Source organism: Sitophilus oryzae, unplaced genomic scaffold (genome assembly GCF_002938485.1).
Source record: "Sitophilus oryzae breed Bouriz unplaced genomic scaffold, Soryzae_2.0 scaffold_1375_pilon_pilon, whole genome shotgun sequence".
NCBI lineage: Eukaryota > Metazoa > Arthropoda > Insecta > Coleoptera > Curculionidae > Sitophilus > Sitophilus oryzae.
The window spans coordinates 40,583-101,530 of NW_022146032.1; the positions used below are offsets into that span (position 1 = coordinate 40,583).

The following is a 60,948-nucleotide window of genomic DNA, read 5'->3' on the forward strand; positions in this document are numbered from 1 at the left end:
TAAATAAACTGCCTAATGAATTTAGCTTCCTAGTTCTTGATGAAAAATATGTAATTTTGAAGAATATGGTAACTATTAATATAATATTAGTTTCTGTCAATAATTAACTATTTAGGTGCCTAACAGCTGTGAAGGTGTATGCTGGATGTTTGAATAAAAATAGAAAATAGTTATGGCGTTACGAAATTGAGTAATGAACACATTTTAGGATTTACTAGTGCTTATGAAAAGTAACCAGTCTTCTAGGATTCCCCTAGATCATAAAACCATAATAAGTTAAATGATAGATATAGGTGCATATATCAGTTTAAAACGTTCGACAACGTTGTTCGATGTCTATATAGATTCCATTGTTTTCGATCTTCCCATTGCCCTACTTGATTTCTGTCATTCATAGCTTTATGGATTCCTCTATTCAGTTCTTCTGTCTCTTTTCCTTTTAAAATTCAGAATACCTTCCGTTGTTCGTTTTGGCAGTGGTGTTTTTTCATTCGTTGGGCATTGCCGACACAATCAATCAACAAACGACATAAATTACAGATACAAAATGAATTTAGATTTGAGTTAGATTTGAATTTATTTGATTGAGTTAGATTTGAATTTAGATTTGGTGTCGATAGGTTATGGAAAAAGAGCCACTGATGTCAATAGGAAGAAAATGGTTGATCAGACAGAAGTGGACAAGGAAATACCAAAGTTAGTTAATACCAAGGGAAATAAGGCAAACATAATAAGGTCCTCCTACTCTCGGCGCCCGCTCACCAAGGGATAGAAGGCAATGAAAAAACAAACGATCTAGCTAGAAAAGGAGCGAACATTCCACTAACTGGACCTGAACGGCGGAAAAAAGTTAAAACGGAACTGAAGAACCTGGCAGACTCCATCCATAATCTGGAATGGGAATCCTCCAACGGTCTAAGACACTTGAAAAAGTTCCTCAGAACTTACGACAGAGAAAAATCAAAGAGTAACAACAATCTTCGGATTGTCACCGGGTTTTTAACAGGACACTGTCTCCTCAACGAACACCTCAGTAGATTGAAGCTGAGGAACAAAGGCGAATGCAGATGCTGTGGGTAAAATGGGGAAACACCAGAACACATTATCACTGAGTGTGCCGAGACGACAACCGTTCCTATACTCCAGATACTCCTGCCAGGTTCTCTCAGATACTGGCTTTTGTCAAAGCCATGAGACTGTATGATGAGTCATAACTCGTTATAACTCAAGAAAGGGGAACGCACAACGCACAGTAGTAGATCTGTAAGGTCGCGCTGATTAACCCCCTTCTAACATTCTGTATTCTACATATCAAGGGATGATAAACAAAATACCTTACTCACTTTAGGCCTTAGCATCTACAGAAGATGAATTATATAAGATTAAAAAATAATGTTTGTTTTTTCTATTTGCTGATGATCTAGTAGGGTTACCTAAATTTTGTTCCAGAGTGATAGAGGTAGAGAAGAATAAAAAATAATATTAGTAAGATTAATAAAGAAACTTGACCAGTTTCCTATTATTTTAATTATGAAGACTATCTATACATGTTGGCGTTCTAACGGAATGATTTTCGATTGTGGAGATCATTATTGGATTGATATTCAATTCTTAATGAAATTTGCTTTTCATACGGCGGAATTAAAATGAGCTCTGATCTAAAATACGTATGACGTAACTACGGTGAAGAACATACGCCACTGACTCCGGACGACCTTGGGGTTCGTTGAACCTGCATACATAGTCACATAACACAATAATTACCTTGCATATTTATAGCGCACTTTATGGATAGCGTACTGGAGCGAGCATATTAATAGCGAATCTAAAGTTGCAGGAGAAGGTGGTGCTGTGAATGACAATCATTGTCAAGAATTTTAAGTTCTGCATAATTTACTCCTCTTCTTAGACTAAGCTGTTTTATTTATTTTACCAATTTTATACAAATGTAGAGGAAGTTGATTCAATATATAGAAAAAAACATATCTTAATTGGTATATTTTAACATTACGATTACATTACGAAGGTTAACCAAATATTAACTAATAAACCGGGGAAAATTTTGAGAGAGGACATCCAAAAAATGACTGTTAATACAATTACCTGTGAACTAAAATGACAGACACAACTCACTGTCATGGATTCTCTCGTTGGGTAGACCATATTTGGACCATATCATTTTTTAACACTCGTTGATTGAAGAATTACACCGTATTATCGAAAAAAACGGCGCTCAATTGGCTTGGAAATGACAAAAAAGGCGACGATGTGGCTCCGAGGTTATCTTAAGATAGGGTAATATCCGTAGCTCAAATATAGTAGGCCGGACTTCTTGCAGGTGCATATGGTGTTATGATAGCGTTTAAACTTGATATTTCTAGGGTGTTATCTATTGATCCTTAGCTTTATTGTGGAGATAATGAAGTGGAAGTTGCACCACGCTGCACAGTCTTTCCAACCTGGTAAGCCTTATGTGTGGAAAGGAAGAAACAAAAGGTGTATGGGACACACTTACTGCCATATTACTCGCTGACGAGTATTTGACACGGATGGAAAGATGGTTACACAAGGCTTTTCCTTTCATGAGCTTTTTTGTGAGTGAAAAGTATCTCTTAAATGAAAGTGTCAATGAAATCTCTCTTCCGCACTCTAAACATTCAAAAATCTCCTGTTGCCTCTTTACTTTTTGGGTGTCGTTGTTAACTGAGTTTACAATTCTTCTCCATTGCTTTCTATTATTAGCTCAAAATCAAAAAAATTATCACTGTAAAGAAGAGATTTTGGTAGGCGGTTTTCTTGTATCCTGCAAACGTGATCAGCCCATCTTTAGCGAGATTTAGTAATCATGATTTCAGCGCTTTCGCAGCTAGCTTTTTCAAGGACCTATTCGTTTGAGACATGATGATACTATTTGATTCTTAAGAGTTGTCTAAGGTGTCTCTGTTGCAACTTATTTAATGCGTTCATGTGCTGGCGGTATGGCATCCAGGCTTCGCTTCCATATAACATGTTGAGGATTATTTTTATTTAAATATAATAAGTAAATAGTTGAGGATTATTATACTAATTTGGTACTACTGTAAGCTCTTGCTTTTGTGCTCCAGCCACGATTGTAGAAAACCCTCTTTTAATTTCCAGAATGCTCTTGATGTGCTGCCAATTCTGTGCTGAATTTCAGAGTCGATATTGGCCTTCCGAAATCAAACTGCCGAGGCAATTGAATCTCCCCACATATTCCAATAGTTCCTCTCCGATTTTACAGCATTGTTATGATGTTCCGGCGGAGTGCACATGATTTTTGTCTTATCGATGTTCAGCTTAAGGCCCAAAGCCTTATACAGCTTAAGGCCCAAATCAGGTATACCATCGTGGCAAGTGAAACCTTGGGTTGGCGTTTACATGTATAGGAATCGCCATGGCACTAGTAAGTTGGAGAGAGCAAAATGCGAAGTATTTATCGCGACAACCACTTAAGCCGACGCTATATTTCTTGTGCTTGGGAAAATACTTGGCTCTTCTGTCTTTATTCAGTACATCTTATTTTACTAAGCGTGTTAACCGTTGACCGTATACTCTTGGCACGCAAGGCCAGAAATGCTTAAAAATGCGTTCAGCATTTCTCTTTGTAATTTTCACAACGTTTTGCAGCTAGAGCGTAGTCATCAGCGCATTGAAGCCTGAGTCTTTTATGTTGAACACACTGCCGTGCCGCCGTATAATATATCTAATAATCTATTCCTCTTTCTGCAGTTTGCTGTCCATTGCTTTTGAGCTATTTTGATTCCATTTTGCTGATAGTTACTTTATTGCTTGATCAAGTTCTTAGTCTTTTTCTTTGAATATGGCAAACCTTCAGTGTTTGAAAACCTTTTTCCCGTCTGCGTCGGCAAAAGTGGCTGTACGTGCTGAAGGTTGCTTTTCGTGCCGTTACATATAGATTATATTTTTGGTATTCCCCACATGCCGTATATTCGATTACGGGATACTAGACTAAAAATCCGTGTCCGCAACTGGACTAATTTTCAAACCATTTTGTTCTAAAGACTGTTGTAATTGAGTAACCGTAGGACGTCACCATATCCAAGGCAAAATGGTTAAAATCATACTCTACGGAGGCACAAGGTTATGAATAGCATAAGAAATTTGAAATAAATAAGACAGTAAAAAAAAAACAAGAATTTCATGAGAATAAAGGCAAATATAGTTCTTACTACAGTTTTGATATACCTGGTTCGTTTCATAGACATTCTAATGAAAATGTGTTTTAAATTGGTTACCAAATAAGATAAGATAAGCCTACTTGAAGAGAGATTCTTCCCGTAGGACCCAAAATGAAATGTTAATTAGTAAAAGGGAGGCAAGGTAGAAAAATTAGATTTATCCTAAATTCCCTTTCTGGGCCAATACATTTCTCGCATACAAATTCCGGTTTATATTTGAACCATCGTAAAACCATACATAAATGTATGTGTGTTAACATTTATGTGGTAATTAAGTCTTATTGGTCAACGGTTGCGTTTGCTTTTATCACAGTGTATTTAGGTTACACTATAGACTCTTCTCAAGTTTATACTGGTTAGTGAAGAAAGCATTTTAATACAAAAAACATAATGGAAACAGGGGAGTCTCTGAATAACAACGGAAACATATTATAGACGTATCTTCTTTATTTTATTTGAATTTATTTTTTTTTTTTTTTTTTTTTTTTCCAAAAATTTTGATGTGTGTTGAATTACGAGTTTGAATAAATAAATTATAATAATAGCTTCCCATACATAACGTCTATACGCTTTGGGAGTAAGTAAGTACAACTTGCTAAACTATTGTAGATCCGTCAGTGTAGACTGTAGAATACACTCACCGCGACCCTAAAGATCTATTTCAGGTCCCCTTCCTGATTTATAACCATCACATGGATACTTCTCTTTATCAAAATTATGTCATCTTTAGCTAACGCCAAGGTTTTAGACCGCTTCGTTTAAAGCTGTATGTAAACTGAATTTTTGTAGTTGACGAGTCAATGAAAATGGAATTAAGCCGTGAAAATTTTCTCGCAAATTTTCTAAGACTGTTTTCTCAACAAGAATGCCTTGCTGAGTTGGTTTCTGTTTTCGGCAATAAAGCATCGACAATTTCTCATTGGCATGGAGAATATAAACGTGGACGTAAGGTTTTAACGTGGATGACCAAGAACAGGTCCACCAACAACGGCAATCACCCAGAAAAACGTCGATACTGTACGTAAGTTGGGGACAAGAGAAGATCGACATGTTACATATCATGAAATTGAAGCATCATTGGGCATTTCAAGATTTCAATTCAAAAATTGTACATGAATTTTCTAATAATAAAATTAGCTTCCGTTGGATACCGCATTTGTTGACAGAAGAGCAGAATGCAATTAGAGTCAATTGCTGTCAATAAACTCACACGGGCTTAACGCAGGAAACCCAAAAAATATATACAGTATTGTCAATCGGTGATGAGTCCTGGTGTTTGGGTGTTCTGAGATGAATCAAAACCAACGAAAGTTAACTGGTCTCTCGAAGTGTTTCTAAATACAGCTTTATTGTACAAAAGCCGTAGCCAGCTTCATCGACAAAACATTTAAAAATAAAACAAAAGCACAAAAAATATCAAAAATTCAATAATCGAGTACTTGACTTTTCAAGCGACTTCAATAATGAAGCGATCGCTCGATTCAAATATCGCCTGCATTTAAAATACGGTTTTTCGCCCGTCGCTTGTTGTGGTTGTACTTGTAACGCCAAGCAGTAAGTTACGTGCGCAGAGCACATATTATTCTAGCGATGAATGGCAAGTAGCAAGCGACGAGCCATTCGCTTGATCGCTTGATTTAGTTTATTTCAAAGCATTGTCCATGTAGGTCGTAAAATTTTGTCACCAAATACGCAACGGATAACGTCGTATAAATTTGCTATCTGAAATGTATAAAGGAATTTTCGCTCGAGTTATACCATCACTATTTTAAAGCAAGAAAACATCGAATTGTTGGACCATCCTCTATACATTCATAGACAAAGCACTTAAAAACAAACAAAAGCACAAAAATATAGAAATAATAAAAATATCATACAGTACAAATCATAAAAAGATGATGGCGCCATATTTGTCTCAAAAGCGAATCATGTGGCAATAATTCCTTTGCAAGATCAAAGAACTGTTACTGCTGATTGGTACATATCTATTTGTTTGTTTGAGGTAATCATGAGTTTTGAAAATCAAACCTCAAATCCACGAATGATCCCTCCAATTAAGATAATGTAAAGTCTCTACTAATACTGAAAAACAATTGAATTTTTAAAAGAAGAAAACATAGTATTGTTGGACCATCGTCCATACAGTCTCGACCTAACGACTTTTTTACTCTTCCAAAAATTCAGAATAAACTGCGTGGTCAAAGGTTCCAGTCCCTAAAATATCCAGTCAGCCTCTTCAAAAACTCAATTTATGAAGGTACTAACAAGCAAGTGGAATAATTGATTTCAGAATTGGTTCCGCCAGATGCAAAAATGCATTTCCTTTTCATGGAGAATAATTTTCGATACCGTTTGATAAAGAGTTATCCCGTAGTTTAAAAAAAAATATAAGGTTTGTTCCAAACAGCATTTCGGGATCATTTCGAAATCGTACTCGAATACTCGAATCGGTTTTCTTGCACTTTATTAGCATGCGTGACGAATAGTTTCGTGACGGAGCAAAAAGTATCAACGTTAGAACGCTTTGTGGATTGTTAAGTGTCAAGCGTGCGTGGTATCGATCGGTTTTTTGTTTTTATTTCTTGTTTAAAATTTCATAACATAACCCTGGCTATTTTGTTTGTAAATTTGCATTAATAATAATTATTATTTTTGAAATGGAGAATCAGAATCCAGTAATTGTTGGTAAATGTTGTTTCAACTGTTTCAACTAACGCACACGTATTCGAATTCGTAAAAAATAACCAAGATAGAAGCATCAGCGGCACGCCGGACCAGAAGATCCCTGTCAATATGCTTTAATGCGCAAGTCAAGTGACGGTTCTGCGGCGGGTTGGAACAAACCTATAGACAAAAGACAACCCTCGTACAATGTATATTATCTACATAAATAAAATAAAAATATTTATTTTGAATTTTTCATAGGGATGCTAGTAAAATAACGTTGTACACAGAGTTGTCATGTTACACTACATTCCCCTGGTTTCCATATAACCATCAAATATAAATCTTCATTCTAATAGTGCAGCATACCTAATTTTATAACTTTTCACATTTAAAGCGACTACATTCCATTTTACCATACCTTAAAAATTTCGTATTATTAGGTTTATGTGAGCATTCCGGCACCACAGATAGGTACTATGTCTGAAAAATTCATACATATTTAATAGAGTTGTTTTTATATCACTTAATTTGTTATACTAGGCTTTTATAAAAGTAAATTTATCTCATATTATGTAATTAATTATTTAAATTTTTTTTTTTTTTTTTTTTTTTTTTTTTTTGTTTTTAATAATTATTTAGTAATTTTTATTCTTTGGAATTTTTTTTTTTTTTCAATGAAGTTTAATGTTGAAGTTTCAGTATTTTTTATTGCTTCAATTACTATAAGTTTTTTTATAAACTTAGTGTTCGTTCGTGAGTAAGAATAAAAACGTGTCCAAATTAAATTGAGAACAACTTCAAGTGGCGCAAGCGTGAAGGTTCAGAGGAAATTGAGATAATTTTGTCGTTTTAAATGTGAAATGGAGGACAGGAGGACAAATGGAGAACATTTTTGTAAAACATAACAATAAAAAAAATAAAAAAAAAAAAAAAAAAAAAAAAAAATTTCAAAAAAACATTTTATCACAATGACGTTTTACTAAAAGTTTTTTGTATTGAGAATAATTTAACAAATTTATATTTTTTTTTTTTATGAAAAAGAAAGAAATGCTTTCATGTCCATATACATCACACATATAAGATTGCATATACGGGATAGGTAATGGTGGTAAACTTACTTATTATATTAAATAACATAAAATGAGAATATAAAGAAAATTGTAACCAAAAAAATTAATAAGCAATAAAAGAACAAAAATCCCAGACATTCAGCGTAAATTTAATTAAATGATATGTAGTACTTTAACTTAAATTGAAACAGAAAGACAGTCAAAGCTGGAGTGGGTCTACTACCATTGTAAGCTGAATAGGCCTCTAAAGCTAATGGGATTGATCTCGGGATTGACGGACGAAGCTATGTGTAGGTTCGGCCAATCTGAAGAAGAAACGGCAGAACACGTTTTATGTCGGTGCGACAGCCTGGCAAATGTGAGGTTCTCGGTAATAGGCAATGCGAGCTACATGGAGAATTCGATCTCCAATTAGCTAGACTTTGTGAAAATGCTAGGACTGAATAATGTAACCTAAGGATCAGAAGAGGACAACAATATATATGAGAGGGTCGCAGTGGCAGTGGATCACGCCGATGGTTACCTCTAGGAATCTAATGTAATCTCTACTTAAATATTAGCACTACCCCTCCGACTCAATACCTCATAAGCGTAACAAAATTTGATTTTATTTTCAAACTTCAAAAAAGAGCAGTTCGATATTTATTGGGACTGAACAGTAGAACTCACTGCCAGAATTTCTTTAAAAATTTCCAAATACTGACTCTTCCTTCTTTATTCATTTTTGAATCCGTTTGTTTAATCCGGAAGCACATATTTGCTATTCCCGTAAGGCCATCTTACCACTATCCACTTAGGAATGCGGAGCACGATCTTAATCTGCCAACCCCGAGTTCAGAACTAGTTAAAGGCTCAATACTGTACAATGCCAAAAAATGTACAATCATCTGCCTTTGAATATCAAGTCGCTTTCATTCTTTCCCGCATTTCCCAAAGCTCTGAAATCATACTCACTGGAGGGAATCTTATATGCGATAAACGACATTTTTGTTGATGTTTAATCATGCACAATTTTGAATTTTGAAATTTTGATCATCTCACACACGTCGAGTATTTATTGTTTTATAACTCTTAAAATTATATCCATATACAATTTTCCTGTTGTAAAACTTTATTAATACGCCTTTTGTGTGTTCTGCAATGTCCATGTATGTTCTATTTGTAATTTTAATGACTTAAATTTTTTTGAATTGTATGATTTGTATTGTATATTTTTTATTATTTGTATATTTTTTTTTGCTGTTGTTTATTTTGTAAATGCTGTGTCGATGAAGCTATTTTGGCTTTTGCACAATAAAGTGTCATTTATTATTTATTTATTTATTATCTTTGTATAATTAGCAATTTTTTAATTTTGCTAACGTAATTTTTAGTAAATGTTGAGACAATGATGATTGTCATTCCCCAGCCGTCTTTGACGCTGTTTTTTTCGGTCATACGGTATAATATGGTGATAATAAATTAATAATAATTTTTAATAAACTAAATCATTTCTAAAAAGAGTTACCAAACATACCGTAGAAGGTATAATATGGTATTATTTATACCGTGTATGATAGTATAATCAGAAAGGCTCCGGGGTCATTGTTCTCAACCCAAAAGCGGCAGTATCGTCAGTAGGTCAGTAGTTCATAACAACAGCCTACTCATCGATTGTCTATTATATTTTAGATTCCCACATAAAGACGTTTTTTTTATATAGCTCGTGAAAAGCGATGCTTTTTCACGCGATGCTGCCGCTTTAGGGTCAGTTCGCTATATGCACCGTCGAAAAACGACCCATAGGGATATCCCGAATCATCGACCCATAAAAATATCGATATAATATATGTATCAACGATATTTAATTTTGATTAGTTTGAAATTGTGAATGACTAGATCATACTTTCACCTTAATCCTAATCGACTTTAATCCTACTACTAACATTAGCCCTAGTACTATATTAAGGTCCTAAGAAATATATATTAGCCTAAAATGATGGTTGACATGAGTTAAAAAAAAAACAGGTGCCACATTTCTTAGGTAGACATTAAAGACATCATATTCGTAGCATTAAAATCTTTTCCACTTTCCCTGAAAAATAGCCCCCTTTGCTCTTCCCATCTGCTACAGATAAAAAGTGTAGTAGTGTATGTTTGGCGTCATCTTCTTCACTACAGTACAGGCACACAGCGGTCTCTGATCTTGGATATTTGTGCAGATATTTATTGAAACAGCCATGTCCAGATAGAGCCTGGGTAACGTAGTAGTCTACATCGCCATTACACTGACTAATCCATACCTCTAAATCTGGAATCAAAAAATCAGTCCATCGAGCTTTGGTGCTTGAGTATCATTTTTCTTGCCATTTGACTATTAAGTTTTTCCTGGTCTACTATTATCTACTCCTGTATACTACTCGCTTCTTTCTATAATTTAAAGTTCCATAAGCGGTATCCGAGTAGAACTCCGTCTGTAGATATCATGGTTCTGTATGCGCTTATTACCCTGATATAACTGTTCTTGAAAGCTGCTTAGTTTGACCATAAGCCAATAGCTACCATAAACCATGCTGGAGACCTATAGAGGACTTGAACCACATTAGAATATAATTTTCGTTTTGAAGATCTTGAGCCTCCTATATTTGGCATCAGACTAGGTAAAGGTTGATTGTCACTATACTTTCCATATCAGCTCCCTTCCGTTTCCATTCCTTTTACATAAAATATTATATCATGTGAATGAATAGGATAATGCACACTATCCGTTCTGTTTCTTTTCCGTTCCATATCCTTTCCTTCCATACATTTTTGGCGGACAGACTGAAGCGTATCGGAAACAGCGTTGTCAAATTCTTAATTTGTACCAGCTTTGTTAAAAATTTGCTGATATTTATTTATTCCTTCACCTCTTAATTAAATCAATTACCTTTTTCAAAAGATACACATTTTTAAAATAAAACTTTCGTAATGATATAACTGTACAATAAAAAGTATGGAACTGATACGGAACGGAAGCTTACGTATAGCTTTCATACAATAAAAAATACGGAACGGATATGGAATGGATATGAAATGGAAACGGAAGGTATAGTGAGAATCAATCTTAATGCTCTCAGAGTTTTTTCTGCTTTAAGAATACCAGCCGATATATGTTCAGCAAATGTTAGTTTCGTGTCCATCCATACTCCAAGATATTTCAGAGCATTGCTTAAGTTGACGGATACACCTTCTAGACTGAAGTTAATTGGTCCCATATTTCGTTTTCTGGTCAAAAGCACAGCTTCTGTTTTTTTTTCTGGAGCTATAGGCAGATATATAGGCTATAGCTATAGGCAGATATACATATAGTATAATTGCCATCCAATTTGGTAGGCACTATAGTGCATTATTTATTACATCCATCAGTATTTGTTCATTTTTTGCCATACCAGTAACTGTCGTTGTCTATCTACTATATTTATAGCGTAAGTCACCTACCATCATCTTTGTCTTATTACTTATTAAAATACAGGCCACCAATTTAGAATGACAAAGCCAGTGTGTAATTATCGATATTTTTCTTCAAATGGACATCCCTAACGATGTGTTAAATGCGTTTCGGAACCGACGGCGAAGATGATGGACCATTGTTTCGGGTAACTGTTGTTCTTAATGGAAAAATTCTCCTTATTATTTTTCTTAATATGAATTGCGTTTTTGGGGTGAAAGTTTCAACGGTTCGGAACGAAATGAGCTCAACGTAAAGAGAAAAAACAAATTATTGGTTTAATTATAATACTATCTTTATTCATTTTTTGAGTCTAAAAAGTTAAATGTATTTTTTGGCGACTTAACTAAAATACTAAACACATTAAAAAGTAAAGGAAAGGTATATTCCATTAATTTATTACATCTATATAAATTATAATATAAACAAAAATATTGACTTAAAAACGGATGAATTTATTTATCTTATATGAAAAAATATCTTATCTTATGTGAATAAAATGAATAAAAGTCCATTTTCTGTGGAATTTATAAATGAACTAAGGATATACGTAAGACCGATGACAATACTACTCCTTGCGGCATCATCAGCCTTTGTCCATTACTGAGCTTAAGCCTCCCCATTTGTTTCCACATATGTCGCTCTTGAGCTGCTTTGAGAATCCAGTTTGTTCCTCAAATTGCTCTGATGTCTTAGTCTCACACCCAGCGTTGAACGGTCCATCGATCTCTGACAAACTCGAGTTATTTCAGCACTTTTCTGTGTGTCTCTAAATCGTAGGTTGTTATTGGCAATTTACATGTTTCCTAAACTTTTTTTGAATTGTGGTGAAATCTTTATTTATTTATTAGAATATACTACAGATTCTCGAAAGCTATCCAAGATGTCCTTATCCTTCTCTTGATCTATACAGTTTAATTTTCGTTTCCGAAAATTATGTATTCTCGAACTATTTCTATCTGGTATCAATATCAATTGGGGAATGTTTCCCTTTACGTGTCTGTCTGTAGTTGTTATTAGTTTTGGTTTGTCCACATTCTTGATTAATCCTACCATTTTGGAAGCTTCATTTAATTGCCAGAGCATGATTCGTTCATGATTATCCGCAAATTTAAAGTTGTAAAAAATAAATACTTTTGCCCTTCCATTTCAGCCGATTGAAGATAAAAGATAACTGATTGGGATTATATATTAATCTTAGTTTTCGGAAGCTTTCATGTCTTTGTTAATTTTGTAGATGCAGTTGCACCACGTGCTATTTGCTATACCTATTATTTTATTAATTTTATTATTTCAGCTGCCTGAATGTCTAATATCATCAGATATCATCAGATCTAGTACATTTTAACTTTATAATGAGTTTAAATATCATTTATGATTTATATCAAAACAAAGTGCCAAAAAAAGAAGTTTTTCTGTTTCTACAAGAACGAATTTAAGCGTTATACAGACCCCCGAACTCCCTATATATCACCAAAAATGGGCCTAAGTAACGAATGTCGGTAATGTGAGGATGCAGCGGAACTAACTGTTTTTTTGTGTGATCGACACAATTCTGTAAGAGGCTTTCACACCTTGAAATGGTACATTGATCGACCAGTCAGGGAGGGAGGGAATTCACCCAAAACCACCACATGCCTCATCAGCAATTTTGGTTTACGTGATATTATATACTCCTTCACAAGAGATCTAAGCAAGTCGAAGTAACGAGATGGCACTAGCCTAAACGACTCAAGTTCATACATACCTGTTTGCTAGCTTGGGATCATAACTTTTGCCAGCAATAATTAAATGGTCATCTGCATACTGCTTATCTATGTTACTTACATCTCTAGAATATTGGTCATTCTTAGCGATGACTTAGCTGTTATGATCACTTTGATACAGTTATTGTAAATTTACCCAAACGATGGGCCATACATTATGGCTATTACCCGCTTCATTTTTTTGAAGGAAAATCGAAAACACAGCCATCTTCCGTCGTGTCGATCTGCGGAGCGAGAGGTACTAAGTTCGAGCCCCAGACAGTACGGTCGCTTTATTTATTTAAATAAAAATATTTATTTATCTAAACAGAGCGCCCAGCGAGGCGCCACCTTAAGGAAGGCAATGGCAAATCTCACTTTGAGTATATTTGCCTTATACAGTCTCTCAAAAAGTGCCTTTCGTATTCGGCGATAAACTGTAGGTCCCGTGTACTGGTGTGTGTAAATACTGATGATATACATCACAAGTACATGCGAGATGTAGTCGACGCTCTGTATAGAGTATGGCACTGTAAGAAGAGGAAGCTACCTTCCACAAGTATTTCCAATCATTGGCTATTTTACGCCACTGCACTACGCTAGTTTGCACTATCTACGCGATGGTGATCACTATTGATTGCTAAGAATGACCCTTCACGTTGAAGAGATTATTTTTATCGTATAACTTATAACATCGTGATAATCGTCAACAATCCTCAGCAAAAACAGAAAAGTCAAAAATCGGCTTTTTGCCGATGAAGTATTCAATATACCTAATAATGTATTTTGAAAAGTATAGTGATACGATTGTAGATTGTAGATTGTACACTCCACTAACTGGATTAGACCCGTTATATTTCCCAAGTTGAAACCAAATTAAAGCAAAACTCAATAACCTGGAAGAGACCATAAACTCCAACGGTCTAAAACACTCAAAAAATTTTCTCAAGACTTTCGACCGAGAAAAATCAAAGATTTTCCTTGATTCAGTAGACTGAAGCTAAGAAAGAACGGTGAATGGAGATTCTGTGGGGAAAATGGTGAAACACTGGAACATCTCATCACTGAGTGCACGGAGATGACAACTGTTCCTGCCGTAAACTTTTGTACACCTGATATCAGAGATGGAGGACTAACCTCTGTAAAGTCCTCTAAGGCTTTTGTCAAAACCCTGAGACTGTGTGATGAGTTATAACTCGTTATAACACAAGAAAGGGGGACACAAAAAATCTATAAGGTGCGGTGATTAATTTCCCCCCTCCCATACAATCTACAATCTAGTGATACGATGCACACTTCTCTATCTTCTATCTCTCGTAAATGTAAAAGGGTTTGAATAGTGTGATATCTCTATCATCAACTGTAAATTGTTAGAGATTAGTAGGGAAATAATAGGAGGCAAAATAAACCCTACTGGAAATTCTTGACAAAGACGGTTTTATCTCATTTACAATCAATTTTATTAGGAGGCTAAAGATAATTATGCAACGATAAGGAATTAAAAATCTCAAGAATAAGAGTATCTTGCTTTGAGGAAATGAAAATTGATGTTGTCACCTTTTCACCTCCAAAGCACTGTCGTAGATTCTCTGGTAGCTTTGAGGATGTACGTCTTCTAGGGAAGAATTTTCAAAGGATCCAATGAGGCTTATGCGCCCTAGTCTTTTCGAACTACTCTCCCACCGAGGAAGACATGTTATAGTTACTCTAGCTAAGACTAATATCGCAATATTGTTCTCATAAAGATATTATATTAGATTGAGATAACGATAAGATTCTCCCATCATATATCTCTGTCGGGAACAAGTCCATCTTTTTAAGTCGGGGGGTCATTGATCCCTGGACATGACGCTAACTAACCCGGTAGCGCCGGCACTGGGCGTTTGGTCAGTCCGCGAGCGATTAACGGCGTTTCGAGGCTCGTCCGCATCGTCACATCGTCAAGCCGCTTTCACTGTCGAAGGTGGATGATCGAGGAGTCGCGAATTTGGACCGAACGGCCACCTGGACGGGTACCACTAGGTCGCCTGGCCACTGTACGACCTAGCCGCAACCACGGACGCTCTCAATCGGTACCAACTGTACTTCGGAGAAGCACACGGAGATGTCGATGATGGATGGAGGATATAATTGCTTTTTGGTTCGGATTTTTTTTTATTTGTATAGTAATAATATTTTAAAAACTTATCTTTTTATGAGTTGGATTTAGTATATTTTTTTAGGAATGACATTTTTAACTTTTAATATTTTACATAGGGCTTACTATTCCTTTCGACAGTTAGTGATGATCAAATGCAAAACCAATACCAATATTCGGTTGGTATTGGCCATGGTCTTGCAGTCTAATAGTAGTTTTGGTCTGTCTTGCAGGGTCCAGTCTAGGTCTTAGTTTTGACCTTGCTGCAAGACTCCTGCAAGTTTCTTGGTCTTGGTATTGCGAAAGTCTTTTACTGGTCGGTCTTGGTCTTGTCGAATGTAGAATTTAATCACCACGACCTTACAGATCTATTTTGCCTCCTTTCTCGAGTTATAACGAGTTATAACCCTTCATGCAGTCTCAGGGCTTTGACAAAAGTCAGCATCTGAGACGGTTTTACATAGGTTAGTTCTCCATGTCCGATATTAGTCGTACCAAAGTTCATGGCACGAATGCTGGTCGTCTCGGCGCACTCATCAGTGATAAGTTTTGGGTTTTCCCCGTTTTCCTCACAGAATCTGCATTCGCCGTTGTGTATGAGCTTCAATCTACTGAGGTGTTCATTGAGGAGATAGGGTCCTGTTTTGGTGTTGATCTTGCAGATAAAATGCTAGTCTTGGTCTTGGTCTTGCTGTTTGTACAAAACCAAGACCAAAACCAGTCTCGCTATTTGTGCGCAAAACCAAAACCAGTCTCACTATCGACAGTATATTGCAAGTAGGTACTATTTTTTTAAAAAATGGCGACCGAGTTTTTCTGTGTTGATTTACCGTACCGTATGATCGTCGTCGAGTTGGCTTGGAAATGACGCGATCAATGACATTCCCCATAGAATTTTACATATAAAATGACAATGATCTTCATTTCATAGCCATTGCTGACGCCGTTTTTTTTTTCGATCATACGATACATAATTTGTGTAAATAAAGATACATTTTGTGTTTCTAAAAAATGCCAAAATTACCCTTAATTTTTTTCAAAATTTGGAATAACATTCTATGAAATATAATTAATTTACAGGGTATATGAAATTCTAATATTTATTATTTATTCTTAATAAAATTTCTAAATGCCAAATAAATTGTTTTTAAAAGTTAATTAAAACAAAAAAAAATTAACTGATTCATTGAATATTAATAGTAACAAAAACGGGCAAAAATAGAACAAAAACCGATTAGAAAGGTACTTTTAAAATTAAAGCCGAGAAACCGTTTATTCAACTCTGATATAATTTGACTGATAGGCATCAATATCCAAAATTAGCCTTACAAAAAGAAGGCGGGTATTCAGTTGCCTTTCTTCCGTTATGTTGAGAGAAAGAATGAGACTTGAAGTTTGAATACTCATAGACAAAAAACTATTTAAAATGTTTTTTGGGCGTCGGCTAATATCGAAATGTTAGAATAAATAAGTGCACCGTTTTATTTATACAATATGATCGAAAAATACGTCAGCGATGGCTATAGGAATTGAAGATCGTTGTCATTTTATATGTAAAACTAGTGCGTTCCCGCGACTTCGTTCGCGTCGAATTAATCATTTGTAATGGTGATGATGCAACGGAAAATGGAAAGGTCCATGTTGGGAGTTACACTCAGAGATAAAATACCCAATCATACAATACGAAATCGAACAGTAGTAAGAGATGCGGTGATATCTGTCTTACATCTTAAAATTGGGCAGGACATGTGGCTAGGATGACAGATGGACGGTGGACAAAGAGACTTGTGGAATGGAGACCGAGACACGAGGCCTATAGAAGCAGAGGACGACCTCTAGTCGATGGACAGATGCCATTAAGAGGGTGGCTGGAAACTGGATTCAAGTGGCACAAAATAGAAGGAAATGGCTAGAGTTAAGGGAGGCTTTTGTTCAGCAGTGGACGGTATAAGCTAAATGATGATGATGAATGGTGATGATTGATGATAAAGCAAAGCAAGAATTTCCATTAACATATAAACTGGATAAAATGTTCTCACATTTATCTCAGCATGAGAAAAAACAATATGGCGATATTATTATATAACTTGGTAATATTTGAGGGGTAGTTTCATCTCGTTGGAATTTGACTTTTGAAAAATCCGTTTGCCAAAAAATAAGCTTTTAACACCCTGTATGAGTTTTAAAAAATTTCAAAATATGTAAAAAACAAAATAAATTATGCGTCTCCAAGCGTTTTCCCGAAAAGACTAACCGTTTTTTAAATAACAAATATTGTAATATTTGAGGGACGTTTCACCCTCTTGGAATTTGAGATTCGAGAAACCCCTCCTTATCGAACCTCTACACCCCACAGTGAATCCGTTTGCCAAAAATCAGCTTTAAATGTCAAGCAGTTTAAGCAGAATTGTGATTACTCAATGGTCATTTTTATGAAACACCTTGTATAAATTTTTAAAAAAATCTTAAAATATGTAAAACAACAAAATAAAATAAACGTGTTTAATAGTTTTTCTGAAAAAAACTCACCGTTTTTTAAATAACAAATATTGTAATATTTGAGGGGTGGTTTCACCCCTTAGAATTCGAGTTTCGAAAAATCCCTTCTTATCGAACCTCTACACCTAAAGTTAATCCGTTTTCCAAAAATCAGCTTTTTCGTCAAGCGCTTTAAGCAGGATCGTGATTAATCAATGACCAGATTTTTCGAAACAGCCTCTATACATTTTTAAAAAATCTTAAAATATGCAAAATAACAAAATAAAATATATGTACGTGTTTTGAGTTTTTCCGAAAAACTCACTAGTTTTTAAATAAAAAATATTCTAATATTTGAGGCGTGGTTTCACCCCTTTAGAATTAGAGTTTCGAAAAATCCCTTCTGATCGAACCTCTACACCCTAAAGTCAATCCGTTTTTCAAAATCAGCTTTTTACGTCAAGCGCTTTAAGCAGGATCGTTATTAATCAATGACCAGATTTTTTGAAACACCCTGTATACATTTTTAAAAAATCTTAAAATATATAAAGAAACAAAATAAAATATACGTGTTTAAGCTTTTTTTGGAAACTTGACGGTTTTTTAAATAAAAAATATTGTAATATTTGAGGGGTGGTTTCACCCCCTTGGAACTGGAATTTCGAAAAATCCCTTCTTATCGAACCTCTACACCCTAAAGTCAATCCGTTTTCTAAAAATCAGCTTTTTACGTCAAGCGCTTTAAGCAATGACCAGATTTTTTGAAACACCCTGTATACATTTTTAAAAAATCTTAAAATATAAAGATAAGATAAAGAAACAAAATAAAATATACGTGTTTAAGCTTTTTTTTGGAAACTTGACGGTTTTTTAAATAAAAAATACTGTAATATTTGAGGGGTGGTTTCACCCCCTTGGAACTGGAATTTCGAAAAATCCCTTCTTATCGAACCTCTATACCTAGCAACCTGTATACCAAAACTGAGCTTCTTACGTTGAGTGGTTTGAGCAGGATCGTGATTAATCTGTGAGTCACTTAAGGATTTTATATATTAGTATAGATTACCTATAAGGGAAATATCATTGTTCGTGATTTCCAAACCAACTGAACTTTTTTCAAAAATCTCCGGAAGTGTTCAGATTTTTTAAACTTTTAAGGTGCTATTTTTGATCAAAATGAGCAACTATGGTTCTATTTATCTCTTCTAGTTTGCGAGATCCCAATGATGAGATTCGAATTTGGGACACCCTGTATAGGTTGGGAGTGTAATGTAATGAAAATGAGAACCACCTTTTTGGACCTTCTCTCACCTCATGACCATTTTTGCCCGCTATTTGTAGTTCGGCAACGACTACTGTTATTCAGTCGACGAGCGCCCTGTTTTTGTAAGACGGGCATTGCTCCTACACTGACCTATACTGGTAATTAACTGTTGCATAACCACAAAAACTCTACCAAATTATTTCGTATGCCTGATCGGGTCCGATATTTACCGGTATATTTTACATTCTCTACGGGGATTTTTGATCCCCAGTTATTTCCAGGAATTTCTTCAACTTTTTCGTTTTTCTATAAATGTTAAAACCATAAGCTGACTTAATTTAACCTTTAAAAGTTACAAGCGTATATCTAATTAGTAATAATAATAAAGATTATTTCAGTTGGGGTCGGAACCTTTGGTGTTACAACACCAAAATAAAACACTAATTCACCACAATACACTAGAATGTAGAATGTTTAGGAGGGGGGTTAATCACCGTGACCTTACAGATCTATTGTGTGTTCCACTTTTCTTGAGTTATAACGAGTTATAACTCATCATACAGTCCAAGGGCTTTGACAAAAGCCGGTATCTGAGATGGCTCCAGTGGCGGATACAGAGGGGGGCCATGGGGCCCGGCCCCTCCCCTCAAAATTTGTAATTTGGGTTAAATATTCGGCTTTTGGGTTAAAAATGGCACCCTAAAATGCATATTCTACATTACTTTTTATTTGGCCCCCCCCTAAAATAAATTCCTGTATCTGCCCCTGGATGGCTCCAAAGAAGCCAGCTCTCCATCTCTGGCATCAGGCGTACCAAAGTTTATGGCAGGAACGGTTGTCGCCTCGGCGGACTCAGCGATGAGGTGTTCTGGTATTTCCCCATTTTCCCCACAGAATCTGCATTCATTGTTGTTTCTCAGCTTCAATCTACTGAGGTGTTCGTTGAGGAGACGAACAATTGGACAACGTCGGGGTGTCCTGTTAGAGACCCCGTGACACTCCGAAGATTGTTCTTACTTAAAACAAGGAAATACTTTGATTTTTCTCGGTCGTAAAATTCTGAGAAATTTTTTCGACTGTCTTAGACCGTTGGAGGATTCTCATTCTAGATTACGGATGGAGTATTCCAGGTTCTTCTGCTTTAAGTTCCGCTTTAAGTTGGTTTCCACTTGGAAAGCAGAAAGGTTCAGTAAGTGGAGTGTTCGCTTCTTTTCTAGCTAGATCGTTTCCTTTTTCATTGCCTTCTATCCCTCGGTGAGCGGGCACCTAGAGTAGGAGTACTTTATTTTCTTTGCCTAATTTGTTCAGCTTCTTTAAGTATTCTTTGACCAAGTTCAAATTGATGGTTACTAAGTTGATCGCTTTTAGTGCTGCTTGACTAATACACTAAACACTTTACTTTTGCACCGAACTTGCGTTTCACTAGTCATGTTAGCATCATGAGCAGATGATCAAATTTGTTAGTCTTAATCATTTGCTGGTGATGTAATCATGTTTAGCGAAACACGCGTTCGGTGCAAAAGTGAAGTGTTTTGGTGTATTGTGGTGAATGAGTAGTTTATTTTATATACAATAAATATTATTTACATCGTGAAGTTTTGGTGTTATATTGCTATAATTTGGATGTTACATTTACTATTTAAATCAGAGCAATCAAAACTCTTTGGTGCAACTTCTTATCGACTGAAGTGTCGCTTGCCGGTAGCGGCTAACGCTTGACGTTTAATATAATCATTTTTCATTTAATGAATAATAAAATTTCGGTATTTTTCATTTTTTTTTCTCTCATTTATAGGTTAAATGCTAACTAAAATTCAAAATTTGAAGTTATAATTTTGATGATCGGTGAGTGTCTCACTGGCGAAAATAAAGATCTTTGACTAGCGATAATTTCGACATTTAAAGCAGTCAAAATTTAAAAAAAATGGGAATCACTAAAAAAATTGAAACCAAAACAATAAATAGTATATTGATTTATTAAGAGTAAAAATGACACTATTCGCGGCGAGGCTATGTACTTTTTACTTTTGACCTTCCGACATACAGCCGAGGCACATAAAGTCATTTTTACTCCGAATAGAACATGCTATTTTTTTCAAACGCCATATATAAGTTCTTAAACAATTTCAAACGTTCGAAATAATATACTTACTATAAAAAGATTTATAAGTCATACATTGGGGGGGGGGGGTCAGTTTAATAATTTAAAATATATTATATTTTCGTACTTTTTTGCTTAGGTGTAAAAGTGCTTTACTTCACCTTTACTTTTATGCCTAGGCGTTAAAATGACTTTTTTATATTATATCAATCACGTCCCAAAAATTAATACTTTTGTGACGTTTGAAAAAAAGTCATTATTGCCATTTTGTGACGACCGGATAGTTAGTTGTCAGTTTTCAAGCAACGGCTAGACGCTGGACTTTTAATAACCATTATTTTTCATTTGAAAGAAATTTGACTAGTGATAAATCATAAACTATAAGGTATAATTATTAGATATATCGCAATTATTGTTGGTTTTCATATTATAATAATAAACGAGATGAAATTGTTAATTTATTTCTCATTGTAATGGATAACTAATAAGATGTTGACCGTCTGGAGCTTTACACGCTTCTTGGTTTCTGGCATTTTAAACTGATGTGATATATCACATTAAATACGATATAATTTAGCCTAATTAAAATGTATTCACAGTGGGTAACTTTAGTGACCCATATCGTCATATATGGTCGATTTTATGTACAAGAATACTATCTGCTGTAATCAACTCGAAAAAGACTTCACGACACAAATACAATATACATACATCTACGTTACAGACAGACGGTACGGATTTGCATAAGAAAAGTGTTTACAACACGCGAACTTACAAACAAGGCAATTGGGAGTACGAGATCCGCTCGATAAATCACTGACTCGGACCTAGTTTGACAGCTGTCAGCTGACGTTATCTGTTCTCTGCTCGTGTAACATAAACAGGAAAAATGTGGGTTCCGTATGCATATACGACTGCTAATTGGGTATTAAGTAGCGACTTTTAGGTACTGTTAAATGCCGGAGCGATAATCTATCAACAGTAATTTGGTAGCGGTGTTATGTTTTGAAATTGGTAATATTAAAACTCAATACGAGTATACTCACGTTCTTTTGTAAATAGTTCTTTATTAGTAGTTTCAGTTTTTGAAACATTTAATAATCAAAACATGTTACAAGTAACTGTGACAATTTTGCGCCATGTCACATCATATTAGGTATTATGCAAATGAGAACTGATAATTTTGTCAGATTAAGATGATAAGTCTATGAAAATTATAGAGGCATCTGGTGTGACCAGTACAATGGGGAGACTGTAGGGTGTAATTCTGAAAAACGAGAATTGAATTGGAATGCCAAGAACCGGAGGAACAAAGTAGTTTTTGCGCAGGAACTAACGCAACTCACTACAGGAACTAACGTTTACAAATACAAATATACTTCGTTTTTCTTACCTCCCCTATAATTCCTATTTCTGTTATCCAAATTTGATGGTTTATTAGCATACTGCTCCTTATTTTCGCTAGGTGCATAGTGACTCAACATTCTATGACCCACTGGATTCAAATAAGCACTAAAAATATATTTTATCTAAAATAATAATCTAAAACAATAGTCACAACAATTAACTGACCTTTGCGTAGCTGGTGCCATTCCAATTTGAGACCTCCAATCCCTATTGGCTTGCGGATTTAAATCTTCAGGTTTGAGCACTCTAGGAGGATCCTTGGCACCTTTTAACTTTCTTGCCTGGAAAATGAATCCTTTGCTGTACTTTGGATTCCTGAACCTAACACAAACTACTTGATTTTCATATAGTGTAGGCAGACCTTTCACTGGGGATGTTAAGGACGTTCTAGAAATATATTAGTCACTTTTCTACGGTGTTAACCACTGCCGCACAAGCTGCGTGAGTGCTGCTAGAGTCGGTGTACTAAAAGAAGAATGTGGGATCTGGATATGGCGGAATATGGGAGTTTGACTCCAAAAATAAGGAGGGCTCTAAGAGATATAGAGGTATATATCTGCTCGGGAGGTAAACCGTTAAAAGCTACAAAAAAAGCCTACAACACTTACTTACTTACTGTCATTACTCTCTGACGAGTATTTGACACGCATCAGAAGATGGTTCCGCAAAGCGTTTTCTTTTATGAGCTTTTCTGTGACTGAAAGCCCGATACGTGATGTTATCTCTCTTCCGCACTCCGGACAATCAAAAATCTCATTACTTTATTGTCTCTTTACTTTTTGGTTGTCGTTGTTAACTGAGTTTACAATTCTCCTCCACTGCGTTCAATTATGCGCTGCTTCTTCCCACTGATTCTGCAATCTTATCCTGTTTAAGTTTTCATGGAAAATAACTTTATACATTTGAGTTGTCCACCCGGTTTCCTCTTACCGTCTACAAGCTCACCGTAAAGAAGAGCTTTCGATAGACTTTCGGTAGGTTTTCGTGCATTCTGCATACGTGACTAGCCCATCTTAGGCGGGATTTAGTAATCATGACTTCAGCGGTCTCACAGCTAGCTTTTTCGAGGGCCAATACGTTTGAGATATGGTGGTGACCATTTGATTCTTAACAGTTGTCTAAGATGTCTCTGTTATAAATTATATATATATAAATTATTCTGTGTGCCGGGCCACAGCGGCATCCAAGGCAATGAAAAAGCCGATGAGCTAGCTAGGCAGGGATCATCGGCATCCTATCTTGGTCCAGAGCCAGTACTGGGAATACCCAAACGTATGGCCCGTAGTGCACTAAAACTCTGGATCAAGGAAAAGCACAATGTCCACTGGAGAAACAGACAGGGGCACAGGCACAGCAAGGCTTTTATCCAAGGACCTAGCTCTAAAACCGCAAAAGAACTGCTAATGCTTAGCAGGAATAAAGTGCGGATTACAACAGGCCTCTTGACAGGACACATGGCTGTCAAGTGTTATCTGAACAAGCTCAACCTGTATCAAGGAAGTCTTTGCTGCAGACTCTGCGATAAAGATCCTGAAACAGCGGAGCACATAATATGTCATTGCGAGGCTCTGGATCGCAAGCGACACTCTTTATTTGGGAAAGCTAGGCTAGAACCGGAGGAACTATGCTCCCATCCTATCAAGGACCTGCATAAGCTAGTGCAGGGCACAGGGATAGGAGAATGGGTGCAGATATAGAAGGGGGACAAACACAATAGGCCTCACAGGTCGCAGTGTTTCCGGCAGAGGACGGCCCCTTGTTATGGAAAAAAAGGTGTCACTGTTGCAACTTGTTTAATGCGCTCATGTGCCGGCGATACAGCACCCAGGTTTCGTTTCCATATAACATGGTGGGGATTATTATTGCTGGATACAATGCAAGTTTCGATTTTGTGCTCAAGTCATGATTGTAGAAAACCTGGTTTTTTAATTTCTTGAATTCTCTTGAGGCGCTGTTAATTCTGTGCTGAATTTCAGAGTCGATATTGGCCTTTTCCGAAATCAAACTGCCAAGGTAATTGAATTCCGCTACATATTCCAAAATTTCTTCTCCGATTTTTATAGCATAGCATAGTTATGATTTTCCGGGGGAGTGTACATGATTTTAGTTTTATATCGATATTCAGCTTAATCCCCAAAACCTCGTATGCCCAGGTATATGTTCAGCATTTCTGTGCTGTGACGTTGCAACTAGAGGGCCAAATCAAGTCTAAAATCCAACAGGTATTACACCGGAAGAAAAATTGTCTGGTATGGACATGTAATGAGAGCTAGGGAAGACCGATGGTCAAAAAGAGCCATAGAATATGCTCCCAAAAATCGAAAAAATGAAAAAGACATGGTCTATTAGATAAGATGAATGACAATACAGAGACTGTAGAACCTCCGCTGTATAGTAGTAGTAGTGATAGAGCTACTGAGAAAATGACTAATGATAAATTAGATACCGTTCTCTGTATATCTGGTCGGCAGAGTGTGGGAAACTGAAAGCATATAGGTCCCATTAGAATCCATGGACATTTTTCTCCGGGAGAAGCATTTAGTCTAAGCCACATCTAATCTAAAATAGTTTGACAATGTTGACATAGAGAGCCAACCTTATTTAGAGGTAAGTAAGTAGCCATGGGGTCTTCTGTAAATCGACAATCGACCACAGTAGAATGGAATTAATCCAGCTGTACATGTTGCATGTTTTACTGATTAGAGCAATCGCTTTTTTATTTCTTGAATGGTTAGCCGATAATTTTTTTCCATGATTTTCCTCATATGAGCGAAAACAGAATGAAGATCATAATCTATACTAATATATAAAATCCGTAAGTGACTGACATACTGATTAATCACGATCCTGCTCAAACCACTCAACGTAAGAAGCTCAATTTTGGCATACAGGTTGATTCTAGGGTGTAGAGGTTCGATAAGAAGGGATTTTTCGAAATTCCAGTTCCAAGAGGGTGAAACCACCCCTCAAATAATACAATATTTTTATTTAAAAACGGTCAAGTTTCCGAAAAACGCTTAAACACGTATATTTAATTTTGTTTTTTTACATATTTTAAGATTTTTTAAAAATGTATACAGGGTGTTTCGAAAAATCTGGTCATTGATTAATCACGATCCTGCTTAAAGCGCTTGACGTAAAAAGCTGATTTTTGGAAAACAGATTGACTTTAGGGTGTAGGGGTTCGACAAAAAGGGATTTTTCGAAATTCCAGTTCCAAGAGGGTGAAACCACCCCTCAAATAATACAATATTTTTTATTTAAAAAACGGTCAAGTTTCTGAAAAAACGCTTAAACACGTATATTTAATTTTGTTTTTTTACATATTTTAAGATTTTTTAAAAATGTATACAGGGTGTTTCGAAAAATCTGGTCATTGATTAATCACGTTCCTGCTTAAAGCGCTTGACGTAAAAAGCTGATTTTTGGAAAACAGATTGACTTTAGGGTGTAGAGGTTCGACAAGAAGGGATTTTTTCGAAACTCGAATTCTAAGGGGGTGAAACTATCCCTCAAATATTAAAATATTTTTTATTTAAAAACCGGTGAGTTTTTCGTAAAAACTCTTAAACACGTATATTTTGTTTTGTTGTTTTACATATTTTAAGATTTTTTATAAATTTATACAGGGTGTTTCATAAAATATGACCATTGAGTAATCACGATTCTGCTTAAACTGCTTGACGTTTAAAGCTGGCTTTGCTAAAATTTTTGGCAAACGGATTGACTGTGGGGTGTAGAGGTTCGATAAGGAGGGGTTTCTCGAATCTAAAATCCAAGAGGGTGAAAACGCCCCTCAAATATTACAATATTTGTTATATAAAAAACGGTTAGTCTTTCGGGAAAACGCTTGGACAAGCATAATTTATTTTGTTTTTTTACATATTTTGAATTTTTTAAAAAATCATACAGGGTGTTCCAAAAAGTTGGGTAATTTCTTAACCACGATTGTGCTTAAACTGCTTGACGTAAAAAGCTTATTTTTGGCAAACGGATTTTTCGAATGTCAAATTCCAACGAGATGAAACTACCTCTCAAATATTACCAAGTTATATAATAATATCGCCATATTGTTTTTTCTCATGCTGACATAAATGTGAGAAAATTTTATCCAGTTTGTATGTTAATGGAAATGCTTGCTTTGCTTTATCATCACCATTACAAATGATTAATTCGACGCGAACGAAGTCGCTGGTACACCCTAGTTTGATATAAAAGGAAATACAGTAAATCCGTCCATGATATTTAAGAATGAAATCAAATTTCAAGGAAAATACTATGATGATGTGCATACACATATCAGTTTACTTGCAACTTATTGATTAATATAATTATTATGCTAATAATGTAACTCATTCAGCTTAACTAGTTTTCTAATTACTACAAAAAATTGTGTGAAAAATATCGAATGCAAGTTCTTGGAAAAATTCAACGGAATCCAAGAATGTTTGCATTAGTTTTATTTATGTAATCCAAACAAAACATTAAAATGTGTGTCACTGCATACGAGTGTACGGTTCATTGAACTTTGCCGACGACCAAACTCAAATGCCAAAAATATACAGCAGAACAACTTTCCAAAATTAAAATCGCAATAATTTACGTTTATTGGTTTCTCGGCGAGTTGTAAAAATAAGGGTAATTATTTTTTATCGGCAGAAGTGTCTGCTATGTAAATATTGCTTTAAATTTATTATTATTAAACAATTTTTGAACAGTTACCCGAAGCGAGTTTTTTAGTTAATGGTTGGCAGGTGACGATGAGTGGAGCAGATCATTTTTTGTATTACTTTTGGGCTTTTGTATTATTGTACGTGAGAAAAGTAAAGTGGCGTTTCTTACAGTAAGAACTTACCGATATAATGGTAAGTTATCTTTTTACTGCTTTTACATTTTTATATATATATATATATTGTGTATTCTATTTTTTTAATATGATTGAATGAAAAATTCTAATATATTTAGACTATACATCTTTTGCACATTATCTCGTCTCGTTCACCAGACCTAGTAGATGGAGTGATAGTATTAGGTGTATAGAGTCGAAGACGCAGAAGTTGCAAAGTTTACGATGGACTTATGGTCTGTCAATTTACTCTATTTGAGAGCTAAGCGGCCCTTTCGAAGATGCCGGAGAGTTCAATTCTAATGTTTATTTGGAAAGAAAATTTTATAAGGGCTATATTTCTTATCAAAATGCCGCAGTACCTTGAAAAGAACAAATGCATGAAGGACAATTACATTGTGGATATACAGGGTCCGGCAAAAGCGAGTCGGGCATCTGTAGCTCCTAGAATAAAAAAATTGGGAATTTTGTTTAAGTGCAAACCTAAAATATGTACTAGAATGTATTTCAGGAAAATATTTTAACTTCTATAGGGTGGCTCAAAAAAGTGTGAGTGGATCGGGATGATTTTTTTTAAAACGGAACCCCCTCTATATTATTTCATATTATTGCCTGTATATTATTTTGGCTTCCTTTTAGATCACTTTACATAATCCTATAGAGAAATATATTTACTCATAATAATAAGATTTGAGTATACAGGGTGTCCCAGGTCGAGCGTGCCATTAGAAGTTTCTAGAAAACTACAATATCTAGATCGGAGATTTTTTGCACATACTTGTTTCACAACGAGTTCTATCGATTAAAAATATTTTTAATATGGCGCCACTTCCGGAAATACCGAAAGTTGACAGCAACTTTCTTTATTAAATGGGTGCCTCTATTTTTTATTACATGCTTAAATTCTATGTAAAATTCTGTGAATTTTGATTTTAAACACTCTATTGCTAACATTTACCGTTTTTTAGAAAAAAAATATTTAAAATTTTTGGACGAAAAAAACTGCCTGTCAAAAATATGTGTATAGCCTAAACGTCAAATTTAGTGATTGCTACAGCCACTGTGCGGTGCGATAAAGAGAAGACATGTGGCTATCTATTTCAAAAATTAAATTGTTCGAATGTCATATAATAATGGCTGCAACTGTGATGGAATTGAGCGATTAAAGAATTATCATAAATCATCTTTTTCAAATTGAAACCCACTATTTTTATTTCGCTAGTAAAAAGGCTTTTTAATTAGTTAGTTTTTGACTATACACGCTATACAATATACATGTTCCTATACGTAAAATAAATCGTTTTTAAGTTATTTAAGATTTAGTTTTAAAGCTTATATTTTTCTTGATTTTAACCAGTAGCCTATGACTTTAAACGTCAAGTAAGTGATGTAAATCGATAGATCTGGCCCTGCGATATTGTGACACTTTGTTCAGATCAATCATCATTTCCAAACCAGCTGTTTTTTTTTCGATCATACGGTATATTATTAATAATACCAACTATTAGATATCACTAAAGAGCGAAAATACCAGGTATATTTTTATAAATACACTTTTTATACTCTTCAGGGGGGGGGGCAATAGTAAGAGCCATATGAGATAATACTGCGTGTATCTGCGAAACCATTAAAAATTTTGAAATACTTCTTAAATTTATATTTTTTTTTATTTTTATAAAAATATTACAATTTATTTTTTCTATGTAACAATTTTAGTTTACATTTTTGATTATTTTTTTTTTGACTTTGAGAAACGAAGCTGTTATTTTTGACGTCGGTCGCACGCCTCTGTTTCAAACAGAAAAAATATATCAATCGCACAGTGTTTACATCTTTGGCTTGGAGAGGAAAGGGGAGCAAGAGGGTTCGACGACCCTACCACTCTTCACCTAAATCCGGGGTTCCGGTCAACGATCGATGGTTGTCTTAAAAGTTTAAACTACATACATACGTGCTGACCAGTCAATCCATCTGCACCAATATACAGGGTGTACATAGATAAGTGCGAAAAAATCCATGAGGTAATTGCTTGTTCAAAAATAACGGCGCATTGGACGCGCGGAACTGACGTTTCTCTTTTTCTATGAAGTTGATATTAGCTAACTTATTGTAGATTGAACCAAAATAACAGTATATTATATTTTATTGTCAATTTGAAAAAAACGCTTAACTACTCTAAATGTGAAATATCACATTTTGCACTTTACTAGATTATATGTCTATACTACTATTTTTAGCATATAGATTTATTGATTAGTTGGCCAAGATCCAATAGATAAAACTAAAAGCCAAGCTCAGACTTGCATGTCTGTGTATTCTTGTATTTATCACGTTCATTGTCTTTATTTAATTTAACTTACGTACCGTTTCGATCTGATGATTGTTTTTAGTCAAAATAGAGAGAAAAATTTTAGTCAAAAAAAAAGAAAGATATTGAGTCAAAATGCTTTCTAAATTGACTGTTAAATTACAGTTTAGGGTTGGAACCTTTGGTGTAACAACAGCAAAATAAAACACTAGTTCACCGCAATACACCAAAACACTTTACTTTTGCACTGGACGCGCGTTTCGCTAGCCATGTTAGCATCATCAGCAGATGGTTAAAGTACTAGAATTTACCAGAGTACTAGCACTAAACTAGAGTTTTAATCATTTACTGATGATGCTAACATGGTTAGCGAAACGCGCGTCCAGTACGATTTGCAAGAATCTTGAGTAAGACTAAGACTAAGGCCCGTATTTATAGTCGAGTCTCAAAACGCGACTCCAGTCACGAGATACAAAAGACCGACAAAAATAACAGGCTTACTAACAGGCTTACGTTTCTTCGCCCGTATACACGCGCCTAGTAAACCTGCTATTTTTTTCGGTCTTTTCGGAGACTCGATTTCGAGACGCGACTATAAATACGGGCCTAAGACCAAGACTACTTATTAGGACAAGACTAGTATTACGTAGTGCACTAAAACTCTGGATCAGGGAAAAGCAGATTGTCCACTGGAGAAATAGACAGGGGCACAAGCACAGCAAAGCCTTTATCCAAGGACCTAGCTCTAAAACCGCAAAAGAACTGCTAATGCTTAGGTAGTAAAGTGCGGATTATAACAGGCCTACAGGATACATGGCTGTCAAATTTTACCTGAACAAGCTCAACCTGTATCAAGGAAGTCTTTGCTGCAGCCTCTGCGATAAAGATCCTGAAACAGCGGAGCACATAATATGTCACTGCGTCTATGCGAGGCTCTGGATCGTAAGCGACACTTTTTCTTTGGGAAAACTAGGTTAGAACTGGAGGAACTATGCTCCCATCCTATCAAGGTCCTGCATAAGTTAGTGCAGGGTACAGGGATAGGAGAATGGGTGCAGATATGGAAAGGGGACAAACACAATAGGCCTCACAGGTCGCAGTGTTTCCGGCAAAGGACGGCACTTTGTTATTGAAAAAAGAGTACTTATTAACTGCAAGGACAAGGGAGTCTTGGTCTTGCACTAGCTCATCACTCATTTGACATCCATATCCTGTTTCGTCCACAATATTCCTATTTTGGTTTATCTAATTATTAGATGAGCAAAAATGGTTTATATTAGGTTCTAACATATCTTATCTAAATTTATCTTTTTAGCGAAACTCTAAAAGCGAATTTTTTAAGAATATTAAAAACACTTCGTAAATTTTTTCGCACTTCTTTACACTCTGTATATAAAACAACACGCATTCGTGGCCTAGAATGACTTTGGTTCACGTATCACACGGATAAGCGAGCCTACTACCGAAAATCAATTTCGCTACGCACCAATCGATTTTGGCCATTTTGGACGTACACGTTGAGGCCATGTAGCGGTACGGAATTGTGTAACAGTGGGCCACAGATTGCCCTCAAACCGCTATTGGTCGGCCAGTTTGAAGATGTAGTTTAAACGAACGATGTGCTGTTAGTTGGTAATGTATATTAAGTTGAGAGGAACATACATAATAATATACTTATATACTATCGGCTTTATATTTATAATTAACAGCCTAAATAATAAACTAAGATTGTTAAGTTTTGATATACTTAAGTTTTATCTAAATATGACATTTTCTAGTACAGCTTTAGATATATACCTTAAATAAAACATAAGAATCAGCACAAACCTAAATAAACAAGCTATAAAAATAAATATACCAAAAGATTATACTTACAAACTTAAGGGTAGTGGTGTCCGAACAAATTTTTTCGACATGTGCCATGTAAAATATTTGAGATTTTCGAATTTTAAGTAGTCGAATGTTTACATGTACCCACATTTTTTGTATATTTACTCCAACTTCAGAAACAATAGCGTTACTGACAATATTTTACCATTATTGAAATCCAAGTTGAAAAAAAACTAAGTAGTTTTTAAATAAATTGATAAATTACAAAACTATTTGTTGAAGGAATAGTCCAGAAAGCAATGAAATTGTTTTGTACTTATTTTCCCAGTAGGTGCAGTGTGTAGTTTATTCGGATAGTCTGTTCGGGATGATGACATTATTAATGGAAATAACAGTCTGGCACATCTCAAGTGGAGGAAAGTCAGTCTGGCTGAAAATTTGCGGATGCAAAAATTTGACAGATTTTTGAAATCCGTAACCCTGATTTTCCCATGCTTGAGATTTAACGTATCATTTGAGACTATTATAAACTACGAGCGTGTGTACCAGCGACTTCGTTCGCGTCGAATTAATCATTTGTAATGGTGATGATAAAGCAAAGCAAGAATTTCCATTAGCATACAAACTGGATAAAATTTTCTCACATTTATGTCTTAGCATGAGAAAAAACAATATGGCGATATTATTATATAACTTGGTAATATTTGAGGGGTAGTTTTATCTCATTGGAATTTTACTTTCGAAAAATCCGTTTGCCAAAAATAAGCTTTTTACGTCAAGCACTTTAAGCAGAATCGTGGTTAAGAAATTACCCAACTTTTTGGAACTCCCTGTATGAGTTTTTAAAAAAATTTAAAATATGTAAAAAAAACAAATAAATTATGCTTGTCCTAGCGTTTTCCCGAAAGACTACCGTTTTTTAAATAACAAATATTGTAATATTTGAGGGGCGTTTTCACCCTCTTGGAATTTGAGATTCGAGAAACCCCTCCTTATCGAACCTCTACACCCTACAGTCAATCCGTTTGCCAAAAATCAGCTTTAAACGTAAAGCAGTTTAAGCAGAATTGTGATTTGGAATCGTGATTTTGAAATTTATAAAAAATCTTAAAATATGTAAAAGAACAAAATAAAATATACGTGTTTAAGAGTTTTTCCGAAAAACTCACCGGAAAAACTCGAATTGTAAAGGGGTGAAACACCCCCTTAGAATTCGAGTTTCGAAAAATCCCTTCTTATCGAACCTCTACACCCTAAAGACAATCTGTTTTCCAAAAATCAGCTTTTTACGTCAAGCGCTTTAAGCAGGATCGTGATTAATCAATGACCAGATTTTTCGAAACACCCTGTATACATTTTTAAAAAAACTTAAAATATGTAAAAAAACAAAATAAAATATACGTGTTTAAGCGTTTTTTCGGAAACTTGACCGTTTTTTAAACAAAAAATATTGTAATATTTGAGGGGTGGTTTCACCCTCTTGGAACTGAAATTTCGAAAAATCCCTTCTTATCGAACCTCTACACCCTAGAATCAACCTGTTCGCCAAAATTGAGCTTCTTACGTTGAGTGGTTTGAGCAGGATCGTGATTAATCAGTATGTCAGTCACTTAAGGATTTTATATATTAGTATATATAATCAAAAACAAGTCTGGCTGATTTACAAAATTGACAAATGAGTTTGGCGGCATCTTGAAAATTGCAAAAATAATAAAATTTTTGCTTTTATTTTCACGGATTTGAAAATTTGTTACATTATAAATAATACTTTAATTTTATAGAAAATACACGTCTGGCATCATTTACAATCACGAAAGCCCCGCCAGACTCACAAGTCAGGCTGTACTGTAGTACGTATTTTTAGATGTGAAAATTTTTGACACTGCAAAGTACCCTTTCAGTGCTATTACGGAATGTTTTACAATCGCCATTCGCTTTGGCATTAAAATGTGTATAAGAGTACCAAATTTCAGGAGAAACGGTTTATCAATGTTCTTAAAATTAAACAAAATATATTATTTTTAAACCTTTCTCGGGCTGTAACTTCTTCGAAAAGTATTTTAGGACATATGTTCATAGGAACTTTTTGTTTTATATTTATTTGTAGAATCACCCATCAAAGTTAGTTACATTATTTTTTGACACCCTGTATATGAAATTTGCTTAGAATAACATATCGAACAATTCTATCACTGTTTGCTGACTAGGAAAATAAGTACCGAAAATCTTCACTACCTCATGGACTAGAATATAATATGTTTAAGAACTTATAGAATTTTACGCAGAATTTAAATATAAAATTAAAATAGGTGTTACATTAAAAAACCATATAACCATTTCATTTCCAAAAAATATTATATTTGACATATTTTCCTTATTCTCAAAACAAATAAAATAATGAATTTTACTCTATCGCTGACTCACTCTGTATATAATCCGTTTATTAATCTATTCTTTACTAAAAAAACATTGCCAGCTTGTTTGTATTTTTAGTTTTATTGTTTCGACATATACAGGGTGGGTCTTAAATAAGCACAAATATTTTCACGGGTATTTGCTGAAAAAAGGCAAAAAAATTGAAAATTTTATTTTTTTTTAATTTTCTCTTAAAAAACTATAAAAACTTATATAAAACATATCTTGTTAATATGCAACATAGATTAGTAGATTAAATTTAGAACGACTAAAAAACAGGAAAAATCCAGTGATTCTCAAAATTGAAAAAAAAGTCTTTTTACATTTTCAAAGTTGAATATCTCGGTTATTTTGGACTTATTTGAAAAACAGCAAAGGGAGAATATATTTCCTTTATCAAGATCTACCAACTCTGAAAATATTTGCAATTATTTGAGACTCACCCTGTAGGTATATGAATGACATAAAAAAGAGTTTGGTTTCAAAATGTTGTAACAAACACATGAGTGAGATATTACTTATATTTTAATCTATTTAAACAAAGTCGAAAAAAAAATAAATAAAATTCTACATTTAAACAATATCTACCGTATGATCGAAACAAAAACGGCGTCCAGGTAGCTGGGAAATGACGATCGACGCCATTTCCCATATAAATTTACATATAAAATGACAGCGATCTTTATTTCATAGTCATCGCTAACGCCATTTTTTTTTCGATCATACGGTTATTTCTAGGTCTATTAAATTATTCTATTCTATTATTTATCTTTAATCTATTTATTCAGAATTTTTGCATTACAATTTACAATTACCGATAATGAGAAGATGATGCTATGTTTATGTATTCACACAAATCTTATTATATTATTAATTAAAGTTATGTTGGCGTGTATATCTAGGAGAAAACTTGCACAATAAATTGAATTTTGAAGAAAACCATAACTAACATTATTTTATCGATTAGTTCAATTAAAGTGCGTTGAACCTAAAACATAAGACAAATTTTTAAAACAAAAACGTAAATTGGTACTGGTTAGTTGCATTTATCTAATGTTAATGGACGCTCGTAGACTAAATGACGTCAAAGTGGCGGGTTTTCCCAGTAACTGGCTGCATACCCGCTGGTCGTGCATTTCCTTAATTGGCATTATAGACTTTAAGGCGTTTAATATACTTGCATATGTCTATTTAAACTATGAGTAAAAATCATGTTTAAAGATATAACAGTGGCGGCGTCGCAGGGATGGCAAACTTGTGGATTTATTATATTAATTAGTTCATGATAATTATTTTATTTCGTTCTGATCCCAAGCAAGTTTTTTCTTTAGGTTTCATTACAAAATGTTGGCTAGCATCAGGGTTATTTTAATTTTTTGATATTACGACTCTATAGAATTTTTGTTTAAGCACTGCCTATTTCACCAAGGGATGTCTCTACTTCATAAAATCTTTTGTGTGTTCCCCTTTCTTAAGTTATGACGAGTTATAACTGATCAAGCAATCTCAAGGCTTTGATAAAAAAAACAGTATCTGAGGCGGATCCACAGAGGCCAGTTCTCCATCTCCGACATTACCCGTACCAAAGTTTATGGCACCAGCGCACACTGGCCGAATTTGATCAAATCATGGCATAAATAGAAATATTTACTTTTAATAATTGGTCACAAAAATGTCAGTGTTGATACTCTACTATTCCAGCAGACTAGTTACACATGATTTTGACACGATAAATGATTGATTTATTGTTTTAATTTAGGTCAAAGTTGATTAAAATCGTTGGCAAGTTTTAAGCGTGTAGTTAAATAGATATACATTTGATATGTTCAAATGTATTAAAAAGCTTTATTTAAAAGAAAAAATAAAACTACAGTTATGGAATGGGGCTACTGAGCTATAGAATTATTTAATACCAAAAAATGATAGTATAAGTCTGTATTTCAAAAATCATATGAGATAATTAGCGAGGTAATATTATGTTCTTAAGTGAATTATTAAAAAAACAAAATACAAAAAGCATTTTGTTTGTGTTTTCACCATATTTCCAATGCCACATATTTTTTTCTATATTATTCAGTGCCTTTCTATACATATAGTATCCACCAAAAAAGCTTGCCCGAAGTTGCCCGCAATAAAATTATACAGTGTAATCTAAAAGTCTTACTTTCGACTAAGTTATGCAATATTTGTTAGATTTATCTGCATTCAAATTATTTTAAGAATTTTTTTACTGTAGACATATAAAAGGCCAAAAGAGCTAATAAAACGTGCAAAAAAATATAGTAAATCTTAATCATCAGATAAACATTTTTCTAAACCTCTTTAACATTGCTTTATTAGCTTTGGACTATTAATATAGTGGAGTATGATAAATGTAAACAATACAGAAGATATTTACATACATTTTTTTTTCTTTAGACAAAAGGGTATTAATTTTTCCTGTTAAACGTAAAACTGTTAAAATTCAAAATATTAGGAACATCATTTTATAAATTTATTTTTCGGTATTACCATTTTGTGTTAAATGTAAATTATTAAAACTAGAATTAGTAATATCATAAAAATTTAAACATCTAAAAAAGTGGGGATCGTATCTCCACATTCCACCCTAGCATATGCTACTATTTCTTCCTCAGTGGAAGAATCTATAATTAAAATGTTGCCTATTTAGTTCATATAAACGATATTCTGATTAGCCTAGGTTACCCCCTCGGTTACCCTGTATAATACAATTTCTGTTAAATATGAAAACAAAATCAGTTTATATATTTAGGTAAATTATGTTGATTTTTTATAGTTTCAATAAAATAAAACGCGTAACTCTATTTATGCCATGATTTGATTAAATTCGGCCAGTGTGCAGCGGTTGTCGTCTCGGCGCACACAGTGATCTGGTGTTTCCCCATTGTCCCCACAGAATCTGCATTCGCCGTTGTTTCTCAGCTTCAATCTACTGAGGTGTTCGTTGAAGAGACAGTGTCCTGTTAGAAACCCCGTGACAGTCCGAAGATTGTTCTTACTTAAATCAAGGAAAATCTTTGAGTTTTCTCGGTCGTAATAAGTTGTGAGAAACTTTTTCGAGTTTTAGACCGTTGGAGGAGTTTCATTCCAGGTTACGTTTTCGATGATTAAAAATGACACGAGATGATACAGACAACCATCATTGTCATGTATGAACTCGTTCTCTGTCAATCCACTCAATAAGTATTTACTCGTTGTTTTGCTCACGAAAATTCCAATTACATTTCTATGAGATAGTTACTTGATAATGGTCCAGTCCTTTTCATTCTATACAGTAACACTACGAATGAATAAAATAACACTTCACGCTTTCAAATGCAACATTTTTTGATTCTGTACCGACTAGAATGATTTGAGGTGACTAATGCATGCATTTCTCAACATGAAGAGGTCCTGTTTAAGTAATCTACTGCCCATATCCTTTTAAAAAGTGATATGGAAAACAAATTTGTATATATGACACGAGTACGATATGACTTACGCAGAAAAAAAAACGACTAGAGTCGACCAGTACGACCAGTACAACATAAACCTAGCATCGGTGTGCATCGGGCAAAAATACCCTAAGTTTCTGTTCGTTTGTCTGTATGTATCTAAAGGTACATTCAGGCTGAGAGCGTCGAGCGTCGCGTCGCGCGCGTTTGCGTCGTGTCCGCCCCGTTGAACTCGAACCCCGACGCTCAGCAGACGCCTGAACTCAAGACCTGAACGGTCTAATTTAAGTTGAATTGATTCCATTTCGACACGCGGACGCGACACAAACGCGACGCGACGCTCGACGTTCTCAGCCTGAATGTACCTTTAGTGTTGCGTTTGGAATCGCCATGAATGTTTTTAGGCATTTGGATCAATGTATGTTTTGGTGCTTGAAGAAGCGACAATAAAGTCGCGAAACGTCGCAAAAACATAATAATTGTTTCCTTTCGAGCCTTCTCAAACACCCACGATTTTTTTTCTGCGTACTAACTACTGGGAACTAACAACTATCATAATGATATGAATTACGTGCAGAGGAAGTAGAGTCGGCTGACATTTTAGGATTGGTCTCGACGAGAGTTTTTGCGTCATACGATAAGCTGGAAAAGGGTGATTTATGTGAGAAAATACCTGGATAAATGGAAAATTTCCAGGGAAAAATAAACCAGCGATGGAATTAGCAAATCCAGAACTGAGCACTCTGAGCAGTATTGCGGTTTTGGAAAATACACAATAACTTCCCAACGAGAACTGTATGCAATATCATACAAGCTAGGCATTTTTTGACCAACTTTGAATTGATGGTTATTCAGTTGATCGCTTTTAGTTCCGCTTGACTATCGGATAAGATGGCTGTTTCTTGTTTTTGATAGTTCCTATCTAAGATAAGTTGTACGCTTCTTTCGATAGCGTAGATTTCTACCTGAAGGATGCTGGGGTAGGTGCCCATTGGTTCGGAGAAATTATTTTTTAGCCTAAATACTGCTATCCCTGTTTTTGCTTTGGTTTTCGAAGCATCAGTATACCATGTTATGGTCTTTTACCTGCTGAGCAACCATTTCTCTCTTCCAATCCTTTTTATGTATCAATACTACAGTGAGGGGTTTCTCAAAGTTGTACGTTCTTGGTACATTACACTGGGAGTTGGAGGAGTGGATTTTTCCTTTTGAGGGTGTTTCAAGCTCCTGAGCTGACAATGCTCCCAGTACTGTTTCCGCCAATGACCATTATAATCATTGTTGCACTGGCATATCTTCCGATGATAATGTGCAGTGGTGTTAGGTTTCGAATGATCTCCATGCATTGCTATCGTTGGGCATGTTCGCATGGCTTCTGTAATGCAGATGTATGCCAATCTCTGCGTTTAGTACGGTTTTGCCTTGCTGTACGTTGCTTTAGTTTCGTGTACCATGCAACTGCACCATAAGTAATCATGGGTTTTCCTATCATGGTATACATCCAGCCTCATCTGTTTCCCTCCAGTCTGCTGCATATCGAGAGCCTTTGTGGTACTTTTGCTAAAAGGGTGAAACAAAAAAATAATGTTTTCATTTTCTGCATTTTTTTTAAAATGCAACATAACCTAAAATGGGGCTAAAGTGCATTTAAAATTCTTACATTAACGTCTTCTAACCATACTAGGTGAGAAAAGTGTAAACGTAAAAACTTAATAAATAAAAAAAAAATCACAGGGGTATATCTTTGCAATCGAAATCTTTCAAATTAAATATCTCCAAAACTTATGCATTTTTGAAACACAGTTTAGATGGGGCGAATATAGAGCTCCACTAGCTCTATCCGTAGAGGCTTCACTGGTAGTTTAGCTACTTACCGTTTCCGAGAGGGGAAACATCTTATTTTTATTTATACACCTTTATTTTTTTCTATAATTTAATGTAGCAACCTCGGTAGCAACCAAATGTCAATATTTTCGAAGTGCCTTCCACGCTTAATTTCAACGTTAACATCTTAAAAATTAATTAGAATAAAAAAAGTCACCCTTCTAAGGATACCCGGATTTTGGTAGCTCAACCGGACTACAAGTCCGGTAAAAAGGAATTACAGACCTAGTCGGGTAAAATTTGTAATTTGTAAAAGCATTTATGAATATACAATAAGAAATAAAATACTTTTGTTCCGCAAATATCATCCTAATCATAAAAATTTAAAATATTTCAAATACGGTTTAACTTAAGTGTAGAACATTATACATAAAATGTGTTTATAATTTTATGCAGCATCCAAGAAGCCTAGAAAAAGAATGATTCTGTTTAAGATTAGTAAATTGGTATCCACTTCCGTTTAAACTAAAAGTACCATTAAAGTAAAAAATATCTTAAAAGGAAAATACGCCTCTATATATTCACATTTTTTTCATCTCACATTCATAATTAAATTAAATCCTAAAAACCTTTAATGAACGATTGTATGAAAAACCCTGTATATATTTTTCAAAGATAAATAATTTTAAATGTAGGTATTGCCATTTTAAATAAACATAAATAGGTATTTGACGAAATGCAACTATTGCGTTAAACGCACAGTCTACGAGAAGGATGGCCACAACTGCTTGGGGCTTCCGCTCTAATCGACTGTCGGAATCTCGATACGTTTTTCATGCCACTCACGAGCGGATCAAATTGGCAGTAGTACCAAAGGCGTGTCTCCCCCAGTCGATTCGAAAGTGGGGGGCATCGAACCTACTACGATTACAGTTGTATTTACGTTAAGTACTGTTAAAGCAGGTCAGTGACCTATAGCCTTGGCTATGACTTTCCCATTCATATTATTTATTTTAGAGATTGTTTGTTGCTAGCCCGACAAAAATGGAACCGAATCTATCGGTGACGAGCGCTGGTAAGAAATTGTGCGTGTTTTTTACTTCGATACAATATGTATGTCGATCCTTTGGTACCAAACGATCGAGAATAAATAATATAATCGGACACGCTCTGGGCATGACAGCTAAATAATTAATTTTGGTAATTAACTTACAAGTAATCAGGATTGAAATTGGGTGTAAAGTTTAGGTTTCATGTATGATTTTATGTAGGGGTAATTTGATCAAAATATTCGAAATTGGGATAGTCGTTAAAACTTTTAGAAGGACCTTCCTTTGACATATTACATGAAAGCTCAGCTTTAAAGGTAAAACATTCAGTATATCCGTCCATGGTTCTAGGACCCGGGGTGAGTCTTCGCCGTCTCAGTAATTATCCTCCACTCGTTGCGGTCCTGAGAAGGGTTTCCGGAACCGGAGCTGTTTTTCGGAACCGGGAAATTTGGTACCGCGCCTCTTAGGAACCGGGATTTCCCGTTTTTTTTGGTACTGACTAATTTTTCTTCAATGGTGGTGCAGTTCCTCAATCAGAAAGCAATGGATGGTTTTTCAAAGTAAAATGGATAAAAAAATTGAGATTTTTAATGAAAATAATATGAAATTATTAAGTAATCAGTCATGAAAAAATTAACATGAATACAAGTAAAGAAAAAAGTATATAGGTAACTTAAATTTCACATCAAACAACAAAAACCAACTTAATTGACTTTAGTCTCAAAGTCAAGCCCTAAAATACTGAATGAAAAATGCAAATATCTATTAGAATATAAAATAATAAATATTATAGGAACTTCAAAAGAGAAAAGATAGGAAGAACAATAAGAAATAGCATCATTCCTTATTTAGAAGAGTTTGATTTCGACCTCTAGAAAGTACCAAAGGACTTTCTCAAATAACAAAAAAAATATTTTTTAATTATTGTTACCGAGACCCGGTTCTGTGATGGCCAAAAAGATCTGAACCCTAATTGGTAGTATTAATTATAGTTTTCAGAACTGTACTAAAATATTTTCGTTCAACGATTGTGGAGTTCGTAAATTAGCAAGCAATGGATGGTTCTCAAAAGTAAAACCGATGAAAAATTGAGTTTCAAATGAAAATAATATCAATTATTAAGTCATGAGAAAGTAAACATGAACACAAATAATGAACACAAGCAAAAAACAAAGAAAACACATAGGTAGCTTAAAAATTACATCAAATAACATCAATCAACCTCGAAACCAACTAACTAAATTAGAAGAAAAATTAACATTTTGAATTAAAGATGAAAATGCCTATAAAAACATAACTAATACATTCAGCAATATTATACTAAATAATAAAATAACATATTTAAATTTCAATAATTGCTAATAAACATTATAGAAATTTCAAAATAACTTCAGAAGAAAGAGCAGTAAGAGATAGCATCACTACTTATTTAAAAGAGTTTGATTTCGACCGCTAGATAGTAGATATCAAAAGTCTTTCGCACGTAACAAAAAATATGTTTGTTTATTATTATTACCGAATCCGGAAAGTACCGAAAGAACCGGGAATTAATAATTTCGAGTCCCGGTTCTTTGATGTTTCAAAAGAACCGGGAATTCCCGGTGCTTTCGGTACCGGGATGCATTTTTCCGTTTTCATACGGCTAGCGCAACCGATTGCGTTAATCTCATAGGAAACGGACTCGAGACCTGCAACTCCGTTTACTAGTGGTCATCGCAACCCATGCAAAGAAGCGCTTGCATGGAACTTTCTAGGTATGCTTTATTTGTAGTCACTTAGGACACAGAAAATGGGACACTCAATATTACTTGTAACCGCTACACTATAACAAATCTCTAAGAATTAAGATTTAAACAATTTAATTTGACAATTAAATAAATAAAGTTACAAAAATATTATTCCAACAATGAAAATCATAATAATTCCATTCATTGATTTATATAGGGTGGATTGCTATAATTGTAATGCCATGTACGTATAGGTCAAACAGGTAGGAATTTAGATATAAGAATTAAAGAACATATAAAATATATTAATAATCTCCAGCGAAGTTCCGGTTTAGCAACTCATTGTATATTAAATAGTCACACAGTTAATGGAAACTCAATTAAGTTATTAGATGGAGAAACAAAAGGCAGACGCTTAAATTACCTAGAATAGTTAGAAATATTAAAATCAGCTAAAAACGACAATAATGTAAACGACCAACAAGGATTTCTGAATACATTTTTTATTACCACTATTGTAAACTCCTTAAATCCACCACCATAGCAAATTATCCTTAAAATGTAGTCAGACGGTTAGATTTTAAAGAACTCTTAAAAATGCCTAACTAAGCTAGGGCGGATTTACCCAATTTCTTAATTGCTATTCCTTAATTCTTATTTCTTAGTCTCTAATTTGTAATTCTTAATACACAATTCTTTATCCCTTATTTTTTTAGAGACAGTTATCCAATGTCTTAATCCTTATTTCTTAATTCTTAAAACTGACACTAGTAGATCAAATCAAATCGTTTTTATTTCGCTGTGTTATTGTGTACAATGAGGTCCATACAAAAAATTACAGCACTTTCGGGTTTGTTTATAACCATGGCTTGTTGTGTCGCTACTCTCATGAATCGCCACCGAGGTTGTAGGCGATTTGGGGTTCGCCCCATGAATAGAAGAAAGGACATGGAAGGCAATTTTGGAACTCTAATACAAGACATGCCTTCCTTGGAATGGGACGAACAACAGTTCACAAGATACACAAAAAATTAACATTTCAAAATTTCACGCATGCGCATCTACACTTTTTCCTAGAAGTTGGGAACTTTCAAAATAAAGAATTACGAACCGTGGTTAAGAATTAAGGATTAAGACATTGTATAACCAAACTAACTGCATAACACGCATTTTATCTTTTTATAATTTAGCGAATAAGAAATAAGAATTAAGGAATAGCAATTAAGGAATTGGGTAAATCCGCCCTTACTCTTTTTAATTTTTTTTTGATACATCTAAAAGCGTGTTTTATTAAAATTCTAATATTTCAACGATGTTTCACAAGGAACCAACCACCGACTCAGCACTATTTAATTAAAAAAAAACAGATTGACATATCAACCACGTCTTAAAGCTGTGTTGCCGATGAACTGCCTTGCCAATATTAGCATATTTAAACGTTAAAAGTTACCTATTAGATTTATCTCTCAATCATGTTGCTTTTTTGGACTCCAGAATAAAAATACCTCATTATTAATTTAAATTTATTAAATTTAACACCTATGCAGGTCCGCCTGTCATATTAATAATATTATGACTCATTATAATAATATCATTTGCACTGGTTGCGTTAACCACTTAGTAAACGGAGTTGCAGGTCTCGAGTCCGTCTCCTATGTGATTAACGCAATCGGTTGCGCTAGCCGTATAGGAAACGAAAAAATGCTACCGGGATTTCCCGGTTCTGAACCCAGAGATGGATGTTGTCACGCCATCGAAATTTTGGGAGCCCAAGTGATCTTTTGTTGTTAAGAGCTTCTTCCCAGACCATTTTGAATTGTCTTGAGTCATGTATGTCCCAGCTATCTTAGTCTTTTGATTTAATTTCTTGTACTAGAGTTGGCCTGTCGTATAGTACTCCCATCCCAGGAAGTCAAATATCTGGAAATAACCCTGGAAAGTAAACTTCTATGAAAGGCATATTAAGAACATTTACAGTTCAATATTTACAGAACAATATCCCAGAAGGTGGCCGGCCTAGCTCCTTAGTATATCGATCTGCGGAGCGGAAGGTACAGGGTTCGATCCCCAGCCAGTACGGCCGCTTTATTTATTTAAATAAAAATATTTATTTATCTAAATAGAGCGACCAACGAGCCGCTACTTCAAGGGAGGCAATGACATACCACCTTGAGTATATTTGCCTTGTACAGCCTCTCAAATAGTGCCGTTCGGATTCGGCGATAAACTGTAGGTCCCGTGCAGTGGCGCATATACGGGAGGGGTAATGGGGGTAATTACCCCTCCCAGGAAGAAATTTATAAATAAGAAAATCTGGTATAAATTAAAATTGCCACAAAATAAATTAATAATATTAATCAAAATAGAAATCTAGAACAATCTAAATTTATTTTTTTCGATAGTCACAACACCTTTGAGCAAACATTTAATTTAAACCTATTATTTTATTTATACATTGCCACTACTCCTCCCAGACTCACTGTCTGGATGCGCCACTGGTCCCGTGTACTTGTGAAACACTGATGACATACATCACAAGTACATGGGAGAGGTAGCCGACGCTCTGTATAGAGTATGGCACTGTAAGAAGATCCCAGAAGCTTCGACTATCCCAAACTTTCGAAACACAGTTTAATAGGAAAGAATATAGAGCTCCACTAGCTCTATCCGTAGGGGCGTCGGCTAATTTCAACGTTAACGCATTAACAATTATTTAGAATCATAAAAAAGGTCCCCTAAAAACTCACGGGTTTTAATATCTCCATCGGATTATAGGTAATTTGAGTGATTTTTTTGCGATAAACTGTTCTATAGCCCCGTTAGACTTTTTCATAATTTGTTTCGGAAGCAGATATTCACTGCTTAGGGACTCTATTTTATCAGCTTAAAATACGTAAGTTCCTTCATTAGCAATGCCTTTTAAGTGGCTCAACTTTGACGTAAATAAAATTAGAACAGTTGCGTTGTGTCGATATGTCAAAGCGTTCTGCACCAATTGCTAGGGTTACCAGATGAAAACTTGTCCACCCATGGCAAGCATTCCCAAAAATCCGGATAAAAAATCGGGACGTCATAATTTTTTAACAATTTAAAACGTTCTAAATAATATAAGTTCAAAAAATTTAAAAGTAATACCCTGTAAGTGATTATATATCGAGAAACTATAGTTACCCTCGTTGAATGTGACACTTTATGTCAATTTAATAATCTGTTTTCGTAGTTTTATGCTCAGGTGTAAAAGTGCTTTACTTTTATGCCTATAGGCGTTAAAATGTCTTTTTTATATAGTCAACCGCGTCGCAAAAATTAATACTTTTGTGACGTTTGAAAAAAAAACATTTTTAACTTTCAAAACTTAAAATTTAGGAAGTAAAACAACGAATTTACACTGCTGAATTTATCGACGATTTTTTAAGTAACTAAATTTATTGAAACTAATATATTATTTTATATTATTGCGACATTTCTTAATGGAACATTAAAATCCGGACGCTTATGAAAAATCCACCCAACCGGGCGTGGTGAAAATCCGGACACGTCCGGATTAATCCGGACCTCTAGCAAACCTACCAAATGCTAATTTTACTTCAGTACTGACAATGATTTTACCAGTAATTTCTCGTATATTCGAGAAATTTTTTGCTAAACATCGTATATATTACAATATGGTATTAAGAAATGTGTTAAACGACATCCACTGAATAAATAGGAAAATTCCCAAACCTTATTTACTATAAATGTCATTAAACTTTTCAAGTAATTCAAGATACATCTAGTAGCTCAAAATTTCCTTCTCCTTCTACACTAACAATGTTAAAATTTCTTGCAAAATTTATTTTATTTATCAAGATAATACAAAACTCGTCCTCAATTCAATTTAATTATTAAATTATTCAAACTAAAGAAAGTTTCTGCAATAATAAATAGAGATAGTAATCTTATTATAGTGTAACAGAAAAAAATAATCGAATAGGCCTATATAAGCTCGAACATAAATTTTTCGAATAGCGTTATAAATAGAAAAATTGAAATGAGGTCTACTATTTTGTAAAGAACATTAAGTTTTTTTTTCTTTCTTCTGGGTCTTTAATGGTCGGCAATTTAAATTTCTCCGAACACAGGTATAACATTATAATACGATAATAATAGGGTTACCTTCATTTGTTTCAGTCTAATAAATTTGAGGACCATTTTTAACGCAGGTTATTTTTTGGCCAATCATTGTTGTCAGTCGATGTTGCCAAATTTTGGAAAACTCCGAGATAAAATTTTACGAAGAAAATTGTTGGAAGCAATTGATATGCTGTAACCAGATGATAAGGATTGTAGGTACCTACTACCTACATAGATGTGTTTCTATGTACCTACATATATTATTGTACCTGCATAGGTATAAACAGCTATTAAGGGTTGGCACAATACTGGAACCAAGTACACTTGGATGCTGCCATATAACTATACTTATAATAATGCTGCACGCGTCTCACTTGTACGTTACTTATACCGGGTGCTGTCTCAAAAGTGATCCACTTTTGCCCCTATAACTTTTTTATTTTTTGATAAAAAGAACGAGATTTGGTATATTAGTATAAGATATAAATTAAGATTGATTGACGTATTCAATTGTTTTCGGTCACTTTCGGTTTCACCGGAAATATCTACAGTTTTTGATTTTTAAATGGCCCCTTAGGTATATTTTTTTTACTTTATTAGATAGAAAATGACACTTTGAATAAAATGACATATTATATGTCAACTTTTGACATTCTCGCTTAAAAAAATCGTATTTTAAATTTCAGTCTAGAGTGGCTGTGTTAAAAATAGTAATTTTTAATCAAGGAACCTTGGAAAAATAGACTTGATCGTCTAATGTTGTTTCTGACTTGTCCTGACTGGTTAAAAGATACCCAAATCGTATTTTTAATCATATCTCAATTTTATCAAATGGAACGAGGTTGGCTCATTTCATTAGCATATTTGGAAAAGCATTTTTTTACAATTAATTTGGTACCACACACTTGGTACAGTATGATGGAAATGGCGTCCAGCCAACTGTATTTTTTGTTTCTTCTCGTTCATACGGTATTACCAATCAAATTGTTGTTATATTTACAGAATTTAAAATGTTTTTTTTAACTGAAAATGTCAAAAGTTGACATACCTATTCTATGTAAAAATTGATATACTTTGAATGCCATTTTCTATCAAATGAAGTAATAAAACACCAAGGGTGTCATTTTCATATAGTTTCATAAAGTTATTATTTAGTGTCTACGTATAATGTGGTCAAAAAACTAAGTAAAATAGTATGTAAGCTAATAGTAGAAAAATGTAGAATGTTTAGGAGGAGAGTTAATCACCGCGACCTTACAGATCTATTGTATGTTTTCCTTTTTTTTTAGTTATAACGAGTTATAACTCATCATACAGTCTCATGGCTTTAACCAGCCAGTATCTGGGACGGCTCCACAGAGGCCAGCTCTCCATCCTCGATATGAGCCGTACCAAAGTTCATGGCACGAATGGTCGTCGTCTCGACGCACTCAGTGATAAGGTTTTCTGGTGTTTCCCCATTTTCTCCACAGAATCTGCATTCGCCGTTTTTTCTCAGCTTCAGCCTACTGAAGTGTACGTTGAGGAGACAGTGTCTTGTTAGAAACCCCGTGACAATCCAATAGGAAAATCAAGGAAAATCTTTGATTTTTCTCGGTCGTATGTTCTGAGGAACTTTTTCGAGTGTCTTAGACTATTGGAGAACTCGCAATACAGATTACGGATGAAGTCTTCCAGGTTCTTCAGTTCCGCTTTTAGTTGGTTTCCGCTTGGAAAACAGAACGGTTCTGGTTCAGTTAGTGGAGTGCTCGCTCCTTCTCTAGCTAGATCATTTGCTTTTTCACTGCCTTCTATCCCTTAGTGAGCGGGCACCCAGAGTAGGAGGACTTTATTTTCTTTACCTAATTTATTCAGCTTCTCTAGGCATTCTTTGACCAACTTCGAAATGTTGGTTACAGAATTGATCGCGTTTAGTGCTGCTTGACTATCGGATAGGATGGCAATTTCCTGTTTTCGATAGTTGCTATCTAAGATAAATTGTACGCATCGTAACGTAGATTTCTGCCTGAGAGATAGGTACTAGGGTAGGTGCCTCCTTCAGGCATCCAGCTAATAGTAATAGAAGTAACTAGTTTGTCTTTTTATGCAAAATCTTGATTTATTTTTCAATATAGGATTAATAATAATTACTCTTATTATATAAAACTACTCTAATATGAAAATTATCAGCCTCTAGATAATTTAAATATCAATTAGTAAGTAATATTTTAATACTGCAATAAAGACACATTAATTTATATTAATAATTTCCACAATACTATATAATAACTACTAACTATATAATAATGTTATGTATGTTTAATAAGAATACAATATGTATATTTAATAAGATAATAAATTATGTATTTATTAAAAAATAAACGTAATATAACCTTCATCTAACACAAAGCAGCGATATTTTATAACACCAAATAAAATATAGAGATTTAAATGGAAAAAAGAGTTTGTGCTGTAACTACGTAATTACGTTACCAATTAACACCGGCCAATTATACAAAATCGATAAAAATAGTTTGAATAAACTAATTAAATCCGCAAAGACCTTAAAACGCCACTTAAATAATATGTAATTATAATATTTGTAGGTGTGTGGCAATGCTAGCAACAATTTTACAATTTATATGGTCATTGGCATTTTCGTATGAATTTTTATGGACGATTACGAAGTCAAAGTAAAGGTTACTAAAGATATGAAAAATTAACATTGGTATTTCAGTGGCGTACTCTCCAAGAACACATAAAAAACATATAAAAATAAAAAACTTCAACATTGTACTTTGATTTTTATAAACATAATAATATGACACACAATTGTTGTAGGTAAGTTATTATTCTTCACCAACTCAGTTCAAAATAAGCCTAGTAACAGCAAATCGAGTCAAAAAATATAGGTAGTAGTGCTTCAATTGTACTTAGTACTTATTTTTATTTAAGTTTCAACGAGTACAATCTGAATTTTCTCTGACACAAATTGTTGGAATTACCACCACACTTTTTCCCTATTTCGTATAAAATCAAGTATATTTAACTATTTTGGAGATCTATAAATTCATACAAATAAAAGCTATAACGTGATGCATGTAGAATGTAGAATGTTTAGGAGGGGAGTTAATCACCGCGACCTTATAGATTTATTGTGTGTTTCCCTTTCTTGAGTTATAACTCATCATACAGTCTCAAGGCTTTAACAAAAGCCAGTATCTGAGACGGCTCCACAGAGGCCAGCTCTCCATCCTCGACATCGGTTCATGGCACGAATGGTCGTCGTCTCGGTGCTGGTGTTTCCCTATTTTCCTCACAAAATCTGCATTCGCCGATGTTTCTCAGCTTCAGCCTACTGAGGTGTTCGTTGAGGAGACAGTGTCCTGTTAGAAACCCCGTGACAATCCGAAGATTGTTTTTACTTAAATCAAGGAAAACCTTTGATTTTTCTCGGTCGTAAATTCTGAGGAACTTTTTCGAGTGTCTTAGACCGTTGGAGGACACCCATTCCAAGTTACGGATGGAGTCTTCAAGATTTTTCAGTTCCGCTTTCAGTTGGTTCCCGTTTGGAAAACAGAACGGTTCTGGTCCAGTTAGTGGAGTGTTCGTTCCTTTTCTAGCTAGATCATTTGCTTTTTCATTGCCTTCTATCTCTTGGTGAGCAGGCACCCAGAGTAGGAGGATTTTATTTTCTTTGCCTAATTAAACGTGATGTATAGTACCATATTAGACGCAAAATGCAGCAATAACAATTGAGGGGTTTAGAGGTGAACTGGATCAAGTCCTAAAAGATAATTGTGGAGAAAATAAGAGTTAAAATTTTAGGTACTGAGCTAAAAATGTTACTTAATTAAAATAAAACAAACTGGAGAAGAAAACTTTACACAATGCTTTATTATATTTTAAAATGTATAATTACAAACTAAAGTAACTCAAAATACAACTGAAGTCATTTTTAAGAATGTTTGTTTATAATTTTTGGACTTGAACCATTTTATCTCTGAAAATATTTGAAATTTTAGATATAAATTAGATCATCGGTACATTCTTCTTCGTCATTAAGGGATTTGTTGACTTCACATTATCTATTAATAGTGTTTTCTCCGATTTGTATAAAAATTATGGTATATTGGCGGTATAAATGGAAGATCTTTTGTGTGTTGCCTTTTAGAGTGTGTTAATGAAATGATAAGATTTTTCTTCCTCGTGCAGTTTTATTCATTACATTTGTAACAAAAATATATTACATTTGTAACAAAAACAGCCTAATTTATTGAGATAGTAATAGTGAAAAGAATCATAAGTCAAACGATACTTTCAGAATCGATAGAATCAGACCTTTGAGATGGGTGAAAATCTGATTCACTTGGTGCAAATGGTTCAGACTTTGTTTCATTGTCATCCATTTTATCAATAAAAGATTTTTTTAGCTGTACACTTTAGCACGTGTTTTAAAATCGCTCGCAGCGTTAAATTTAATGGACTTTATCTAGTTCTTTTCTGAAAGGAACCCACAGAATATTCAGAAACGAAACAGAGATAATATAGCTGCTTAATGAGTGAAGTATGACTTGATTCATTTTTCAAGTGGAAAAAAAATATTTTATAAACGTAAAAAGACGATTATATCTTAAAATAGTAGGAAATTGGACTTGATCCATTTTAATTCTGACTAATCCAATTGAACAGAGAAGTGGACACGTTAAAAGGTTTATTTATAATAAAGTTCAATCTATGATGTTATAGTGGATCGATTATAATTAGCTTTTAAGCAATTTATAGCTAAATCGTTTATACATTATAAACCATATTTCCTGCATAACTATCAACAAACAATAATAGTATGGCTTTTCCATGACAGTGATGTTAGACAACAGAGATATTTAGACTTTTTATACAATAACAATTATTTAAAAAAATATGTTTTCTGTGATAATGCCAAAAATGGTTGTACTATTCATATTTATTATAATTTAAAATACAACCATATGTTTTTATTACAAAGCAGATAACACCAGTACCAAAAAAACTTTCTATTTTCGTATCTCCCTGTAATCAAAATATGTATAAACTTGCGTTTAAGATCATTGGTATGCCGGTCGACTTTTCAACAATGTCTCTATAAATCGTTTCCTACATAATGGTACCATAAATTATAAATGTTATTTCCTAAAACGACAAGAGGTCGTACCGCGCGCGTACAAATGTATGTGAACGGTACCACGCTAATTTGGTACTACCAAACTGGCCGAACTTGTCCGTCTAGATACTTAATTTGATAACAGCTAAATTATCCGAGAAAAAAAAACGTAATGTATTCACGTGTACAACGTCTTATGTAACCTATATCTTTGTGTAATATGTTGTTTTTACTGTTACCAATCCTATTAGATTGTACCCTTCGAATTTGGTTAGCCGTTACTTTATCTTTGAAAAATATTACATTAAAAACTGCTATTAGTAAGAGGTTAACTGGAGAATATTTATCTAATCCCTTTATATTACAATTCTAATAACTTTGCATGCACAAAAAATGCACAATTATGGCTACTATTTTTTGGACATGTTTTGTGCCACGAAATCACCCATAAGGTTGCGCATCTTTTTATTTTTTCAATCAACGATTACACCAATAAAAATGCAAAACTTAGATTTTGGACTCAGAAGCAGTTTTCACACTGTAACTAGAATTGAAAATATATCCTAAATTCGATTAGATGAAATATCCTAAATTTAGAAACGAATACTGTAAAGTTAATTGCAGACGAATTATATTTAATGATGTTTTTATTACCTATTTACATAAATATGTTATAATTCTTCTCTATAATTGAGTATACATATTATGTTAATGTGATGAAGATGAACAAGGAATGTGATGAAGGAACAAAGAATAGGATCACTCACGAGAAATCAGATGCCGCATAGAAAAAGCCAGAACCGTTTTTAACCGTCTTGGAAAGATCCTATACAATATACACCTGAATATTGCTATAGGAACACAGGTCCTAAGATGCTACATATTCCCCACGCTCCTATATGGAGTGGAAGCTTGGACCTTGACAGATGCTACATCTAAACGCTTGGAAGCCTTTGAAATGTGGTGCTATTGCCGCATACTTAGGATTTCATACACTTACATGTCAAACAATACCGTGATCCAAAGAATGCAAAAGGAACTAGAAATTATAAATAGTGTGAAAGTGAGAAAAATGGCATACCTTGGGCATGTGATGCGTAATGATAAATACCAGCTTATCCAACTAATACTGCAGGGCAAAATAGACAGTAGAGGAGGTCAGGGACACCGACGAACATCATGGCTGAAAAATATTGGACAGTGGACGGGAATGACTACCGTACATTTATTCAGGGCGGCTGTCAATAGGATTATATGGATCAACATGATTGCCAACATCCATAGAGGATAGGCACTGAAAGAAGAAGAAGAAGATGAAGATTGAGATGAGAAAAATCACACATTTTATATATAAAATTATATGGGATATATCATAGATTGTCATTTGGTCGTATGTGATACATATGTGTTTGGAATTTTGGCGTATGTGATACTAAGAACTTTTTCGCCTGTCTCTGTCTTGGTAAATTTTCCCATAACAACAACAAGCCAAGAGTGTCACCATCATGGATCACTGGGCGATCCCTTCCTAACAAATACAGGAGTTAGGCAAGAATGTGTCTTAGAGCCTCTCCTATTCAACATATTCATGGAAGCGCTCTCCATTATAGTGGACAGCAAACTGCAGGAGAGAGGATTGGGCATTAGATACAGATACGAAGGTGGTCTGTTCAACATAAAAAGACTCAGGGCAAAAACACGTACAAAAATCATCACAGAACTTCAATACGCTGATGATGCGCTCTAGTTGCAAAAACGTTACAGCAATTACAAGAAATGTTGAACTCATATACCTGGGCATATGAGGCTTTGGGTCTTAAGCTAAACATAGAAAAAATAAAATCATGTGGACTCCCGCAGAAGATCAAACAATGCTATAAAAATCGGTGAAGAACTATTGGAATATGTACCTCGGCAGTTTTATTTCGGAAAAGGCCAATATCTACTCTGAAATTCAGCACAGGATTAGCAGCACTTCAAGAGCGTTTTGGAAATTAGGGACAGGGTTTTCTACAATCACGACTTGAGCACAAAAAAGAAACTCGCAGTGTACCGAGCAATAATAATCCCCACCATGTTGTATGGGAGCGTAACCTGGATGCCGTACCGTCGACACATGAACGCATTAAACAAGTTGCAACAGAGACACCTTATTAAGAATCAAATGGTTCCATCATGTCTCAAACGTATCGGTCCTTGAAAAAGCTGCAAGAGTATTGGAGTCGTGGTTACATAATCCCGCTTAAGATGGGCTGGTCACATATGCAGAATGCAAGAAAACCGCATACCAAAATCTCTGCTTTACAGTTAGCTTGTAGACGGTAAGAGGAGGCCGTGTGGATATCTCAAAAGGTATAAGGACATTTTCCACGAAAACTTAAAGGGGATTAACATGCAGAATGAGTGGGAAGAAACAGCTTATAATAGAACTCATTGGAGAAGAATTGTAAACTCGTTGGTGTGGGGAATTTTACAGCGACAATCAAAAAGTAAAGAGGCAACAAAGCAATGAGATTTTTGAATGTCCGGAGTGCGGTAGACAGATAACATCACGTATCGGGCTTTTCAGTCACAGAAAAGCTCATGAATGAAAACGCCTTGCGTGACTAGCTTCTGATGCGTGTCAAATACTCGTTAGCGAGAGATATATTGGTTACCCACCGTTTTGTGGCTATTCTCGTGACTGCTTTTGCAACGCCACATAGGTGTTATGGGCCTATGAATGATGGGCATTGATAAGCCTTTGATATTTCAATTAACCAATTTTAATTTAATGACCAGCTCAATTAGTCGTTTCGTCGCTGATGCATAGTATTGATATGTTATTTTATACATTATTAAAAAAAAGATTTAAAAATAATTTTACAGAATTTAATCGAACGGAGAGTGAAAAAGCCAGCGAGCAGCGCGACTTCGTTCAAGCGGCAGCTGTGCGTTCGACTCGACGTAAACTGTGACATGGGCCAGAACAGTAGGTTAATAAGAACAGGAAGGTAGCGCACCGAACCCAGCTTAACTTTCAGTAGGTGAATAACCCCCGTTCGTTGTCGAAATGTCAACGACCTCATTGAGCTGCTGCTGCTGTTGATGTCTGCTCGAAGAGAGCGAGAGACGGCGAAGCGAACCAACACCCTGCAGGAACGTACCCGATGTGCTCGCATTTCGGAAAGGTCCGGGTAGAAAGTGCAACTTGAGAGACCAAAGATCACGACCGATCTAAGTACTCGATTGTGGAATATTTGTAAAGATCGTAAAAGAACATACAAAACGCTAGAGATGTTGTAAATGTGTACAAAAGCTAGGGATGAGCGATACCACGACTTTTAAATCATACCTACTGTTAACTGATACCTTGATATTTTGTACGTGCGTACATCTTTTATATTTTGCTTATAGAAACATAGTAGGTTCTTGTAAACATATATCAAATGTCAAAATCAATTGTCATCTTTAGTTAATGACGATTTCGACTGGGCTGCACCGGTTCTATTCGAATGCTGTCAGGTCGAGCAACTGCTCAAAGAGTTGCACTTGCACAATGCTGGAGCGAACTGGACAGAACCAACCATGTATGACGGTTCCAAAATTATTGCACTGAGTGCTAGTTAACGAAGCTGCTCTAATGCAGCCGAACGAAAAAACAATCCCCATCGGGTCAATTTTCCATTGCCCTTGCTTTGCTCTTACCATTCGAAATTGTAATTCTGTTCGAGTTCGCATTGAGTGCGGCTTAGTGCAGCCAGTCGAAATTACCATTATCAACGATCTGAGAATAGGTCCATCAACAACGGCGGTCACCCAGGAAAACATCGATCGTGAAATTGAAGCATCGCTGGGCATTTCAAAGAACTCAATTCAAAAAATTTTACATGATTTAGCTGTAAAGCTGTAATAAATTAGTTTCTTGTTGGATACCGCATTTGTTGACGGAAGGACAGAAAGGAATTAAAGTGAACTGGTTTTATTTATTTATTTAGCGTATGGCATATTAAGACACAAAGTACGTATATATATGACAAAAAGGAATAAAAAAAATTACAACCGAACATTTAACAAATTAATATAATCTATTGATTCTGGAGTTACCAGTAGGAAATCTTCTCGTCTGCCGTTATAAGTCGTTTCAGAGCATTCCTCCACGATATGTTTGATGGTCTGATTTTTGCCGCACTCGCAGGAGGGGCTTGGACTTTTGCCCCAATTGTGTATAGGTATAGGCGCATCTGCCATGCTGCGTTCTAATTCTATTTAGCGTGCACCAGGTTTTCCTTGGTAAGTCAAAACCTGGTGGTGGGTTGGTGATGCATGGTATGCCACTGTTTTGTATCAACATCGCTTCCTGATACCAAGCGTCGGTGATGCTCCATTCGTCTTCAATTACATTTAGTGCGGTTTTGGTGGGTGGTTTTCTAGATCAGTTTTCTAGAAGATTGTAGTTAGCATTCTCGATGTCTGTATGGATCGGTAGTTCTCTGTTGTCCAGTATCTTGTTAAACTCTCTGTCCAGAGCGTTTACGCGGCGCAGACTTAGGGGTGGGATTTCTCTCAGTACTGGAAGCCATTCTGTGGGTGTGGATTTAAAAACACCAGCAATCATTCTCATTGTATTATTGGACTGTGCGTCTATTTTGTGGATATGTGGACTATTGAGCACAGTATTCGGCAGTTGAGTCGACGAGACCTAGAGCTGACGAGCGCAGAGTAGGAGATGAACCACCCCAAGATGTCCCGCACAATTTTTGTATTATATTGTTTCTTGTTTTCAAGGGCGCTATAGAAGCAGCCACAAGAATGGTTTTTGTATACCTAACAAATATCTAGAATGGCGGAGAAACCATGGTAAAGACAGGTGAAGAAGTTCATAGTAGAACATTTGCCAAAATTTAAGGCTACCTGATGGGCAAAGACAGAAAGACTGTCAAAGCTAGTAGTATTGTAAGCTTAATAGGTATCTAAGCTGATGGGATTGATGGACGAAACCATTTTCAGGTTTTGTCAGTTTTAAGAAGAAACGACGAAACATATTTTATGTTAGTGCTACAGCTTTTCAAATGACTTCTAAAGTCTTTGTATTAGGCAATGATAGACCATTGATAAAGGTCTAGAACATAAGATAAATAAATATAAGGTCCAGTCTCCAAGTTGCTAGACTTTTTGAAAAGGATAGTAGTGGAGAATGTAACATAGGGGGATCAGAAGAAGATAGTGTTGAAACTAAAAAAAATTGAGATTCCAGTTTTGGAGACTCCATTGTCTTTATTTATTTTGATTAACACAACGTATCGGTTAGAAGGATCACTGACCGTTATCAAGTGTAAACTTCAATCTAGCCTCGACAATGTCTAACGACTCTTCCAAGGGGACGTTAGTATATAAATTTTCCACATCAAAACTAACACATTCCTCTGAAGAACCTAATTCTATGTTCTTAAGTATTTCTACAAAGTGTTTTGAATTCTTAACAAAATGAAGTTGTTTTTTCTACTAATGGTTGGACAATTTGAAGAAGAAATCTACTTAAATTGCTAGTTGCTGAATCTCTTGAACTAGTGATAGGTCTCAGTGGCACACAGTTTTTGTGAATTTTTGGTAACCCATAAAGCTATGATGGTTTCCTGTGATCTGGTGTAAGCGATGTATTATGAGTCTTCTGGATGTCTTCCTTATGCTATTACATGTTCTGTTAATTTTCTTCATTATTCTTTTGTGGTCCTTCTTCAAAGTTAGTTCTATAATTTCTTCAAATCTTTACTGGATGTCATTTAGCAGATATGATTTCTTCCATCTGTGGTAATATATATGGGATCGAATCAATGCCTTACTAGCGTTGTCTAATATACGTCTAGCTCTCTTGCTCCTTGGATCGGTGACTTGATGTAGAAGTCACTGGGAATGAAGTTTTTATCCCATGCTGTACATAAGAAGGAAATATGGGTTTCCTCCTTAGTCAGCTTCATTTTGCTTTTCTCGTAGCCTCGGAAAATCTGTATAGTTTTTTATAAAAGATCTAAACGGAGCGGAGGGAACTTATTGGCATTTAATTATTGTTGTACATGTGCACCTATAATTGAGAATAGTAAATATCAATGTTTGCGCTATTTTTTGTATGCGAGGACAAAATTATTTGTCTGAATAAATTTGCTCCAGCAATAAATAAGTACCCAGCTTGAAGTGTGTTTAGTCGGTCCATTGCCCCTCGAAATAAAAGTTTACTATCGCATCCGTGAGTATGCTAATGTTCGCGAGCGGTGTCGCGTTTCACTGTCAGGGTTCTTTGACATCGCATATTTTCACCTAGTGCACCAGATTCGAGCGAAGGAAAATGGGTCGCGCCACCTCCCACGCCGAGCGCGTCCGCGTGCGCGGTCACCGACCTCTCTCTTTCTCTCTGTCACTCTTACTCCGCCGCGATCGGGTAAAAATAGCGGATCGGATTCGGATCCGAAACTAACGAAAGCAAAAAACAGTTGGCGATGTCGTTTTGCCAAAGAAATTGGGTTGTAGAAACTATCTACCAATTCGTGTCATCCAACTTTTTCCAACAAGGAGATTTCTAAAGGTACATCTCAAATTAAGTCCTCTCTCTTATTTTCTTTGATTACTTATAAATTAATAAAATAGAAAATGAAAGATACAACAAGATACAATGCATATTGTAGAATATAGAATGTTTAGCAGGGGGGTTAATCACCGCGACCTCACAGATCTATTGTGTGTTCCCCTTTCTTGAGTGATAATGAGTTATAACTCATCATACAGTCTCAGGGCTTTGAGAAAAACCAGTATCTGACACGGCTTCACAGATGCCAGCTCTTCATCTTCGACATCAGCCGTATCAAAGTTTATGGCACGAACAGTTGTCGTCTCAGCGCACTCAGTGATATTGTGTTCTGGCGTTTCCCAATTTTCCTCACAAAATCTGCATTCACCGTTGATTCTCAGTTTCCGTCTAATGAGGTGACGTCTCCGTGACAGTCCGAAGATTGTTCTTACTTAAATCAAGGAAAATATTTAATTTTTCTCAGTCGTACAATGCATATCTACAAACACAATTATTGATGTACTCAATAAATTTCATTCGCGGTAAGAAATTCAGTCATCTTTCCAGTATGTCTTGAGGTTTGTCTACTTGCATTGTATCCCAGTATCCCCGGTCATTTTTTTTTGTTATGAATGGCAACTGCTGGTTTATATCTCTATAGTAGTATGTTTCTACTTTTCAGTCCAGGACTTAATGACGTTGAAACTGTTAATATGGACAAAATACTTAGATTCTTGTAGTGGGTTAATCTCCATGAGATTTAGGTTCACCTTAAGGTTCATTCTCACTATGCCTTCCATATTTATCAGCTACCTCCCGTTTCCCTTCCGTTTACATAAAATATTATATCATGTAAATGAATAGGACAATGCACGCAATCCGTTCCGTTTCCCTTCCGTTCCATATCCTTTTCTTCCATACATTTTTTGGCGGACGAACTGAAACAGCGTTGTCAAGTTCTTACATTTGTACCGGCTCTGTTAACATTTTGCTGATATTTATTTATTCTTTCACCTCTTAATTAAATCTATCACCTTTTTCAAAAGATACAAAGTTTTAAAATAAAACTTTCGTAATGATATAAATTCTACAATAAAAAGTATGGAACTGATACGAAACGGCAGTTATTGTATTTACGTTATACGTATGGTATAACGTAAATACAATAAAAAATACGGAACGTATATGGAATGGAAACGGAAGGTATAGTGAGAATCAACCTTAAAATGGAAGTTGCGAACTATGGATTCATTTATTATACCCCCTTAGAAGCAATTGGTGTCTGCGATTTTCTGGTGGTGGCATTTACTTACTTACTTACTTACTTATTGCCATTACTCGCTGACGAGTATTTGACACACACCAGATGGTTTTTTGTGACTGAAAAGTTCGATACGTGATGTTATCTCTCTTCCGCACTCCGGACATTTAAAAGTCTCATTATTTTATTGCCTCTTTACTTTTTGGTTGTCGTTGTTAACTGAGCTTGCAATTCTTCTCCATTGCGTTCTACTGTGCGCTGCTTCCCCCCACTCATTCTGCATGCTTATCCCGTTTAAGTTTTCATGGAAAATATCTTTGTACCTTATGAGTTGTCCACCCGGTTTCCTCTAACCGTCCAAGAAGATATTTCGGTAGGCGGTTTTGTTGCATCCTGCATACGTGACCAGCCCATCTTAAGCGGAATTTAGTAATCATAACTCTAGCGCTCTCACAGCTAGCTTTTTCAACGACCGATAGGTTTGAGACATGGTGGTACCATTTGATTCTTAACTAAATCTAAGGTGTTTCTGTTGCAACTTGTTTAATGCGTTCATGAACCGACGCGCGACGGTACGGCACCCAGGTTTCGCTACCTTATTATAACATGGTGGGGATTATTATTGCTCGGTACACTGCAAGTTTCGTTTTTGGTGGTGGCATATGATATGATGAAAGAGGCCATATATTGGATAAGTAACTCTCTAGCTAATTCTCTAGCTTTTTTTTAAGTAACTCTCTAGCTAAACCTTGCTAAAACACCTGTGTTGTGGTCCTTTGAGTTCCAGTTAGTTCAACTTTGTTTAGACAAGATTTTTCCTTTATTTATTCTTTTTTTTTGAACTTCCATCACTTGAGTTCTTAAAAATAAAAGTAATATAACAAAATTGTTTTTATTTCAATTTTTTTATTAAATAATTTGTACATATAATGTGTAAATGTAACAATAGTTATAGGTACTGTTCATTTATTATTATTAAGACAAAAGTATAAGTGCATTTATCTATTTTATAAAATAAAAACTCACCTTAATTACTATCATCGATGCTATCCTACCTATTTCTTTACTATGAAAAGCCCTATTTTTAATTTTCAATATTAATAACTTACCAGATGGTGGTTTTAGTATTTGTTTATAAATCTCTGCTTGCACTTCACCAGCTGCTTCCATATTTTCTATTATCAATTGTACTAAAATGTTAATATAATAAATATAAAAGTAATATCATGTAATTAAATTATAAATTACTTACAGATTATTTTTTTCTTGTTTTAATTTCTTATAAATCGCATTCCATCAATAGATCTATTTCACCACTGCTGAAATTGAAGTATCTTTCCCCTTTTCCATAAAGGTAAAATTAAATAGCCTATACCATAATAGAACTGGTCGGAGTCACACAAAATATATTTTAGTTGAATTTTATTGTTTTTATTTTCATTTTGACGATCTTTTGACAACTGAACCATAACCTCACTTTTTAATTTAACGATTTGAAATTCCGAGTTTTTGTCTCTGTCTGTTGCATAGACTTTTCATATATAACCATCTCAATTTCAGATATCTTATATTGGCAACACTTTCTCTACGGAGTGTCTAACGGTCCGTCCTTCAAATTGTTATCTTTTGGATTATTTTGTATGAAAATACCCAAATGTTATATCCTATAGATAGCAGGCTTTAGATTATTTATCTTGTAGATAGTTATTTGTTAGATAAAAGTTATTTGTTTATAACTGAAGAGACGGCGCCTTAGTGTACTGAAAAGTCCCATACTGTATTACATAATTTCTGAAAGACCAATTATTTCTGGTATTCACTTTCTTAGAGAGGTTCTACGTTTATGTACTAATCATACTTGATCATACTTCTTTTTTGCCTCAATACTACTGTCAC

The 60,948-nt window shown here is 34.9% G+C and overlaps 1 protein-coding gene across 1 annotated transcript; it reads right to left on the reverse strand.

The window, feature by feature from the left end:
* Positions 1-9,996: 9,996 nt before the first annotated feature.
* LOC115875348 lies at positions 9,997-55,480 on the reverse strand. The gene is made up of 4 exons (XM_030890770.1): positions 55,337-55,480; positions 22,724-22,839; positions 22,545-22,663; positions 9,997-10,247 (listed from the first exon to the last, which is right to left on the reverse strand). Exons 1-4 carry the CDS (start codon positions 55,478-55,480, stop codon positions 9,997-9,999), a joined length of 630 nt encoding a protein of 209 aa, XP_030746630.1.
* Positions 55,481-60,948: the final 5,468 nt, after the last annotated feature.

What these genes read in the sequence shown, in the direction of transcription:
- LOC115875348 (XM_030890770.1), bottom strand. Translation starts at nt 55,480, where the DNA reads ATGGCAGATGCGCCTATACCTATACACAATTGGGGCAAAAGTCCAAGC. An exon ending in GACGAGAAGATTTCCTACTG is followed by an intron (nt 22,840 to 55,336) that starts GTAACTCCAGAA and finishes TTCATTTTCCAG; the next exon opens with GCAAGAAAGTTAAAAGGTGC. An exon ending in ATGGCACCAGCTACGCAAAG is followed by an intron (nt 22,664 to 22,723) that starts GTCAGTTAATTG and finishes ATATATTTTTAG; the next exon opens with TGCTTATTTGAATCCAGTGG.